The 72,089-nt window shown below is 43.3% G+C and overlaps 1 protein-coding gene across 2 annotated transcripts; it reads left to right on the top strand.

Moving 5' to 3' along the window:
* The first annotated feature begins 26,995 nt into the window (after nt 1-26,995).
* CES5A (carboxylesterase 5A) lies at nt 26,996-59,314 on the top strand. Of its 2 annotated transcripts, XM_014827385.3 has the most exons (13): nt 26,996-27,068; nt 28,165-28,369; nt 30,385-30,523; nt 31,966-32,099; nt 35,219-35,372; nt 36,854-36,958; nt 38,794-38,898; nt 40,235-40,375; nt 43,055-43,123; nt 45,472-45,619; nt 56,708-56,857; nt 58,696-58,768; nt 58,848-59,314. In XM_014827385.3, exons 1-13 carry the CDS (start codon nt 26,996-26,998, stop codon nt 59,077-59,079), a joined length of 1,728 nt encoding a protein of 575 aa, XP_014682871.1. In that variant the 3' UTR covers nt 59,080-59,314. The 2 variants fall into 2 exon arrangements, with proteins under 2 accessions (XP_014682871.1, XP_070356489.1); XM_070500388.1 differs by lacking the exon at nt 56,708-56,857.
* The last annotated feature ends 12,775 nt before the right edge of the window (nt 59,315-72,089 follow it).

Raw genomic sequence — 72,089 nt, 5'->3', positions numbered from 1 at the left:
TTGAGAGATCCAGTGAGTGGGGCAGAAAGATGGGTAGTTTCTTGTCAAGTGTGATATATCTCAAACCCCAGAAGGCCTCGAGATGTCCTCATGAATCCCACAGACTTGCCAGCCAGGACATACTGAGGAACAGTGACAGGGGCTGGATGGTGGGGGAGGGGGGGTCTCGTGCTGTCAGGTTGAGCTCATCTCTCCCAAGCCTGCCCCAAGAATACCTGGGATGAGCAAGCTGGCCTGGCCACAGCCAAAGCTGTGGGGGGCTTACCTGTGAGTAACTGGCATGGAAACACTTTACGCTGAGATCAAAAATCTTCTGTCTGCTGCAGCTTCATTCCTTGTTGCCCATGAGATGAAATTCCTGTTCCTTCCCATAGCACTTGAAGCTCTCAATAACTTGGCCCTGGCCTAATGGCCTATCCTCATTTCTCATTATTATCCTATCATCATCATTATCATCATAATGTTAATAATAAAATTAAAAGTAACTAGCTTTTTTTCCCCCAAAGAGAATAAAATACATAGAGAATCTAGAACAGGGGAAAAATGTTGCCAGTTTGTAGACATTTATAGACATGAGAAGTGAAGAGAGGTGTTGGGATGTGTGCCTGTACGTGCCAGGAACTCTTCTAAGCATCTAAGTTAAATGTAGTAACATTTAATCTTTACTACAACCCTATAGGTAGGAACTGTCATTCTCTCCATCTCACAGAAGAGGCAGATGAGGCACAGACAAGTGAAGCGGCCCAAGGTCTCTCAGCGAGCACGTGGCAGGACAGTGGATGTATCAGACACCGAACTTCTTGCATGCCATGCTGGGCCATGCCACGCAGCCTTTCCTCAGGCTGTCCCTCCGCCTGGTTTTCTTCCCCACTCTTGGCTTCTCTCTACCTGCTGGACAGCCACACAAGACTTGGCCTTCAAGACCCAGCTTAAGAGTCACCTCATCTGGAAAGTCTTCCCCAGCTCCCTGGGGAGCAATTTTCTCTAGGCCTCCCCAGCTCACCTTGATCATGGTGTTGGTCACATCATGCTGCTGGTTTTTGTTCATGTGCCTATTATTTCTCTCAAAGGAAGGAACCGCTCCTTTTTAAAATTTTTACATTTTTAAGTAAACATTTAATTGGCATATAAAGGAACTACATTTTGTTCAAATTCATGCCTTTCCTCTCTCTTCCCCCCCAACGTCTGGTGTGGAGCAGAGGTGCAACAAAAATTCATTGAATGGAGTCGTCTTTTTGCCCCCACTCAGCTCCTTTCCTGACCACTCTGTTCCTGACTTTTTGCTGTGTGGGAGAAACAAGACATCTTGCAGCTCAGTGTGGCCCATTTTGGCTGGAATTCAAGGAGTGATTACAGACAAGTAAGTATTATTACAATCTGCATCAATCAACGTCCCTCTCCTCAAACACTCTTGCCAGGAAACAAGGACAATCTCAGTAAGATGCTGTCTTGTTTAAGCCCAAGTGTCTTTCTGGTGCCCAGGGAGTGTGTGATACCCAGAGGGACACCAGCATTGACCATCTGTAATGGAGCCTGTAGGATGTACCATTTGTATAGTCTGAGACCGCAGGCCCCTAGAGGCAGACAGACCTAAATTCAAATCCCATCTGTTGCTGTCTCTCTGTGAATTTGGACAAGCTTCTCTGAGTTTCAGTGTTCTCATAGGTAACACGGAGAAAGCTTCTGTTTCCTCCTACTTCTTAATTGATTATTGGGTTCTTTGTTCTCTATTAGGGGTATGGTTTTGTAATCACTGGGGCTTTGTGTCAGCAGCTAGATAGGAAGTCCCAACCCTATCTACATTCCAGACTTTCTTGCAGAGCACAGAGTTACCAATGTAGAGAAGCTTTCCTGGAGAAACCATGGCTTGATCTGGTCATGGGAGAAAGAATCATGTTTAACATCAGATTTATAGCTCTTTTATGGGGTAGCAGGGTATTCTGGAGAAAAGGGAAACTGGGAATTGGAAGACCCCAATCACAAAACTACTCTCACTTTGGGAACCACTGCGGGAACCACTCAAGATTTGTCTGCAGAGGAAGTTGCCTGTGAGCTGGAGACCCAAATGCTGAGCCTGGGGAGCACCATGGACGGCCAGGGCAAGACTTAGCTGCTGTAGGAAGAAGACCTTCTTGTTCTGGCCCACTGGGTCATTTAGCAGTCAGTTTGGAAAGAATGTTTATAAACCCTGAGACTCAAGTGGCCAGGTGCCTCATTTGCATGGATGGTGTTTGGGTGTGGCAGAACTTGACTTCTTGCCAATCCATTCAATTCAATTTAATAAAATATCCTGATACCCTCTTTGGGTTAGACGTAGTGGTAGGAGTTGGGGACCCAGGGAAGGACAATACAAGTTGCCACTCTTGTGGTACTCACTGTCTTCCAGAATAATGTATGGTGAGGTATGAACTAGCAACATGGGTTGCTGACTTCTGCCTGGGGGCAAGGGGAGCCCTGACCTGAGACTTGAAGGATAAGGGATCTCTTGCTATTATGATGTACCAGGTGAGTGTTTTCAATTTAACAGCCAAAAACAGTGTCATGTAGTGGTTAACAGAAGTCAGGCAAACCTGGGTTCAATCCTGACTCTGTCATTTCCTAGATGTTTTACTCTAGGCAAGTCACTGACTTTTTCTGAGCCTCAGTTTCCTTTTATGTATAATGGGAATAGTGATCAAAACTCCTACTTGAAATGGTTTTTGTGAAGATTAAGAGAGACAATGCATACAACACACTTACACAGTGCCTGTATAATCACCCAATAGCTGGTGGTGGGATGGTGGTAGTGATTTTACCCTGAGAGGGCCAAGAAAGGAGGAGTCAGAATTTCAGAGAGAATCTACAGTTGATGCTTTATGATCTTTCTTCTCTCAGCCTTCTCATATTTTCTATGAAGCTCATAAATTCTCTTCCCACTCTCATCAAGAACTGGCCAGTTCTACCACAGTTCAGTTCAGATATTCCCTCATCCTAGTGTTCCTCCCAGCCAGGTATGGTAAGAAAGAGATTCGTAGAGAACAAACACAAGTGCAGCTTAGACTTTGGCCACAAATTCCAATGAAACCACAGTGAGTTGAGTTGAACCCCTCTTGTCATCAAATCAATCCTTCATTTCCATAGAGAAACTAAAGTCTAGAAACCTCCTGTTCCTCAGTTTCTTTTTGTTATCCTCAGTCCCACGAGAGGTCTCCCTCTGGGGTGCCCAAGTGTATTCTGGGTTCTTTATTTAGCAGGTGCTGTGTTCAAATCATCTCAATATGAATATAGATTTTTCAATTTCTCTATATTTTTCTGTTAGTTAATTTGTCATTTTTCTCCCTTATATTCATGTCAGGTTTTGCTTTATATATTTTGAAGCTATGTTATTGACTGCCTATAAGTTCATGATTGCAATAACTTCTTGGTGGATTTTTTCATCATAGAGTGTCCATCCTTGTCTCTATTCATGTTTTTCAACTTAAATTCCATTTTGTCTGGTTTCAGTATTGTGAAATATATTTCTCTATCCTTTTATTTTCAACCCTTTTCTTATTGTGTTCCAGGTGTGTCTTTTGTAAACTACATGTAGCTAGACTTAGTCCAATCTGATAACCTCCGCCTTTTAATAAATGAGTTTACACCATTTACATTTATTGTGATTACCATTATATTTGGTTTTATTTATACAACCTTATCTTATAGTTCCTACTTTACATGCTTTCCTTTCTTTTTTCCTCTTTTGCTGCCTTCTGTTTCATTGTTAATGTTTCCTTTTGCTCTGCTTTTTCTTTCCTCTGCTAGTATAAATTCTCAGGTTTGTTGAGTTTGTTAGCTAGCTTACCATGACATTGTTTGTGAGTTCATATTTTTTGGTGAGAGTTTTTGTTTTCTTTTTTCTCTCTATGCTCATCACTCTCTGGTTGTGTGTGTATGTGTGTGTGTGTGTGTTGTTTCCATTCATCTTCTTAGGCTCTCAGTTCAGATCCAGGCCTTATGTTGGTATGTGTAGGAGGTCTCATTCTGTATGGTTATTGCAAGCTAAGTGAGTCAGCAGATCACTTGGACAAGTCCTGGTTGCCAGGGTTTTCTAAGCCTGTCCAGACTCATCTCAGACAAGCAGGAAGGATGGGCCACAGCCCAGATACAGGTCTGGGACCTCTCTTTGGTCTCCTACCTTGTATGAGGAGTTCATCTCTCCTCCTAGGCTTCAGAAGTTGGACTTAACTGCTTGTTTAGGTCTGGGAATACTGATCTTAAGCCTGCCACTTCTCTGCATACCTTTAAAACAGGTTCTGGTCTAGGGTTCTCTGTCCAAAGGGGTCTTAGTTAAGGCTGATGACTAGATAGGAGTAAAATGGCCCTCCCCCAGGTTGACCCAGTCAGAACTGTGAAAGAGGCAGAGTTAGTCTTTGTTGCCTCCTCTTCCTTATGTCTTTCTTTCATCTCTCTTCCCCCATCTTTCCATCTCCTGCCAGTACTTCCATATTGACCTGGATTCTTCTGGTCTAAAAAATTCACTGCCTCATTTGAGGGCCTGGAGCTTCACCACTCCTCCTCCTCCTCCTCCAGGGCATTTGTGTTGTAAAGAAGGAAGCACCAATGGTGGCCTTTCAGGCAACATGGAGATGGAAATTCAGATGATGCTCTCCACGTTTTCCTATAAATGAAGGGGTATAAGGTTGTATCGAGCAGGGACCACACTGTCGTGTACTCTGGGTCGCGTTCAAATTGCACTTGGCCCAGGACTCTGACAGCTGTGGATGATGCCTCTGATAAGCCTACTCTGTTGTGAATGTTTTCTCAGGAAGGTTTGAATAAACAACAATTTCACAAGGTATTGGTCAGGACTGAGAGAAGAAGCCAACATGATCTCTTCTTTCATTTGCACTCATGTCTTCTATGGGTAGGTCCTTAGGAGGTCAGTCCTGATGGTCAGTGAAGAAGTTGTGCCATTTCTTCCCACCCGAGGGCAGAGGACAGTCCTCCTGGGGCTTGGCCAAACTGGACAGAAGGCAGCATGTAAGGAAATTTCTACTGCCCATTCCCTGGCTCATTGATCGTAGCCTCCCAGATGTCCATCACCACTAGAAAGTGGATCTTCATGTTTCTCATTCCCTGCCGCTGGCTGCCCTGGCCTGTCAGGTGGTGAAGCTTCTGTTTCATTCTAAATGGAGCAGAGGATGTGGAAAATCTTGGGTGGCTTCTGGCAGGCAAAGGATCAAAGCAGTACTCAGAAGCCAAAGGCACAGTCAAAAAGGCTAAGGTCAAAGGGGAAATGTTTCATTTGAGAGTGAACTCTCCTGCTAAGGTTTCTATCATTCTCTATTGAAAGGAGCAAGGATGAGGAATTTGGGCTGCAGCTGGCTGTTGAAGCCACGCGCTGACAGACAGATGATCCCGGAACAGCTGCAATGTATTTGTAAGCCTTGAAATTAAAATAAAATCCGTTGATTTATAGAAGGAAAAGAAGGTCAACACTAGTGGGGTCAGAAGACCAGTTTCAAGAGCCTGTGAGTTGTCCTAAATCCTACATATAAGATGAGTGGTGTAAGTGTTTGCCATGGAAACCGTTAGAGGGAAGCTGAGGGAATTCAGGTCTTGGCATGTGTTTCTAGTCCTCCAGTGTTGCGGGCACCCAACGTTCCAGGGGAAATAATTGAGCCCTCGATCAATAGGAAATCTGGAGAGGCTCATCGGACGCATTTTGACGGGAAGGCTTCCTCACTGATGATGGGGAATCTGCTTCCCAAACTGTATGGTCAGCAACTTTGTGTATTTTGTATCCCTAGGGGTTGATTTTAACTTTGTAGTAAGCCATTTATTTTTTTTAAAAACCCTAAAATTTTGAATAGGATGCCCACAAGGTATTTGCTTGCTGGCTTTATTTCTTTCCCTGTCTGGGAAAGCTGCTTAGCCTGGATAGAGCAGAGGTGAGCAGGCAAACCCCTGACTCAAGCAAACCCATCCTCCTCTTTGTGCCGCAATTTTCCCATCATACAATGAGGATATGAGATTAGCCAGATGCCCTCTTTAGAAAAGTGTTTAAACAAAACTTGGGCAAGGCCCTCGGAGGATGGGGTTTAAGTGTCTTGCTACTAAACTGAGTGCATGTGGGTTAAATCCAGTTTGGCGTGGAAACTGCCATCCAGCTCCCTGGCTTTTGGCAGCAGAGTGAGGGCAAGCTTGACTCTTGTTCCTCGCCCCAAATCTGCTTCGCTCAGCTTGCTGCTCTTCCCCTGGACAACCTCCAAGGTTCTTCCCAGCTCTGACAAGCAGAGCTCTGCTGGAGGCTGTGGGTCCTCAGCCTCTGGAAGAGGCTGGCGCATCACAGTTTCACTTTTTCTTGAGGACAAGTTCCCCCGGACTCCTGCAGGCCCCTGCAGGCTTTATTATGGGGTGGCACTGGGCTCATTCTTTCAGAGTGAAAGCCTCCTTGTCCATCTGAAGCAAAGCGATTATTCCTCGAGTGGAAAGCCTTGTCATTCCCAGTGTGCTTCTCATGTGCCTTTTTGCTCCTGATCAACGTGAGTGGGTGTTAATCTCACTAATTCTCTGCACCTGGCCTCACTTTGCATGGCTATTTGGGGATAAGGTTCTTATGTTCCCCTTTTCTTTGTTTTTAACCAAACAGATTTTCTTTTGCGTTCTGGATGAACGTCATTCCAAGTTTTTGGTGGGCAGCAGCTCTCTCTGAAACCACTTCTCCTGGGGCAGGGCCTTCCAGCAGCAAGCAGAGAAGAAGCCATTTGCTGTGGTTGGAGAAATGAGCCTGCAGTTGAGGTCAGGCTTCTGTGTTGACACGAAGGGTTAATAGGGGTGAAGGGGACCAGAGTTCAGGTCTGGATCCACGCTTACTTGCTGTGTGACCTTGGGAAATCCCCTTGTCCCCTCTGGGCCAAATTCTTTCCATCCAATGAGAGGTTTGGATTTGATTAAGGGTTTGCAAAGTTTAAGAATGTTTGGAACCCTCCCTTAAATTGAAATCTATAGAAACCCAGTATGAATCATGTGAAATCACTGTTTTTGTGGGTCAAAAATGTCAAATATAGGCTATATCTTATGGGTTAGCTCAGGGTTTCTCAACTTCAGCACTGTTGACCTTGGGAGTGGATAATTGTCGGAGGCTGACGTGTAGGATGGTTAGTATTCCTGGCCTCTACTCACTGGATACCAGTAGCACTCCCCAAGTTGTGACAACCAAAAATGTCTTCAGACATTTCCAAATGTCACCTGAGGGGCAAAATTGCCCCTAGTTGAGACCCACTGCTTTAATCTAATAAAACAATTAAAAAGCGAGAGTCTCCTTTGAAGCGGGGTGGAAGAGGGTGTTACCTAGGTCCATTCCCTGTGGCCCCAGAGGCTCTTCTGACCTACCAGTATTTCAGGAGACAGAAGTTTAAACACTGATTTACTCAAGTGTCTCTCAGCTCAAAAATTCCATGTGAATCCAGGGTCCTCTTTCCAAATTAGATTTTTAATTGGAAAGGCAAAGGAGGGGGCTTTGGAGGGATAGTCAGCAGCTTCCTCAACTCCCAATTTGGAAGGATGCATAGAGTACAAGCTGATTTTTCTAGGCATTCTCATTTGGACACCTTCTCCAGGAAGACTTCCATCATCATGGCAATGAGAGAACACACTCTTGACTCCTGTATCTATTCTGAAAAGGACATGTCCATTCTGTTCCACGAAACTGAGTTGCCTCTTCCCTTCTACAGGCTCAGGCACTCAGGTTCTTTGAGATGCTGGTGTTGGGACCTAGGGCGGGTATTGTGCATGAGCATCTCCAGAAAGGCAGGCTGGGCACGTGCTGTGCTTGGCCAGGCTTGGGGCGTGGCAGGAAACAAATCCGTGTTGTATTTGGATCCACGCTGAGTCATATGCGTGTCTCCAGGGCCCTTACCTCAGAACTTCCATCTCAGCCTCCACCTGCTTCCACCACACCAGCTGTGGGAACTTGGGCAAACCTCTGCTTCCTCTTCTACAAAATGCAGCCACTAAGCCTTCCTTTATGGGATGGCTGAGATGAGTAAATTAGATTACCTACTCAAATCCCTACACAGTGGTCTCTTGGAAAGTGGTCATGAGGATGACGAGGTCTGTGAAGATTTCAGTGTTGGCACCACCGTGCCCCAGTCTCCTTGGTCAGACAATCTTCCCAGGACACCCCTGGCCTCTCCCATGGTGGTTGATACCTGACCAGACTTGGGCAAAGGCTCCTGGGCCCCAGACGCCTCTCAGGAACACATCCCTTTATTAGGACAAAACCTGTGTTCCATAATTAGAGATGAAGCTCCAAAGGACTTCTCCTCACAGGATCTCAATTTCCTGGTCTAGTGAAGCAACCTCATGGTATTACTGAACCAGGTTCGTTTTTGCCTGCCGCCCAGAAAGCCAAACACTGAGACGACGAGATTGCAGCAGAGAGGGTTTACTCACAAGGCAGCCATGTGAGGAAGCGAGAGCATGACTCTCAAATCTGCTTCCCTGAAAACAGGGGCTCACGGATAGTTATGGGATAGGGAGCAAGGTGGTCTGAAATGTGGAGAGAGGTGATTGGAGGTAAGGAGAGGTGAGGTAATTGATGGTCTGTGCAAGCATAGTCAGACTTCATGCCTTTTCATAGGATCCATGTTCACAAAATGGTGGCATTAGCATGACCTGAGAGTGGAGTTTTTAGCCTCTTGATGTCAAAAGATCGCCTATTGGACATCTGTGCGGGCCCAGTTGATGAGTTGGTGGTCTCAACTGGCCTGAAGTGGACAAGAAGTTCTAATTCCCAAAAAACAGCTCACACACCCATTGCCATGGTGACCCAGGCTCCAGGGAGATGTTATCTATAGGAACCTAGTGGGAGTCACACAGTGTATTGCCTAAGCAGCGTAGTTAACGATGGGCGGGTTAAACAGCTAAAAACTATAATCAGTAATCAAAAAGGAAAAACCCAGGGCTGGCCCAGTGGCACAGCGGTTAAGTGCACACGTTCTGCTTCGGCAGTCCGGGGTTCACCAGTTCAGATCCTGGGGGCAGACATGGCACTGCTTGGCAGACCACGCTGTGGCAGGCGTCCCATGTATAAAGTAGAGGAAGGTGGGCGTGGATGTTAGCTCAGGGCCAGTCTTCCTCAGCAAAAAGAGGAGATTTGGCAGCAGTTAGCTCAGGGCTAATCTTCCTTAAAAAAAAAAAAGAGGAAAAAAACCTTTAGTTCCTAGCTACTTAATCATCAATGGCTAACTCTCTGCCGGTTTCAATGGGGTCATATGTTCATTCCACAGACATTTATTGAGTGTTTAGGATGTGCCATTACACTTCATTTGGAGACTTCCTCTTTTTTTCTTAAGGGTTATGTGTTTTATTTTGCTTCGATTATGTCTTACCTAAAACAAAAATAACCATCTTTTTATTATAAAAATATTACATGCTTATTGTAAAGAAAGTTTCAAACAATATAGAAAAGTAAGAAAAAAGTAAAAATTGTTCAGATTCCCATCTCAAAGATCTTGACATCTTGTGGTCCCCCCTTCAGAGTTTCTGATCCTTCTACATGTGATTTTACATGCGTGCACTCAAGGAATAGTCACTATTTGCTTTACCTTTTTATTAAAGTATAATATATAACACGCATATAAAAAAGTACACAAATCCTTAATGCAAAAATAAAATTTTTATGAATTTATGTGACCACACTGCACAGATCAAAATATAGAGCCCCGGATTCCCAGCACCCCAACTGTAGTCATTGCCTATCTCACCAAGGCAACCACTATGCTGACTTCTGTCATCATAGACTAGCTTGACTGTGTTTGAACTTTACATTATGGGATTTCTGCAGTGTATACTTTTTTGTGTCTGGCTTTTTCAGTTTGTCATTGTCTGGGGGATTTGTTCATTTCATGGCATATGGTTGCTGTTCATTCTTTTTCATTGCTGTATAGTGTTCCATTTTATGGATATGCCACATTTATTTAGACTATTAATACATTTATTTATTCTACTAATGCTGGACATTTGAGTTGATTCCAGTTTTTGACTATAACAAATAATGCTGCTATGCATGGTAAATTAACTTTCTAAAGCCTGATGGTAAAGACATACTGTCAACTCTCAGTGCCTTTTAAGCAAAAAGTAAATGTAGAAACACCTGCCCCATGCTGGATCTTGGTTTCCCCATTGTATGTTGAGAAGCTCAGAGGAGATGCTCTCTCAGGGTACTTCCACTGGGGACATGAGGAGATCCTGGGAATGCATCTCTACCTCCAGGCACCTGCCTGGTCCTTCTCCAGGCTAAGGCAGATACATTAGTCAACGTTCTCCAGAGAAACAGAGCCAATAGTATATGTAGAGATATATATAAGGGGAGAGTAATTGTAGGAATTGGTTCACGTGGTTATGGAGGCCCAAAAGTCCTATGATCTGCCATCTGCAAGCTGGAGAACCAGGAAAGCCGGTGATATGATTCAGTGTGGGTCCAAAGCTATCTAGGCATCCTTTAGCTCAATCAAGTTGACACATAAAATTAACTATTACAGCAGGCTTCCATAGGACTAATCCCTTCAGTTTGGGTGTTGAGAGACATCTCATAAGAAAGACAAAGCCTTCGTTTTGGCCCCCCTCCAGGACCCTGGGTCACTTAGAGGGTCCAGGGACCATTTCTTTCTCTTCCCTGAAAACTCTCACCCTCTTAGCCCTGGAGGTGTCTTGGCCTTTTGGTTGGACGAACGAGCAGATCACTCCCCCTGCCCCTGGCTTCTGGCCAGGGAGTGGTTCCCTGGCAGTTAGGTGCTCTTGGCATGGGCCTTGGTCAAGCAGAACACTTATCAGTTCCCTGGAGAAGAGCAGAATCAGAGCTCTTTGCACACGAGTGAATAGTCCAGGCCTTACACAGACCCCAAGGTGGGCCACGGGGAGGTGGGGGCTGGTCTAGGGATATGGGAATTCTCCCAAGACCCCCAACTAACAGGAAATCTACCTTTGTGAACCCACTCCCGGGATGAGCACCACTCTCCCCAGGCAGGCAGAATAGGTGTTAAAAGCACAGGCATTCTAATAGAGTTCTACTTTCAAATGCTGTCTCTGCCATTCAGCATCCAGGACCTCAGCAAGCTAATAACTTTTGAAAACCACAGTTTTGTCATCTTTAAGATGAGGATAAACCCCATCTCCCAGGGTTGTCATCAGGATTAAATGAGACAGCGTGTCAGCCTTTTAGTCCACAGGGCTTGCTTACACATTGTAAGATTGGTACCCTGGGAGAGGAAAGTGAGACTCCTCTGCCATCTGCGTGGAGAGGAACAGTGGTCCAGAGTCAAGAACCCAGGTTTCGGGCCCAGCTCTACCCTCTCAGTGTTCCCATCACCCTGTTAAGGAGGCTGGCTTTGGTCATCTCCAGACCCTTCCTAGTTGTAATTCTCTTGGAGTCTGTGTAGCCATAGTTGCTTCTTCCAAAGACAAATTTGTAATGTAGGGTCATAGGTAAAAAGCACAGACATAGAAGTCGAGGAAATAAGTACTTAGTTCTTCTAAGTCTTAATACTCTCATCTATAAAATGGGAGTAATAATGGCCATTTCATACAGTTGTAGTAAGATTAAATAATGTATGCATATTACTTAGCATGGTGGAGGCCATGACAATAATAACAAAAACAGTGGATATGATGTAACAATTGCATAATATTAATATGATTACTCATAATCAATTTAGATAATTAATTTCCTCCCTTGTGAAGAGCTGAACTTTTAAAGCTTGACTTCCTTGACAATCATTGAGAGTAGAGGAATGTGTTGTGATATAACTATCCCAAAATTAGGACAAAAATATAATGTTCTTTATTCTTTGTAATGCTAAGTTTGGATGCTAAGCCCTCACTTTGTTCAAATGGTGGGAAAATTTAGCCTGAACTTGTTCTGAGCTTCCTACCCAGTCTGGAGATTGGGTCATAACCCCTGGGCTTCAGTGCCAAGGTGTGGGTTGGGGGCAAGAGGTTTACAGGGCCATGTGTACTTCTCAATCGTTGGTCCACACAGGTTCAGCATCCATCATCCTGTGGTCCTACAGGTCCAGAAGATCCATGTCCTTTGGGGGTTGCGTTTGGGGCATGGGATTCGGCCTCTTGTGAGATGGCCTGTGGGGTCTTGTGCCTGAGTGCATGTTACCCTTCCACCTTGGGGTCCCGTACTCACCCTGTCTCCAGCCAGGAAGCACAATGCAGATCCTCTCTGTTCAGGACTTACCGGTTTCTCCTTCTCCCCACTCCTCTCCACCCTTCTCTACTCTGGTTCCTAACCTTCTGGAAACAGTAATCTAGAACTGAAATGTTTGGCAGAAATTGATTCTTTTTCTGCCTTGCCACATGCTTCCTTTGTCTTATCATAAGCAGCTAGGAGCACACTAATGACACAGCATTCTGTCTGGTGAATTTTAGGTTATTGTCATGGCAGCACACCATCTCTACATACCAACTTATGTCTCAGTTATGTATTGCTGTGTAATAAACCATCCCAGAACATAGTGGCTTAAAAAGTAACCATTTATTCATTTTTCTCTGGGTTAGCAGTTTGGGCTGGGGTTATTTGGGCAGTTCTTTGGCTCAGCTCACTCATGCATCTGTGGTCAGCTGTCTGTCAGCTAGGAAACCCTACCAGTGTGGTTTGGATGGCTGTCAGCTGGAGCAATGGGGACACTGGGCTCATGACTCTCATCATCCAGCAGGCTAGCCAGACTGGTTCACATGTGTAGGGTCTCAAAGGGCAGCAAGAGAAGGTAAACGCCGATGTCCAAACACTTTTCAAATCTCTGCTTGTGCTATATGTGCTGTTGTTTTATTGCCCAAAGCAAGTCAAGTGGCCAACCACAATTTATTTATCCATTCTCCTCTTGATGTACATTCGTTTGTCTCTAGTTTGGGGCTATTATGAATAAAGCTGCTGTAAACATTCTTGCATGTCTTTTTGCAGACATAAGCATTTATTTCTCTTGGTTATCTACCTAGGAGTAGAGTTGCTCAGTCCTGGAGTAGGTGAATGTTTAGCTTTATTAGAAACTGCTATGCAGTTTTACAAAGTAGTTTTACCATTTTAACTCCTCCCAGCAACGTATCCTTGCTAATATTTGATATAGTTTTTTTATTTTATATTTTTAGCCCTCTTGGTGGGTGTGTAATGGGACTCACTGTGATGTTACTCACATTACCCTCATGGCTATTGATATTGAGCACTCTTTCATGTGCTTATTAGCTATTTGGACAGCTGCATTTGTAAAATGCCTGCTCAAGTCTTTTGTCCATTTTTAATTAAGTTGTTTGTCTTTTAATTATTGAGGTGTGGGAATTCTTATATATGCAAGATATGATTTCTCTGTCAAATATATGTATTATGAATGTTTCCTCCCAGCTTGTGGCTTATCTTTTCACTTTCTTAATGGTGTCTCTTGATGAGCAGAAGTTTTAAATTTTGATAAAGTCCAATTTATCAATTTTTTTTTCTTTTCTGATTAGTGCCTTTTATATCCTGCCTCAGAAATCTTTACCTATCCTAATATCATGAAAATATTCTTCTATGTTTTCTTCTAGAAGCTTTACAGTTTAGTTTTCACATTTAGGTTTATGATCTGTCCTAAATTAATTTTTGTGTATGATGAAGTAGGAGTCAATGTACCTTTATAGTAAGAAAACGTGAAATGTGATAGTATAAGTTCTCCGATGTTGTTCAAGATCCTTTGGTTTTTCACATAAGTTTTAGAATCAGCTTTTCAATTTATGCCAAAAGAAAAAAAGCCTGCTTGAGGTTTCATTTGGGTTGAATTCCACTCTATAGATCAATTTAGGGAGAACTGACATCTTAATACTGTTGAGTCCTCAAATCCGTGAACATGGTTTCTCTCTTGATTTATCTAGGTATTCTTTAGTTCTTCTTAGCAATGTTTTGTAGTTTTAAGTCAGAGGTCTTTCAAATCCTCTGTCAAATATATTCCTGAGTATTTGATATTTTTCACTGCTGTTATAATTAGCATTTTAAAAATTTCAGGAGATCTCATCAAGATGATGGTGTAGGCAGACTCTGAACTCACCTCCTCTCACAAACACAACCAGGTTACAACTATTCTTGGAAAAATGACCCTCGAGAGAAGACTGAAAACTGGATAAAAAGAACCCCCACAACAAGGGACAGTCCTGACTGAGGGGGAAGAGGCAAAAATTCCTTCTGGAGAGAAAAAAGCCACCTTTGCAAGCCATGGACCTTCACAGCTGGCCAGGTGGGAGCCACCCTAAGGTACGCAGTCCTCCCTGGAGAAGTGGGGACCTTAACAGGGGCACATTACTGCTATAAGCATCCTTCAGACTCAGCACAACTGGGACGAGTGTCCTACTATCTGGCTTCACTGCTATTAACTGCAAAGAATACCCCCAGAAAAGCTATCAGAGGAAAGCCGAAAAAACCTGGCTCTTAAAGGGCCCATGTACAAATTCACCCGTCTCACAGGACAACCTAAAATCACCAAAAAGACAGCTGCATAGTCTCACCTGTAGGTTCTTGGTGCATCTTCGTGAGAGGTGAGACCTCTCCAGAGACTGAGACTTTAGTGGCGGCCATTGTTGTGACCTAGTACAGGCGTTCTGACACAGACTCTGGCAGATGCCATTGAAGTTCTTCCCCTGGCCTGTTAGCCCAAGGGTCTGCCACACCCACTAGAGCACAGACTTAATCCAGTTCAGCCAGGGCAGGAAGCCTGCCCTAGAGACTGGCCCCACCCAACAGCAAGCCCTCAGGTTACTTGTCAGCCTGCGTAGACTGGGTGCCTTGATCCTCTACAGGCAGGCGAGTGTGTCCACCTCTGTGGGGCAGGGCCTGTGTGAAGACCAGGTGAACTGTGGGGGGCATTGGCGGAGAGGTGGGGGCCTCTGCAGTTGGGCAACTGGGTAAGCTCCAGAGGGTTGGGAAGTGTGCACAGAACACGGCTGTGTTGACGGTGTGTGTGTGGACCTGTGGGGGGTGGGGCTTATCAGTGGCAGAAGACCTGTGCTTCACAATCAGCCACAAAGAGGATTGACTCCACCTTCCAAAGCCTGAAACAATTGGGTGCTTCCATGCCTAGGGCCAGCCCTGCTCAGCTGCAATCCTAAGAGAGCTGACAACAGCCCTGCAGGCCTGAGGCCTACAGCAACTGTAAGCCCCTGATCCTAACAACCAGCTACAGTAGGTACATACTCAATTAACAGGAAAACTGCAACAGGAGTGTGCTATTGGACCTTCCAGCCAATGGTGCTGGGGCTCCCCAACCCCAATTTACAAACAGCAGGCCAGGGAGGAAAAGACTAGCCTCCCTGGGTACCTGCGCTACGAGCAACCCTGCCACAGCAGAAGGACACAAATAACCCAAACAGTGGTCACTCCTTGATCAGACTGCTGAGCCTCAAAAGGCATCTCTTACCTAAGGCCACTCCTCCAAGCTCAGGAGACATAGCTGACTCACCTAATACATAGATACAAGCACAGAGAAAGAAGCATAATGAGGAGGAAAAGGAATACATTCCAAGCAAAGGAACAGGAAAAAATTTCACTTCTTGATTTTTTTGTTGGTAGAAAAAAATTGATGTTTTTATATTGAAAATAAACATATTCTCACAAACTTAGCAATAGATTGATTATTCTATAGCCATGATAACGAGTAGCCACCAGAACTGGTTTTAAACTTGTTCAATTGATGACTAATGCTTGCTTCAGTGAACAGACTTTTGCAAATCACCAAATCATTCTTAGCCTCTCGCTTCTGAAAATCAGCCCATGAGGGACAAGCTCACTTCCAGAACCACACTTCTGAGTGCCAACCAGTCAACATCAGTCTCACCCAAGTAACCATGCTTGTACAGGTGATGTCAATACTTTTATAAGTCTATCAATCCTTGAACTCACTGTCTGATTTCCCTGGTTATTTTTTTTCTTTGACCCGTGGGTAAATTGGAAGCGTGTTGCTTCTTGTTTGATTTCCAAGTGTTTGGACATTTTCTAATTATCTTTTTGTCATTGATTTCTGCATTGTATTCAGAGAATATAATCTGTATTATTTTAGTACTTTGCAATTTATTAAAATTTGTTTTAGGGCTTGGCATATGGTCTGTGTTGGTAAATGTTCCATGTGCATCTGGAAAGAATATATAATTTGCAGTTGTTAATCTAGTATATGTCAATTAGGTCAAATGATTAACACTGTTCAAATCTATATCTTTACAGATTTTTTTCTACTTATCCTATTAATTACATGAGAGAGCTGTGTTAAAACTTCTATAATTGTAACATTTTCAATTTCTTCTTTTAGTTCAGTTTTTCCTTTGTGTACCTTGAGACTCTGTTGTAGATGCAGACACAATTAGGATTGTTATATCTTTATGATCATTGCATTTTCTTTCCATCACTCAAAAATGATCCTCTTTATCTCTGGTAATACTTCTTATCTTGAAATCTACTATAGTGAAAAACCTATGATTTAAATTGCAGTGCTTAGTTCATTTCATTAAATATGTTACTAATATTGGTAGATTTAAGTCTGCCAATTTAACTCTATGAAACTTCATACAACATGATTCTCTTTACCCCTTTTGTGTTATTTTTATCATATATTTTACCTCTGTGCATCTTAGAACCCCATAATACATTTGCATTATATTTGATTTATCATTTTCTTTCAGCCTGAAGAATATCCTGTAAGAATATCCTGTAATGTTCCCTCATTCATTACTCATTTTAGTATTTTGAGTCTTTTCTCTTTTTGTCTTGGTCAATCTAGAAAAAAGGATTGTCAATTTTATTGATCTTTTCAAACAATCACCTTTTGGTTACATTGATTTTTTAAAAATTGTTTTCTATTCTTTATTTTGTTTATCTCCACTCTAATATTTATTAATTCCTTCCTTCTGCTTGCTTTGGATTTGGTTTGCTCTTCTTTTTCTAGTCTCTTAAAGTGGAAGCTTAGGTTATTTATTGGAGATCTTTCTTCTTTTTTAACAGAGGCATTTATAGCTATGAGTTTCCCTCTGAACACTGCTTTCACTGCACCCCATAAGTTGTGATATGTTGTACTTCACTTTCATTCATCTCAAAGAATTTTTTAACTCCTTCGTGATTTCTTCTTTGACCTATTGGTTGCTTGAGAGTGTCTTGTGTATATTTCACATATTTGTCAATTTTCTGAATTTCCTTTTGTTATTGATTTCTACTTTCATTCCATTGTGGTAGGAAAAGACATATTGTATGATTTCAAACTTTTCAAATTTATTGAGACTTGTTTTATGTCCTAACATATAGTATACTTTGGAGAATGTCCTGTGTACACTTGAGAAGAATATCTATTCTGATTTTGTTGGATAGAATGTGCTATATATGTCTTTTAGGTCTAGTTGGTTTATAGTGTTTTTGAAGTCTTTTATTTCCTTGCCAATCTTCTGTCTAGATGGTCTATCTATAATTGAAAGTGGGTTATTGAAGGGACCAACTGTTATTGTAAAAATGTCTCTTTCTCCCTTCAGTCCTGTCAGTTTCTACATCAAACAGTTTTAGACTCTGATGTTAGGTACATATATGTTTATAATTGTTATATCTTCTTGGTGGGGTAGCCCTTTTATCATTATATAATGTCCTTCTTGGTCTCTTGTAACAATTTTTGTCTTAAAGTCCATTTTGTCTCAGATTAGTATAGCCACTCCAGCTCTCTTTTGATTACTGTTTGCAGAGAATATCTTGTACCATTCTTTAACTTTCAACTGACTTGTGTCTTTCATTATAAAGTGATTCTCTTGTAGAAAGCATGTAGTTGGATCACGTGTTTTTAATCTATTCTGCTGATCTCTGCCTTTTAAACGGAGAGTTTAATCCTTTTATATTTAATGTAACAACTGATAAGGAAGGATTTACTTCTGTCATTTTGCTATTTATTTTCTATATGTCTTGTCTCTTTTTGTTAAATTTCTCCGTTATGGTCTTCTTTTGTGTTAGATAGATATTTTGCAGTACCATTTTGTTCCCCTTCTCATCTCTCATATACATTTTCCTATTAGTTTTTTGGTGGTTCCTTTGGGGTCACACTTAACATCTTACTTTATAACAATTTAGTTCAGATTAATATTTAGTTGTGATAGTATATGAAACCTTTTCTCCTATATAGCTCTACATCCTCTTATGTTGTTTTTGTCCCAAATGACATCTTTACACATTTTGTGCCTATCAATATCAATTATAATTATTGTTTTACGTAATTTTATTTTAAATCATATAGAAAAGAAGGAGGCATGGCCAATTAAAAAATGCATTAATACTGATTTTTAAACTTGCTATGTAGTTACCTTTACTAGTGTTGTTTATTTCTTCATATGGATTCAAGTTACTGTCTATTCTCCTTTCATTTCACCCAGAAGAGCTCCCTTTGGCATTTCTTGTAGAGCAGGATATACTAGCGAGAAACCCTCCTACCTTTTGTTTTTCTAGGATTGTCTTAATTTCTCCCTCTTTTTTGAAGCATAGTTTTGTTGGTTATATGATTCTTAGTTCACAAGTTTTATTTATTATTTATTTCTTTTCTTTTCTTCTTTTTTTTTTTATAGCTTTCAGCACTTCAAATATGTCATCCCACTGCCTCTGGCCTCCATGGTTATAATGAAATATCAGCTATTAATCTTATTGAGGATAGCTTGTATGTGACAAGTTGCTTCTCTCTGATTGCTTTAAGAATTCTTTCTTTGTCTTTGACTTTCAACAGTTGATTATATGTCTTAGTATGGGTCTCTTCTAGGGGCTTTTTGAATTTCTTGGATGTGTAGATTTATATCTTTTGTCAAATTTGGGAGGTTTTTGGCCATTATTTCTTCAACTATTCTTTCTGCCCCTTCTCACTCTCCTCTCCTTTTGGGACTCCTATTATGTGTATACGGGAGGCTTGGTGGTATCCCACAGGTTTGGCTTTGCTCATTTTTCTTCATTCTTTTTTCTTTATGCTCCTTGGATTGAGTAATCTCAGTTGACCTATCTTCAAGTTCACTTATCTTCTGCCTTCTCCAATCTACTGTTGAACCCCTCTTGTGAATTTTTCATTTCACTTATTATACTTTTTAACTCCAGAATCTCTATTTGGTTCCTTTTAAAATTTTGATCTCTTCATTGATACTCTATATATGGTAAGACATCTTTCTCATGGTTTCCTAGTTCTTTCTACATAGTTTCATTTAGCTCTTGGGAATATTTAATATAGTTATTTAAATTCTTTTTACTGTACTTCCTTAGGGATATTTTTATTAATTTCTTTTTCCTCCTATGTTTGGGCCATATTTTCTTGTGGGACCAGGTGACATGAAAGGCTGCCAGGTGTGAGTGGGGTCTGGAGAGGAAATGGCACTGTGAACTAATCAGCCCTGCTTTTTGAGTGATAGGGTCTGCCAGGCCCTATGATGTTGGAGATGTCAGGGATAGGAAAAGATGTAGTATGGAGTTTATGGCAAGCTCCAGTGGGAGAATCATGGTACTGCTCCCTGAAATTCTAGAGTAAGGTCATGCCAACTGCATCAGGGAATTACATGACTTTTGAGAAGCATCCTGGTGTGTTACTGGGTCCTGGTAGAGTAGAAAGGCTAGACCTTGGGCACCAAGTGACCACGCATCTGAAACTTCCCATTATTGGATGGTTCCTGGCTAGAAACCACTTTAGAGAAGGATTGGGAGAATATTTATAGTATTTATTTGTAGTGGCATATTTGCATAGTTCTTGAAAACATATATGCACATATATTTGCATAGTTCTTCCTTCAGGGGACCCAGCGTCCTTTAACTAATGGGCTCAGTAGGTTTGAGAAGTGGTTTAGAAAGATCCGGTAAGGGATTGTGATTTTTTCATTGTGATGGCTGGCATAAAACGTCTGCTCACCAGCTCTTAACTTTTTCTTGTTTTACAAATTAAACAATGTTCCAGTTGGATTCCCACGTCTTACTTCTATGAATACTGTGGTCCATTAGCCACTGTCATAGATCTTTGTGGACCAGGCACCCTGGTTGCCACTGTCTTTGCTCCCTATTAAGGTTAATTATTTCCACCCTATCTCTGAGGGTTAGATAGCACTACCTGGCCTCTGCTACTCCAGATTTATTCACATTAGCTGAATCTGAATGAAGCCTATTTTCGTGGTAGCAATGCCTACTGTCAGTCCTCACCTAAGAAAGACTGTCACCATCAGGCTTCTCAAAGATGCTGTTGCCCTCTACAGGAGTATGTTTCTTACTGCCCTAGTGATGAGATCTCCTGGGCACTCCTGGTAAACAAAATCAGGTGGTTGGTCCCCTCATTCTAAGAAATACATTTATTGTAACAGACCCATATCCCCAAACCTTCTAATCTCTTCATCAGTACTCTTGTATGGCAATTCTAGCATCTCCATTTCACTTACTGCAAGCAGTCATCATGTCCAAGCTTCAAGGAGCGATTCCTGCAGCATATTAGACCAGCCTGAGGCATTCTTTCAGGACAATAAGTCCTGAGTCATGGGATTGTGATCTTGTATTAATCAATTCTCTCCTACCCAGTCTTTTCTTCTGCCTCATGCCTCAGGTCCATTGCCTTCAAGATCCACTCCCACACGTGTTTTTATCAGCTCCTACCAGGACATACTAGCCCCATGATGCAACTAATTCAGTGAGAAAGCCATTTCTTCCCAGAGAAGGGACTATATTTCCCTGTTCAGGCTGTGCTGAGACCTGACCCTAGTTCTTGGCCTGGGGCAAGGCATGGAATAGGGTGATCTTGCTGAGGAAATGCATTTTTATGTGAGACACATGTCACAGATCAAGTCCGCTCTCCTCTAGTAAGGAGAGGGCTGCTCCTGCTAGTTTGAAGACTTTAGGAGAATCTGGTTCTTCATGGTTCTCAAATGCATCTATCCAAATGTCTCTATCCATGTGTCAGGGTCCTAATCATTCCTTATCTGGGCCCTGACTGTCACATAAGAGATGTTCCCACTTCCTTTGTAGCTCTCTCACTCTTGTGGTTAAATCCTGGGTCCAATTCACAGCATTGTCTAACTATGGTTCTAGGAGATAAGGTTGTATTTAAAATCTGCTAGGAGGCCTTCTAGTTTTCATGGCATTCTCTGTGTTGAGAGCTGATTGAACTGAACCTGTAATTTCTTCCAGGTTTCTGAGGTAGCTAACAAAATCCAGTCAACACCACAATCTTTACAATTACCATTGCCTCTGTGCCTTAGAGGTGCTGGGTCAATGCATACCTCAGTGCTGTCCCTCCAGCTGGACCAGATCCCAACCCACCACTGAAAGCCTCAGAGGCATGACGCTGTCTGACTGGTGAGGGATTCAGTTACAGAATCACACTGAGGGTCTACTTTATAAGTCTCCTTCTAGTACCAATGGACTTTGGTTCCCATAGAGCAGAGGCTGAGGCAGGGAAGGAAAAGACAAGGTAAGAGTATATTACTGAGGCTGCTGCCGTGAGCAGTGAGAGCCTAGTTTCTCTAGGATCTCCTGCCTCCTGAGCAGTGTCAGAATGCCTCCAGAGGTGGAGCATGCATCTCCCAGGTCTCCTGACCCTTTGTTGAGGATCCTTCTGGGCACTTGAGCTGTCCTGTAATTTCAGTCTCACTTGAGCAAAGACAGAGGGGACTTTTGTGATGGGGGACAAAGTCCTGGTGCAGAAAATACAAAGATACATGGCCCACCCATGTTTCAAGTGGTATACTGTAAGTGCAAGGTGAGGCTGAGCTTGCACAGAACTGTCCACTGCAGCTATGACTTAAATCAGAAATGTGCTGAGTTTATGTGACCAGGAGATGAGTGACATCATTGTCGTCATCATCATGATCATCTGTGTCCAAACCAGCTATAGAACGAGGACAGGGTATTGTAATAGTATACTAGAGACATCAACAAAGTATATTAGAGGAAAGCACGAAATGATTCTAGCATTTGAGAATAAGGAGGACTGCATGGAGGAGATGGTATTTCCATGGGATTTTGAAAGAGAAGTAGGATCTCACCAGGTGAAGTAAAGGCAAAACATTCCAGGAGAGGAAAATGTAATTAACCAAGACTGGATGCAGTGATGAGGGAGCAGTAATGTGGTGTAATGATGGGTGTGGTGATGGGAGTGCAATGATCATGGTGTAGTGATGAGGTGCGGTGATGGAGTTGTAGTGATTGGGGTGTAGTTATGGGGTAGGATGATAGTGGGCAGTGATGGGGGGTGCAATGATAGTGGTGCTGTGATGGTGGTGCAGTGATGGCAGTATAGAGGTAGGGATGTAGTGATGGGGAGAGTGATGAGAGTGATGAGGATGCAGTAAGGCATCCATCTGGAATGGCAGATGGAAAAAGATTTGGACATCCTGTTAAACTGTTTGGATGTAACATGAATGTGAGGTGGGTTTGAAGAAAGGTTATGAGAAGGGAGTTCTAAGGGTCCAGCTCTGGGTCCATGTGGGGCAAGAAGGGCATTGCCCAGTGACCCAATTCCATCTCCAGTGCATCCTCCTTTTGTTTTGTCCACCTGCAGGCCAGTCTCCACCTTGAGGCCACTGTCGTTGCTCTGATGCCTTCAGGGTTCCTTTAGCCTTCCCTTATGAGAACCGGGAAGTGAGCTTTCATCTCCACTGACTATCAGCAGTGGTAGATTAGTGTATGTTTAAGCCAGGCCTCAAACTGAGGTCCTCTCTCATTCTGGTTTCTCCCTCAGGGTGTCAGCAAAGCAATCTGAGGGAACAGAGAGAGTCCATCAAGGTCTATATCTCTCAGGGGCCATCCAGGCCACTGGTCTGTGCTACTGATGGGGACATCAAGGTCCAAGGAGGTGCTGTCAAGTGGTTACTCAGCTTCCTAGAAGATTAAATGATTTTTCATGGCCCAAGAACTGTAGAAGTCAGCCCATCTCCCTGATCTTCCTATTACTCCTCATTTCCCACTCTCTCCTCCCTACCTGGCAAAGCCTGCCACTTGGAGGCAGGGAATCTGGGCTCAAGTCCCAGATGTGCTGTTTCTCAGCCTTGTGATATTTGGCAATTCTTCATACCTTGCAGAGCCTCAGCTTCCTCATCTACAGAATGGAAATAATTGCATTAAATTCGGTAATAGCTGCAAAGCGTTTAGCCAGGGGTCTGATACCTACGAGACATTCCATAAATGAAAGCTGGAATCAATGTTACCTGACATATTCATATTTCCCAGAGTGTAGGCCCTGTACATTAGGGATGCCCGAGATAATCAGAGGTGGTACCTAGACAGAACAGCAAATAGAAGCTATGCAATTGGGAAGCCATGTTCTCCACAGATCTCTTTCAATGTTGATTTTTTTCTCCAAAGATTGGCATGTGTTGCCAATCTTCCTTTCTTTTTCTTCTTCTTCTTCTCCCCAAAGCCCCCCAGTACATAGTTGTATATTCTAGTTGTAGGTCCTTCTGTTGTGATATGTGGGACACTGCCTCAGGATGGCTTGATGAGTGGTGCTGTGTCTGTGCCCAGGATCCAAACTGGCGAAACCCTGGGCTGATGAAGCGGAGTGCGCAAACTTAACCACTTGGCCACAGGGCCAGCCCTCAATATTGATTTTGTAGAAGAGATAGACTCACTTTGGTGGTAGCATGTTTATATATATATATAATACACACACATATATATACACATAAAATATTTGTTAATTTCCCTTTTTATCAAAGAGAGAACACCTTGTCCCCTTGATTAATGGTAGATAATTACATTGAGCTCAGTCTGGTAAACTCAGTCCTATTCAATAATTTGAACAGTCTCTTTAAGTAACATAAGCTTTTTCAAATAAAATAACCTCTCAGATTTGCTTCCCATCCTCCCTGCTCCTCTCCATGATGGTGTCTGTCTACAAGAGTTGGGGGAAGCTTATATGTCCACACTAGTGGAGGGGTAGAGGGATCCTGGATCTACTTGCAAAGGTCCTTATGTTGTTGTGGTCTCCAGAGCAACTTCCCTCTGCACGGGGTTCCTGAGAGGATGATGAATTCTGACATGGCGAGCTTGTGGTCTGTCCTCTTCTCATGGTCAAAGCTCATGGGTCTTCCCCTGCTGATTCGGTGCTCCACCTCAGCCCTGACCAGCTCTCAGCTCCACCCAGGTCAGGTTGTTGTTCCACTTTTTTCTCAAGTCCAGGAGGCACCTCTGTAGGCCCCTTTTCCTCCTCCCCATCCAGTTCCCAGCCAGATTCCCAATCACTTCTGAGTTCCCTTCAAGGTTATGTCTGGGGCCCTTCCAAGGAACAGAGAATCAGAGGGAAGCAGAAATATCAACTGAGATCTCTCTTTGCCCAAACTCCTCTACTTTGTTGTGGCTGCTGCAGGCAGATTCAGAGATGCGGGGTGTGCCGGTGGCAGCCTCCTCCTGGAGAACTGAGGCTGCTGTGAGCTTCCCCCATCTAGCACAACTCCCACTTTTGGATTTAGGTCTAAAAGGGGGACTGATGGTGCCTTGTGCCATCCCCTGCTTTCCCTGCTCTGTTCCTTCTCCTTTCCAAGATCCACAGTGTAGGAAGGCTACATTCTCTACTCTGTTGTGCCTATTTTGGAGTCCTCTTCACCATGCCCTCCTACTTCTCCACAATGGTTGCCAGGGTAAGAGGAATGATTTTGTGGTATAGAAATGCACACTGGTTTACTCTTTTCAAAACTCCCCATTGCGTTACATATATAAATATTTCTTTGATAATGAATACCTTTTTAAAAGGTCAATTTAAAGAAAAATATTAAGCAAATTGATAGTCAGGTCAGTAGTGGGAATGGTATAAATTGTGAAGCTAGAGGGTCAATGGCTGAGTTTAGGGAAACACCGGGATACATAGAAGCTGAGATGGACACATAAGTGGGAAAGACCTTCTCAAGGAGGAAGGCAGTCATGGACACAACTAATGTGGAACCAGGAGGGGCTGGAAGAGCAAAGCACTGAGAAGTTCGAGAGAATCTAGGAAAGCTTCTTGGAAGAGGTGGCCGTTGACTGGGCTTTAAAATGTAAGAAGGTGGAGAAGAAAGTCATCCAGAATGTGACTGTGTGTAGGGGGGAAAGATGCGACAATAAGACAGCACATGTGGAGGCACTTTAAAAACTGTTGCATGAGTAGTGGTACAGAGAATTAATATTATTTCTGATTTCATGGAGGGATTTGTTCAAGGCCATCCTTGATTCTGAGGAAGAATCAAGCTAGAACCCAGGTCTCTGTAAAGCATCTCAAGGCCACAGCAAGAGCATACAGCTGCCTAGGGGCCATAAGAGGAAGGGCCCACTTGGAAAGGCAGGAAAACAAGTTGCCTTCTCCTTGACAGCTTTTTAAAGAACGGTGTTTGGTGGGTCTGAGCAAGCAGGGCTTAGAGTCCAGCCTCGCAAACACCATTGACCACCTACTATATGACCCGGACATGAGCTAAATGCTTTGTCTTTAAACAGCTAAGGCTGTAAGTCTTTAAACCTACCAACAACAAACATGTCTGTAAACTGGAGTTAAGATGTTTGTCAGCCTAATGTTCTAAATGAGTAAACCCTGCAGAGAAGCTGGAAACATTTTAGAAATTCTCACCCCATCCCCGACTCACCTCCCAGGATTTATGGTTGCCTCATGTCCCCCCCATCCAGACGTCTGATAGAGGCAGTCCCTTTCTTCCTTAGCCACAGTCCACAGTTCTCAACCATCGTCATACAGAGAGACTGCTGTCCACAGTTGGTCACTGGGTTTCAGGGACAATCTGAGAGATTTTCAAGCCTTATTGGACCATATGTGATTTTTGCTGAATTAAGAATCAAACCCCCAAATAAGACTCCACTGAAGTCCTCTTTCTATAATTCCTGATGCTGTCAGTGGCGTATGAGAAATGGAGCTGGAGAGAAAAATAGTATTGACTGGGGGACTTCAAAGCTGCAAAGGTTTAAGGAGCACTGGCTCTGAGCAAAGTACATCAGGCATGCCTTTGCTCTGACCTTGAGGAAGGCCTTCCCTGCTTGTTGTGCAGAGTTCTGTATCCAGTAGGCACCTAATACCTGCTTGTGTTTCCCCTATTTCTCAGGAAGTGACTACTCTGGGAAACCTCCTGTGCATTAGGTTGCTGCTTCCCAAAACCACTTTTGATGTTGTTAAGTTCCTGCCTTCACGTCCCCAGGGCGTGAGGCAGAAGGATGCATTTTCAAGTGCCCCAGATAATTCTTGCTCCACCAGCCCAGTCTCAAGTGTTAGGGAAGCCCCATCCTGGGCCCTTTACCCTAAGTGAGGTGCTGCTTCTGGGTCCTGAGCCAGATCATCTGTGACCCACCAGCACTGCAATGAGAACCCAGAATGCTGAAAATAGGCTCTGACAAAATCACGTATAGTAACTTCACGCTTGTCTCCTCATTTCTACACTGGAGGGCCTGGGTCTAGATCAGAATTGTAGAGGCTTCACCCATGACACAGCTCAAGCCAGCAGAAATGCTGCATTGGGGTCACGCCGTGATTTTTAAAAATTCAAGCCACGTCTAAAACTCGAGAGAGAGTGCAGACTTCTGGTTTGGTGTACCTACGTTGTCACAAGCCAAATGTTTACTGGAGTTGAAAAGTAATTGGCCCTTTTTACAGAGCATGTGCTGTCTAGTTTTCCTCAGTCCCCATCACTCCCTATTGTTGCTCCTGATTAGCTTCATGCACAGTTATTTGCTGCCTCTCCACCCCTGCATGCATCTGAATTGAGGTCTCTGACATACCTGATCCCAAACGTTCTTTTTACTTCTACCATCCTATGAGCCCAAAGCCTAACAAATTATCCTTCTCCAGCTCAAGAGTTAATCATCAGCTTCTTCTTATGTAAATCAGAACAGGAAAGTCTTGCTTGGTCAAGTCCTCTGAAAATCGTGGTTTGATGCTATTCTTCACCAACCCTGTCTCCTGTGTCTGCCTGCTCAACATTTGTCTACTAACAGGAAGCCCTTTCTTGTCCCTGACCGAAGCTGCCCGAGGTCAGCAGTGTCCAGGAGACCAGGGAGTTCAGGCGGGCCACCCAGATGAGTGGGGAGTGGGTGTACCCAGGCAAGACCCTGATCTGGATTGTTGGGGTCCTTGCAGCTGCCACCGAGGGTGAGACTCCCAGTGGGAGAGGAGGGCTTTCAGAAGGTGGGGTGGGGGCACTTTCCTACCTTGGAGGATTTTCCACTCATAGGAATGAACTTATTTCTCAGAAGTCCCTAAGGGCCCATGGAGGGCTGTGCAGTAGCCTCAGGGCACCTCACCGTTGTCTTGGTGTTGCTGACATCCCCAGGGACAGAGTCTCCTTCTCAGGCACAGGTAGAGCACGGAGGACCCTGGTCTTACCCTTGACTTGTTTGCACCCTGTGGGGGGCTTGGAGAGCCCTCGGTCTTGGGCACTGGGGAGGGGCCTGGGGTGGAGCCCATGTTTCTGTAGTGCTGTCTGCATCCTCACTATTGAAATGGCATCAGAACAGGCAGTGCTAAGACACCTGGGTCCTGCTAAGTAAATCGCTGGGTAATTAACTTCTCAGGGCTCCATATTCTCTATGGAAACCGAGGAGCTTGCCCTCTCAGTCTCAGAAGTGTCATCCGCAGACACCTGGAGGCGTGTGAGCTGACTTCAGGAGACATCTGCAGGAGAATTTTTCATTTTCATTGCCGTCTATTGATTTCCATGTGTATTCAAAAGCATATACCTAACTCATGAAAACCACAATTCCATAGATGTTATTGCTTAGGACTCCTCTAGGTAAAATTTTAAAAGTTTATTTCAATGTAATTTTAAGAAAAATAAAAATCCAGTAGTCATATAGATGATGTACATACGCGCCAGCAATGGTGATAGTAAATATGAAAATGACTGAAAGTCTGGGCCCAAAGTGGGAAACTCTGGGCCAGATGATTTTGTACATCTGCAGAGCCTGGCGTATATCAGTCCCACAGTAAGGGAAAGCTTCTGTGCGGACACAGCTTCCAAATTAGTTGGGGAAAATTTTGTGGCTTGGTGCTGTGCTCCTGGGAGAAACTAGGTCGGTGTTCTGATGCAGGTGACTTCTAAGGCAATCTTGAAGGAAGCAGTGGACATGGGTTCATTGAGAAGGACCCCAGATACTTCCTGTTGCACAGCCTCTGGGCTGAGATCCGAGTTCGGCTTATTCCAGCCTCTTCCCAGCCAGCTCCTCATTCCTCCCTTGTGTTCTCTCAGGGCCAGCTGCAGATGCACCAGTGAGGAGCACCAGGCTGGGATGGATCCGAGGGAAGCAAGCCACTGTGCTTGGAAGTGCCATGCCTGTGAATGTGTTCCTCGGGGTCCCCTATGCTGCACCCCCTTTAGGACCCCTGAGATTTGCGAAACCGAAGCCTGTGTTACCCTGGAATGACTTCCGAGATGCCACATCCTATCCTAAATTGTAAGACCGGGCTGGGTCCCATGGGTAGCCTGCGACCTAGGAGTGGGCACAGAGAATTGAGGGGGAATAAAGGTCACACAGCCCAATGGGAACGGAGAGGGCATGCGATGGGAGAAGGAGGGCTGGCTGCCGCAGTGGAATGGTGCTTCAGTCACCGCGTGGCTCCCCAGCTGGCTGGCCGGCGGAGTCTCTGCAGGCATTGTTCCAAGCATGCAGCTTCTCTGGGCTCAGCTCCCTGCTTCTAGGTCAGAGTCTCCAGAGCTGGACCCAGGAGACTGGGTGGTCTGAAAACCCTCTAGGGATTCCGAGGACCAGTCAGGTTTGGGAACCTCTGTGATGGACTTAATGAGTCTTTTGGTTGGAAGGCACTGTCGAGGTGTTTCCGTGTGACCCCTTTCCCAGGCTTAGTCTCCAAGGTCAGGCAGGTGAGGGCTCTAGAGCGAAGAACTGCACTAGATGGATTTTAGCTCTAGCGGTCAACACTGCGCCTAGTGCAGGGCCTGACTCATAGTGAGAAATCCATAAACACCTGTGGAATGAATCCATGAGCGTGTCTCTGTGACACAGGAGGACTGGGAGGTAAGGAGCTCCCCGTCACTGCAAATCTTCAAGCTTCGGTGGGCAGCCAGTTCCCAGGTGACTTGTGGAGGGTCCTCGTGCACTGGGTGGGAGGTGAGACGTGGAAACCCTCAAGAATCTTCTGATTGTTCAGAATATGTGAAGCCCTCGGGTTGGTCACATCAGTTCCTGGCATTGGAGTCCCAGGCAGAGAGAGTACCCTGATGCCAGGAATCTCCCTAAACCATAGAAGACCCCACATGGCCCAGGGACTGAGGACACTAGGCTGAAACTCATCTATTCACTCATTCCTTCATTTATCCATTCAACTAATACCTGCTGAGAACGTGTAGGTGGAGAGTGGTGGTGTGGACATAATAATGACAATTAAAATATAGAATGACAAAACAATCATTAGGCGGTCAGAGCAGGGTGCCGAGGAAGAAGCCCTTAGCTCTGCCTGGAGGGGAGCTCGGGATGGCTTTGTGGAAAGCATGAGCTCTTGATTTCTGATAAACAACATACAAAGGGGCAAAAAGGTACAAACACCTGTCGGAGTGGATTTGCAGTGATGATTTTCTGCTGCCCAATCTGTACATTATTCTATTTAAAAAACGAACTAACGTTAATTGAGCGCTTAGTAGAGATATTCACATATATAATCTCACTTAATGTGTGTCAGGCTCTGTGCTAGGGGCTATGAGGTACCGAGGTGACTAATACAGAGTCCTAGGCTTTAAGCTGCTTGTAGTTGAGTTGCGGAAGATGATAATGCTCATACACAAGCCTAGAAGTTCTAGGAAAGAACACAAAATATGTGGGTATTTCCAAAGAAGAGCCATGGTCTAACCAGAGAAATCTCCGAAGGCTTCTTAGAGGAGGTGGCACTTGGACCGAATCTGAAAGAAAGGGAAGGATATGAGCAAGCAGATGTGGGAAGAGAGCGGTCTGGGCAGAGGGACCACTTGAACAAAGGCCTGAATGCACGAGTCCCCTGCCCGCCTACCTCAGCTGGTTCCTGGTGGAGAGGCCTGGAAATGTTCTTTTGTTCCTCTGGGGGCAGAAGAGGGAGATGCCAGAGCAAAGCCCTTTAGACGTGACCAGCATCTTGCCCTCTACAGTTTGAGGAATCACGAGCCAGCTCGAGTCTGCGTGTGTGTGTCTGGATGGTGGTGGTGGATGTAGGCATGGGTGGATGCTGGAGCTAATGGTACAATTGTTCTGCACAATGTGCTTTCCTACCTGGGAACTTGATAAAACAGAGTTAGAGTTTGTTGGTCGGTTTGTGCCACCACGGGGTGGAGTGGGGTATCCTTAGACTTTGTGCCAGTAGCTCCCGTGTGCCTCTTCTGCTCAGGCACTGGAGACCGCCAGGCCCCCCTCCCATCGCAAGAACTGGCCCCTCCTGAGCAGCTCTGCTGACAGCAACTCCCGGGCTTCTCCTACCCTCTTCTAAGGTGCCTCCAGAACACAGAGTGGCTGCTCTTGGATCAACACATTCTCAGGGTGCGTTACCCCAAATTCCACGTGTCGGAAGACTGCCTGTACCTCAACATCTACGCGCCGGCCCACGCGGACACGGGCTCCAAGCTCCCTGTAAGGCCCCCTACCGTGCTTGGGGCTCCAGCTAGCAGGTTCTCGGCCTGGGATCCGGGCCGAGCGGCTGGGTGTCTCCAATGGGATGGAGCCCTGTTGGGTAAAAGGGAAATGGAATCACTTGACATGCCAATAACTTTCTTAAAGAGCCGTTCTGATGACAGATTCACTTCCTCTTCTTTTCTGATTGCTTCTTTATCAGCAGTGACTTGACCTTTGATTTTTACTTTGTTTTGTTTTCCCCTCTGTTGAGGGTCTGGAAACATTTAGAGAAAACACTGCCTGGAGGACTTCGATTTTTTTTGTTTGGAAAATCATTTTTTAAAGAGGCTAATTACATTCTCCAATTTTTCTGTTTACAATGAAGACAGATAATAATGTGAAGTATTTCGTGTAAGAATGTAAAAGATCCCTGTGTAAGTGATTGGGAAAGGTACAGTCCACCATCTAGTTTTAAGCACACCCCCGTCGTCCTCTCTCTCCACGCCACTGCGATGGGAGACTCGCTCTATTGTGTTGTAACAGCAACATCTATTGAGCACAGACTGCATGCCAGGCACTGTGCACCATCTCATCTAACCCCCATAACGAACCAGAGGGTGAGGATTATTGGACCCGTCTGCAGAGGACGACAATGACAGGGAGGGCATAGCGACTTGCGGCATGTTGTACACACAGCAAGTGGCAGATCCTGGTGCCAAAGCTAATGCTGCGTCCAGTTCTCCTTTCTTCTCAGTGACTTTCTTCTCTTTTCCTGCCCCAAGTGCTGTGGTCCCTAACATGACCTTTATAAAGAGAACGGAAGGGATTTATTATTAATATATAAGTAGTGATAATACCATTTGAGTAATGTTTTATATTCCCTGGCTCCAACTTTTCTAATTCGTACTGTAAGATTTCCTCACATCTCTTCCCTTTTTCTCTCTCCTCTTTTCTCTTCTGTCTGTAGGTAGGAAAAAGCCTCAGATTAAAACGGCTTAAGCTGCTTTTGCTCTCATATGTGGCTTACAACAATTTCTATCTTCCTGTGCATCACAAGTTCAATGATATTTAGTTAACACTTTCTGAGCACTTGAAATGTGCCCACATTGTTCTATGAACTTTAGAAGCAGAATCTTTTTTAAACCTCATGATAACCTGATAAATGAGATACTTTCATCTTTCGCATCTTACACATGAGAAAACAAGCCTCAGAGAGGTAAGTAATCTGCCCAAGGTCACACAGCTAGTCAGGGGCAGAGCTGGGAATCAAACCCAGGTACTCAGATGCCAGAGTTCACATGCTTAGTCCTGAGACTTCTTCGAAAGACAAAACCTCTGATACTGTTTAGGAAGGAAAGTGAGACATTTATACTTCCCTAAAGAAAGAAGGTCCAAACATGCATGGGGAGGGGATGTGGGTGTCTGGTGGGCTGACTGGAGAGTTCCTTTCCCCTCCTTAGGTCATGGTGTGGTTCCCTGGGGGTGCCTTCGAGAGTGGCTCAGCCTCCCTCTTCGATGGGTCTGCCCTGGCTGCCTACGAGGACGTGCTGGTTGTGACCACCCAGTACCGGCTGGGAATGCTTGGCTTCTTCAAGTGAGTCTTCCCAAATGATCGACACCCTGGATCCCCAAGAGGCAGCTGGGCAGCAGCCACAGGGGATTCACTGCCCAGCAATCTAAGGAGGAATGACATTGAACAAATTTGGCCCAAATTTGTTACACGATTTCAACAGCAATAATAGATAAACCTCCATGTCTTAGTGGCTTAAAACAATAATAAGTCTCTTTCTCACTCAAGTGAAGTCCAATTGAATATTGCTGACTGATAGACATCCTTCCACATGATCAATCAGGGACCCGTGCTCCTTCCGTCTTGTGCTCTGCCCTCCTGTAGGGCCCCAGACCCTCTGCATTTGGCCAGCAGATGGAGAAAGAGCATGGAGGATCATGTGAGGGAGGTCTTTCTGCATCGGCCTGGAAGTGGCCCTCATCACTTCTGTTCGCATACTGTTGGCAGAACTCAGTTACATGGCCACACCCAACTGCAAGGCAGATGGGAAATGCAGCTCAGCTGTGTGCCCAGGAAGATGAGGAAACCGTGTGTGAGACTACTAACCGTGCGTTAGCAGTCTCTGTCATGGGTCCCCACCTCAAGGCTCCTCAAAGACTCACCTGAGAATGGTCACTCCATTGCATTGGCTCCCCTCCCTCCAATAATATCTGACGTGTATCGAGTACTCACTGTGAGCCAGGTACAGTTCTGTGCACTGGCCATGCATTGTTTCAACTCACCTTCAGAATAATCCTATGAGAAACATACTGTTGTTATTTCCATTTGTCAGTAGAAAAATGGAGGCACAGAAAGGTAAAGAATTTCCCAGAGGTCACAGGACAGAGCTGGGGCTCTTGGCCACTTTTATTATCCTACTTAGGACACAACAGAACCTAAGCCCTGTCTAACGTGCAGTATGAGCCAAGAGGAGTAGTGAGGGGTCACTGTCAGACACTGTGGGGAAGGGAGCAGTGAATCCGGCATAAATTCTATCCTCAAGAGGCTTTCTGGAAGTGTGGTGAGGGAGATAACACAGAGACACAAGCACCCTTGCTGCCAGGGGGGACATGATTAACGCTCTGAGAGTGCGAGTCAGTGAGGCTGTAGAAACAGAGGAGGGAGCTAGAAGGAATTAGGGAGGCTTCATTCAAATTGCACCTTAAAGATGAGGTTGGGTATGGGAAGGAGGGTTGGGAGAGAGCACGCTCAGCAGACGGGCTGCCTGAGCAAAGGCTAGGAAACAGGCAGGGAATGCAGCAGCATGTGGGCCTAGAGCAATATTTGCAAACTGTGCTCTGGGCTTGTAGCTCTGGGAGGTGGCTCTGGGGCTGCAGTGGAGACAAAGAGGGCTGAGAGGGGTGCCCTGACCAGAGCAATTACATTCTTAGCTGCTCTGTATGTTGGGATTCTGCATGAGATTCCTTTAGCGGAAAGGTTTCCAAAGATTGTTTATAGTATCTGGGTTCTAGTAGGCAGGTAGATGAGGATCAGCAGGAGATGGAGGTGGAAAGGCAAGGATGGGCATGATTGGGAAAGGCCTTGAATGCCGGGCTGTGCACGGAGGCTGGGCTTTCTCCAATAAAGAGTGAGGGACCCAGGAGTGCCCTAGAGAGCAGGATAGCAAGAAGGTCATTCCAGAGCAGAGTGCAGGCTGGGCTAGGAGTGCCCGGGTTGCTGATGGAGAGGCTACTGCATAGTATTGATAGAGGCCATGGAGTGAGGCAGGGTGGCTGAATAATTAGAGTGATGGCTAACACGTACATACATGGGCTTGCATTGTCACTCTTAAAGACAACTGTGCCAAGCAGGCACCATTATTAGCCCCATTTTAGACATGGAAACATTGAAGCAAAGCAGGTTAAGTGAATGGCCCAAGGTCATCCAGATCATAAGTGACCAGTTTATGAATCAGGATAAATAGAAATGGCACAATGGGGACTTATGTGGGAGCCACAATGGATTGGAGGTAAAATTGACAGGGCTTGGCTCCTGCAGATGTGGGGGTTGTGGGAAAGAGACGGCAGAGTTAGAACCAGCCCAGGGGTCATGGATAGACAAAGGGACCCAAGGGGAGGAGCAGTGGGAAGGCTGGAGAATGGAGGGGCATAGAATAGATCCCGAGATTACTCACATATGTGGTGTGTACCACGTGGATGTTTTGGTCTAGGCATTTCTTTGATTCTATCGTATTTTCCCTTGTTTCCCCATTAATTGCTCACCCATCCTGGGAAACATGCTATTCTGTAGGGGCACAGGGGCATGGGTAGGAGCGTGGACTCTGGGGCCAGACACATTGGGTTTGAATCCCAAATCTGCAACTTTCTAGACCCTGGGCAAGGGATTCACCTCTCTGTGCCTCGATGTCCTGTCTGTAAGAAGGAGATTGTGTGTATCTGTCAGTAACCTTAGGGCATGCTCGCAGATTTCATTGACGTGGGTGGCGTGAACTGCAGCCCTGGAGACATGCAGCCCCTGCCCAGACCACTTCCAAGCAGAGAGGGGGCATGGAGTAGAATAAACTTCCTAGTCTCTGGATATCTCACCCTGAAGCCCCTGGCGTTGTCTCCTGCTGACCGCACACTGCTGGAGGCATGGGTGATGTAGTTCGTGGAGCCCAGCCATTTGGAAGCAGGGCAGAGAAAGGTGGAGAAAAGGGCACCAGAGAGGCAAAGGAAAAAACCTAGCACCATCGACCTCTCAGGTTGGGGCAGATTATAGGAGCATCAGCTGTAAAGCCCTTAGGACAGTGTCATGCACATTGCTGCCACGCTGCAGTTATTATCATTGTTATTCATTTAGTCATTCATTGGAAACTCTCTACCCAGGGAGGTCTTACTCCCTGGTGCAGACCAACTCTCAGGAGAAAGACTTTTCTGGAATCTACGGATTCAGGGGAGCCTAAGAATACCCTGAAAATGCACAGACAAGATTGTGTGTGCATTTTTTCTGGGGTGTGCAGCTTTCATCAGATTCTCAAAGAAACCGAAATCCCAGCAGAGGGTGAGAACTAAGCCCAGTTTTCCCAGCTTCCCAGGCCTCCACTCTCAGCCCCTCCCCAGTGGGAGTGGGAATGCCCTGACACCAGCCTGCAGCCTCCACCACCAACTCCCTGGGCCGCAGGAAGCACGTGGTCAACTGAGCATTCTCACTCTGTCTCCCAGCACAGGGAACCAGCACGCTCTGGGGAACTGGGCCTTCATGGACCAGATGGCCGCGCTGCACTGGGTCCAGGAGAATATCGAATTCTTTGGTGGGGACCCAGGCTCTGTGACCATCTTTGGGGAGTCAGCAGGAGCCATAAGCGTGTCCAGCCTTGTGAGTTCTCTTTGGGACTTGAAGGAACCTTGGTGGGGGAGGTTAAAAAATGAGGATGATGATCACTCGCGGTTGGTTGGTGCTTCATGTTGAACAAATACTTTTATACACATTGTCTCCCTTGACCCTCACAAGTGCCTCACGAGTTAGGGGCCCAGGCTCATTTCGAGGACAAGAGCTGTCATCCGGAGAGTTGAAATGAATTGCCCAAGGTCACACAGTGAGTGATAATTTGAGGAAAAATCCCTTATTTTTGTGGAATTGAAAGCCTGGTATCCAATTACCAGGACTAGTAGTTACTTGTTTAATAGAAAAGCTCAGCTAAAGCATAAAATAACAAAGGATGCATATAAACTTCTTATTTTAACCCAAACATAAAATGTACATTTCTCCTCCGTTGGTTTGATACAGTGCCTTATCTTTCCAGAGTCGATCTGCTGACTTGAGGGCCAACGTGGGCTTTCTTGCATAAACCACTGCAGAGTTCACTGCCCTCAAATTGTAGTTGCAGTGTGTTTACAGCGAGCGCAAACTTAAAGATGCCTGCAGAGTGGTCTGTGAATACAGTGCACTGAGGGAGCTTTGTCCCTCCACATATTTCATTCTTTTCTTGTTCACATCTAATTTGACAGCAGTATTTTTTAGCTACCTGACTTTATCAAGGTTTTTTTCCCCCCAAAACACAATTTTGTTTTCTTTTTACATGCACACTTCATTGGTTCCCATCATATTTCATTGATTATGTAATTATAATAGCAAATGTAACTGACAAAATAGGTTTGGAAGGAAACACACTGGCCCGTTGGCAAGAACTTGGTGGGAATAGAAATGGGCAGAGGTGCCAGAAAATGGCCCACTGGCTCTGAATGGTCAGTATTTCCTGGGCGTCATTTAGTATGTTAATCACAGAAGTCAGTTACACGGAGATGGGTTCATAGAGCTTCTGCTGTACAACCCTTGACAATGTACAAGGTATTTCTATATCTTCAAAATAACCTTCTAAGGTGGATTGTATTAACTCGACTTCACATACATGATAACAGCCACCATTTCATGAGCACTCACTATTTGAGCGGCACTATGCAAAGCCTTCTATATTCATTACTTCTCTCACGCCTCACAACAATTTTGTGACATGGGCATAATTTTTACTCCACTTTTATAAGGGACTAAGTTGATGCTTAGAAGTATTAAGCAGCTTGGCTGATGTTGCCCAGCTGGGGAGTGAAGGAGCTAGCACTCACATGCCAGAATGTTTGACCTCAAAGTTCATGAGGAACCTGGGGCTTGTATAGGTTAAATATCTTGCCCAAACCTTCACAGCTAGTCCTTGAACCCCCAAACCAGGACTTTTCCCCCTCTAAGGTTAGTACTCTTAAGAAGACTTCCTGGGAAGGTGTCTTTCAAGAAGGGATGGGTGGTGTGTGATGTGTGGGCAGCCCCCTGGATAACTTCTTTGGTCTCCTATGTTCTCTCTCCAGATTCTGTCCCCCATGGCCAATGGCTTATTCCACAAAGCCATCATGGAGAGTGGGGTGGCCGTCATCCCTTACCTGAAGGCCTCTGATGATGAGAGAAATGAGGCTGTAGGTATACTGTTAACACCTCTCTAAGTTCCTCTCCTTGATCAGGAGAGAATGTGGTCAGGTGTCCACAGACCGTGTGCTTGGCTGTCCTTGCTAACCATAGCCAGGAGACCTGATGCTGGCCCAAGGTGAACCTTGTTGCTCCATGGGAGGTCTGGTTCAAAAGGAAATGGGTTGAGGTACACAATGCACTACCGCTGGTGTGCATGATTGTGTGTGTGCATGTGTGTGTTTCTATGTATGCATGAGTAAGTGTGCGAGGCAGTTCTTACATCTTATTCATTATTCTTTGCCTGTGATATATAACTCAGTTCCCTGTATCATATATTGCTCTTCTGTACCTACCATACACCACCTAGAGTGTTATGTTAAGAACTATTCTGAGGCTGTTTGCAGGTCAGTGGGAAAAAACACTGTGACTGATTAATGCTGTCTGGTATGAGACCGTGAGGGGGAGGTGAGGCATATGCCCCAGATATTTGTCATTTGTCATCTCGTCTTAGTGCTCTACCAGCTGGTGAGGACCTGGAGAGCAAATCGTCTATATCTTTCACATCCCAGGATAATGCCTGATGTATATTAGGCGGCTGTGAATGTTTGCTGAATGAATGAGTTAACAAATGAACTGATTCATTTAAAGAATGTTAATTAAGCACTGGGCTGTGGATTCATCTACTGGGTATTATTCATTTTAGTGGTATATTTTCTTAAACACCTTATAGAAAATAACAGTGTACACTGAGAGTAGAAACAGAGTTATAATACTGCAAAAATACCCTCACTACACAGGGAATATTGACTTTGGTTACATGATATATCAAGCTACTTTCAGTTTGTGTGTATATTTATTCATTCGCCACCCACACATTGAGTGCCCATCGTTTTCCTGGCTATATGTTAAGACCTGTGGCTTATTAGTAGAGAAGGCATAAACTAACTTGAGAAGACTATACTCTAACCTGGAACCCATGGATATGTTTTGGAGGTGGTCCCTTAACTTCTACAATTGTATGCAGACTCTATATGTTTGTGCATTTTCCCAGGGAGAGGGTCTTTAGCTTTCATTGGATTCTCAGAGCATCTATGACTCCCGGAAGAGCAAAAACCACCTCATTCAAGGGACAAGTTCTACATATGTGGAAAGTCCAGTGACAGGGAAAGAAGGTGTTTAGCAAAGGGCTAGGTAGAGAAGGTGGAGATCCTTGGGGTGACAGGAGATTAGAGGAGGAAGGGGTTCATGGAGGCTGAAGGGATCTGAAAGGACATCTTTGAGTAGGTGGGATTGAGCCTTAAAGAATGAGTGGAATTGGTGTAGAGCAGAAAAAAAAAATGTTCAGGGCATTCCAGGTGGGTGGGGGTGAGGTTTGAGCAGAGCTAAGCTGAGACTGAGGCTGGAGTCATGCCTCAAATGACAACGGAGGAGCTTGCAAAGCTGTTCCTCACTCTTTGGGCTCCTGGCTCCATTTAGTCCCCCAGAGTCGGGCTTCTGGGCTCTGTGGGACCTAGTGCCAGTGAAGCCAACACCACAGGACTGGTGTCTTTGTGACCAAGAATCGTGACTCCATTCCATGGCCACAGACTGACAAACCACCTCCCCCAGCTCTGGAGATTGCTAAAGATGGCAAGGAGGGTCAGGTAAGAGAGTAAGGGTGATGCAGTGCCAACTGGTCCTCAATGTGTACAGTCAATTATGGGCACATGGGGTGGGGATGTGCAGCAGGCTGGACTTCATAGATGAAAGATCCGCCTGTGGCTGGATTGAGGTCTCTTTCCAACTTTCAATTTCCTAGAGGTTTTCAGTACTGTGTTCTGACCTGGTCCTTCTCTGGAAATAGTTGCAGGTGGTTGCGGATATCTGTGGTTGCAATTCATCAGACTCCGTGGCCCTGCTTCAGTGTCTGAGGGCAAAACCCTCTGAGGAGTTGCTGATCATCAGCCAGGTGAAGAGGGAAGGGAGAGTTTGGGTGTAGGGTTGCCCTTTGAATGGAGACGTAGACAAATCCTACCACTCTTTTATTTATTTTGATTTGGGCTTGGAAAGATGGGGGTTGGGGTTTACAGTAATGGCTGTTAAGAAAAAATGTGAAATATAGAAACCTTACAGGTAATTTAAGGAACTTGAAGGGCCTGGAGTTCTGATTAAATTGGATAAGATCCAGAAAAATATGAGGTTGTCTCTATGTCACTGAAGGCCTTGCACTGGGAAGAGGGACCACACTTGTTCCCCATGCTGCCAGAAGCTAAAGTCAAGATCTAGAAGTGGAAATTCTGTTAGGGAGCCATTTTGGCTTGGTGTAACCAAGAACTTTCTAAAAACTCAGTTGTCTGAAAAAGCTCCTTTAGAAGGCATGAGATCCCCACCTCTGTAGGTATGCAAGCTGGGTCTAGATGAGCACTGACAAGTTTCAATCACTGGATGATTCATTGGATGGATGAACATTTATGTCTGTTCCAATCTCAAGAGCCTCTGTTAGTCCTTGAGAGAGTGAGGTCAACATCTGTCAGATTCCAACGTTTGTTCAGTAGTGACTTGGCATGGATTGAGGATCTGCAGTGAGCTGCACTGGAGTCTGGAAAATGGATGATAAGTCCTTGACCCAGTGTACTGTGAAAGCTCTTTTATGTGCTCCCTTCTACCACTCTCAAAATAGAAACCTAAAAAACCATGATTAGAGCCAGGTGTTGCTTCCTGAGACCCGAGAAATATCCAGTCAGATCCAAAGCACAGAGCTGAGGAAGACATCTCAGGAAGATGCTTATGCCAATCTCCATGACCCTGGCCATTGCTTCCCCTCACCACTCTGCCTGTTGCTTTTGGTCAGTGGTTCCACACTTGAGCATGCATCAGACTCACTTGGAGAGCTTGTTAAAACAAGTTTTCTGGGCTGTACCCCCAGAGTTTCATATTCAATGGGCTTGGAGTGAGGCCTGAGAATTTGCATTTCTAACAACTTCCCAAGGGAGGCTGATGCTGCTGGTCCAGGAGCCACACTATGAGGACAATTGTGTGAGGCTATTGTTTTTCTCAGTAGATACTATTATTATCCTCATCTAGCAGATGAGGAAGCAAGGCACAGAAAAGTCGAGCCCCTTTGTCCAGATAAGTGGCAGAGCTGGCCAGGTAGCACTGATATGTTGGGATAGGCCAAGAGTAGCTTATTTTTCTTTTCTTAATGCATTTTTTAGAGAGGGTTGGCTCAGCTTGGCTAGGGTTTTGGGACAGCAGATTTTGTGAACAGAAACAGCTGCCCACTTTTCTCTTCTTCCTTATTTCAGAAAACCAAGGCTTTCACTCGAGTGGTTGATGGTTTTGTCTTTCCTGAAGAGCCTGTAGACCTATTGACTAAAAAAACATTTAATCCAATCCCTTCTATCATCGGCGTCAATAACCACGAGTGTGGCTTCCTGCTGCCCATGGTAAGAATTCTGGTTGTGCCTCCTGTTGTGACCTCAGCAGAGAGGCAGCCATTTGCTTCCACAGCTTGGTATTCCCATAGATGACACCAAGCACATGAGGGCTGGAGCCCATCAGCCAAATACACTGTGGTCGTATTTCCTGTGTCGGAAGGAGGGTAACTGAGGATTGGGGCAGCCACAGCAAGTGTCCGCCCTGATCCTTGTACAGGTTTATGGCAATAGAAACAACGCTATAACCAACTAAGAGAGGATGGGGTCCATTTGAGCTTTGTTCAAAACATTACATATGATTGTTTCAAATAAGCACAGTTACTACTTCAAAAATGAAATTCATAAAGGTTTGGACAACTTCAGGGCCTTACACACTCGTGTCCAGCCTCAGTTCTGGCATCTGACTTCCAAGGATGCTCTCTAAGTTTGTACAAGTTGCAAAATTATTGGCTCCTTGTATTCATTCAACAAGTATGAACCGGGCATTTCCTATAAGCACTACACGCTCTTAAAAACTGTGCAGTCAACAGTGAACAAGTCACAGGGTTACAGCTCTCTGCAAGCTCACATGCTGGTGGTGATAGACAAATGAGATACCAGGTTTCTGAGAGTGACAAATGCCAGGAAGGACGTATACTGCAGAGAAGGCTTCTTTAGGAAAGAGAAGGGGTGGTCGGGAAAGCCTTCTCTGAGGAGGAATCCTTTGCGTGAAGTCTTAACACAGAGAAGGAGCCATGATTTCTTGCCCCTGCGGTCTGAGAAGACCCTCCCCATTTGCAATAAATTTTTCATCTGTCCTCAGATGAGTGGAGTGCTCAAATTCATAATACTGTCAAAGCTCATTTATGTAGACCGACCTCCTCCTTTTAAGCTGGGGAAATGAGGCTATGAAATAGAAGTGATGAGAGCAGTTGGTGAAATAGAAGTGATGAGAGCAGTTGGTGGCCATCTAGAATCAGAGCCCTGAGTTCGCTGGACTGTGAGACTTGTCTTCCATTATTAATTTGCCTACAGAGCAATGTTTTAGGGTGAGCGGCGATGGAGATTTCTCTCCTTCTGTTGTAAATGAGGAAACTGATTCACAGACTGTGACGAAAGTGAGGCCTTTCAATGTCATCTGGGTCTGTTTTAGGAAGAAGGCAGTTACTACTGATGATGACCACCACCAACATAACCACTATGACCAAACAGGCATTATCATCCCATTTTCCAGCTAAAGAAACTGAGCTTCAGACAGGCTAGCATGACTTTCCTAAGTCTCCCAGCCAGTGAGGAGACGGTATATAAATGCAGTTAGGCTCTGCCTGTAAGTGCTGGGTTCTCTGTTTACCTGCTGTGTGGCCTTAAGTGAGCTGCCTAACCTCTCTGAATGGAGTTGCCTCATCTGAGAAACAGGGCTAATTTTACTACTCGCCTCACAGGTACACATCAAATAGCCTGATGTATAGTAAGTGCTCAGTAAATGTTAGATATTGGAAGTATTCAAATGGCAGAATGGGAATTGGTGCCCAGGTCTGTGCAGCTCAAGAGCCTGCATCACTGCTGATATTCCATGGGACCTTGCAGTTACAGCCACTGCTGGCCATGGAGACCTGGGAAATCCTCCCAAACCAACCCCAGCTCCTGAGCATACAGAGAGGGTTCCTAGTAGTTAAAATATACTTGTGGATTATTTGAGTGACTCTAGGGGTTCCCTCAGATTCCAGGAGACAGATATGTTTAAATATCTACCCCAGTGATTCATTACCCCAAGATTACAGCAGAAAATATACCAGGAAAATTCATTGACAAGTGAGTAGTAATTTCTACCCCTTCATGTTTTTAAGCTGTAATGTTGGCCAGGGGAGGGTCATTCATAAATGATTACCTGTAGCTTTTACTTCCTACCAAGCAGCACCTGCCAACTGCTTCTCAGCGGTCCTGATTATAAAGGTGTTTGGAAAGAGAACAACAGACCATTAGTTTTGAGATTTTTCTGGCTTCTCTTTGAACTTGGTGTTGAAGCCAAGTTGTGGCCTGTATTAGTTTGCTAAGGCTGCCATGACAACATGCCACAGATGGAGTGGCTTAAATCACAGAAGCTTGTTTCCTCATAGTTCTGGAAGCTGGAGGTCCAAATTCAAGGTGTCAGCAGAGTTGGTTTCTTCTGAGGCCTTGCTCCTTGGCTTGCACATGGCCGTGTTCTCCCTGAGTACTCACATGGTCTCTCCTCTGTGTGTGTATCACTGGTGTCTCTTTGTGTGTCCAAATTTCCTCCTCTTATAAGGACATCAGTCAGATTAGGGTAGGGCCCACCGTAGCATCCTCACTTTAGCTTTATCACCTCTTTAACTGTCTCCACATACAGTCACATTTTGAGGTCCTTGGGGTTAGACCTTCAACATAGGAATTTAGGAGAGGACACAACTCAGCCCATAATATAGCCTTTACGCAAGGCAGCCATTCAGGTCCCACAAGACTGTAGATGTGACAGGGAATGGCTGCCTTTCATCAAATGTGAGAAGCAGCAGCTTCATTGCTGGACCAACCCACAGAGGCTGTTCCTACATGTGGACGCCTGGGAGCTGAGAGGGTTCCTGCTCTTCCCAGTGTCCCCTCTGAATGGCGGATGCCTAGGCCCTTGGAGAGACCAGTTTCCCTTTTGGTGACCTGATGTACTCACAGAGGACACCCTGCTTCTATCCACAGAAGGAGTTTCCTGAGATCCTTGGGGACTCCAACAAGTCTCTCGCCCTGCGCTTGATACACACAATCCTGGTAAGTGACCTTGGGCGACTACGTGACCTTGGACTCTCCATTCATTTAACAAACCTCCCTGGGTCTTGCTCAGGAATAGGGGGTGGGGGCAGCGACATTCCTCATTCATTCGTTCAGTAGATCTCTGCTAAGTAGAATTCAGCAATCCCCTACCCACAATCTCAAAAACCAAAGAGTCCTGAAAATCCAAAGACTTTTTGTAACCCATGCAGCAGCTAGACTTGAACTAGGCTGATACGTAGCCGTTAGTCTTTATTGTTCCCACACTTTCATTCACTTTATTTATCCCACTATTCATACGTTTCTCTGAGGACACAATAAGGTGGGGGCTGGAGTGCTGGCCTGGCCCCTCCCCACCTAGTGAGCCTGTTACATAATAGGCAGCATATATACTGAATTGCCTGCCTACAATCTGAAAAGTTCTGAATTCTGAAACGCACCTGGGACTAGGGACTGTATTTACTACATACCAGCCAGGCACTGTGCTAGGTTCTAGCAACACCGAGCACCCTTACTAAATCATTTGTTCATTCATTCCCTGGACAAATATATCCTAGACGCTATGATGTAGAGATGGATTAATTTCCTCTCTTCCTTTCTTCTTGCCATACACGTTTATTCAGTGTGTACTCCGTGCCAGGTTTGTTTCATTCATTTACTCACTGAACAAATGTTTATTGAGAGTCCACATGCCCCACCACTTCTCCAGGGACTGGAGAGCAGTGATAAGCAGACACTCTTCCTGCACTTGAGAAACTTGTAGACTGATGGGGTGGATGGACATGACAAGACCCTTCAGTAAAGTGCTATACAAACCTGAGCAGAGGAATGTCCTAGGCCATCTTGGCTATCTGGTGATGAGAATTGAGACAAAGATTTGAGAGATATTTAAAATACAAATCAGACAGTGGAATCTCTCAGGCTTGATTGGATATGGCCATACAGAGGAGGTGGTCATTGACCTGGGTCTTAGGGAAGGGGGACATTTGAGCAGGAGGACATTTCAAGAGGAGAAGGTATCTTGAGCCAGGTTCCACGGGTGGGAAGTAGAGTGTGCAGGTGCAGGAGGACCAGAAGAGTGTGCAGTCTCTCCTAGGGCCTAGTAGCATGGCAGGAGCTGTTTTTCAAATGGTAAGTAGTTCTCTGATGCAGAAGGCATAGCCTTGTTCCAGAATTCCGGGGTTCCGCACTGTGACTGTCTTGTTGGCGCTCGCCAGAGGCTCCACACAGCATCTGTACTCACCTTGGATATCTCAAGCACTGAGCGGTCTGCTGTTCATATGGTCCATGTGAGGGGCACTTGCACCACAGCCTGGACCTGCTGCAGAGCCCTCCCTTGCTCTGATCTGATTTCAAACACTCAGCCTTTGGAGGACCCAATGAATGAGTCCAAGCAAGCGCCCCCTGATGTGGTAGATGCTTCTTCCAAATTCCAAAGAAACAAACAACAGACCATGCGCCTGTCTTAGTGTTAGGGGTATGGTGTAATAACTTGTTCCAGCACTCTGCAGAGTACCAGACCCCTAAAAATATCACCAAAGTGGCAGACTCTGAATCTTCGTGAAGTTTACCCTTCACACTCTGACATTAGTGCTTACGGCAAGTTGAGGGATTGAAGACTGGGAGGCAGCCTGGTGCCAAATCAAAGAAAGCATGGAATGTCCTGTTACAGGTCTTGACAATGGGTCTCAGGGGGAACTGACAGGACTGAATACCTTCTCTCTGACAGGCAGCATGCTTTTCTCCTTGCTTCTCATGTAATCCTCTGAACAACTCATTTTTTATAGATGAGGGAACTCCAAAAGACCAATTAGCCTGGGCCAAATAGCAAAGGCCTGGAGGCAGTGCTGATACCAGGAGCAGGGCTGTCTTCATGGATGTATGACCTGTGTAGTCACAAGGACCTCGCGCTGAGAAGGGTCATACACTTGGTTAAATGTTCTGTTGTCACCATCTTGAAATTCTTAGAATTTTTGAACAGGGGCCCCCATATTTTCATGTTGCACTGGGCCCTACTAATAATACAGCCAGCTCTGGCCAGGGGTGGTTATTTCTGATACATTTCAGAGAGGCGTGCATACTGTGATTAGGAGCATGGAATTTGGATGCAAACAGACTAATGAAAGAATCGTGGTTCTAGCAGTTTAGACAAAGTGCTTAATCTGCCTAAGCCTCAGTTCCCCTGTCTGTGATGTGGGCTAATTTTAATACTTGCATTATAGGATCACTGTGTGGATTCAATGAGGCAATGCATACAAAGCATGTGGAGTCACCCCTGCACAGCAAATGTTTAATGTTTTGGCTGTTGGTGCTGACCTAGATCTCATGTGACCATGATTGTTTTACAGCATGTCCCTGTCCAGCATTTACACCTTGTGGCTAATGAATACTTCTACAACAAGCACTCCCTGTTTGAAATACGAAATAGTTTTCTGGACCTGCTTGGAGATGTATTTTTTGTGGTCCCTGCGCTGGTCACAGCTCAATATCACAGAGGTGAGTCTCTGAACACCCCCTGCAGGACCACAGCCCAGCAAGGCTGGTGGCTGGAGGGATCCTCATTGCCTGCTGACCAGCTGCCTGCTCCGCCCTTCGGCTCTCTCACTGAGAGGGAGGTCCCAAGGGTGTCTGGGATAGAACCCTGCATGCCGACCTTTGTAATTCCCTGCCTTACAGTGTTCACGAATGTTGATCAGTTCTTGTTGTTTCTGTTCCTTCCCCTTCTTCAAGACCACGTAGAAAATTCCCACCTCCCCGTAATTTTCTGGGGCCTGCCCCCACATTCCTTTTTCTTTGGAAGGGTCTTCCCAAACTTCTTATCTTTAAGGAGTAGTGGAGCAATCAGAAAGAGAATATTACTTGTGAGGGCACAAACCCAGCCTTCCTCCCTCCCTCCCTTCCTTCTTTCACCCTCTGTCTCTCTGTCTCTGTCTCTTTCCTCCTTCCATCCTTTCTTTCTTCTATATTCCTTTCCACAAATATTTATCATAGGCCTACTGTGTGCCTGGCCCTATTCTAGGCCCAGAAGACACAGCAGTGAACAAAGCAAAGACTCGGCCACTGTGAGACTCATATTCTAATCAGGAAGACTGATAACAAAGAAACAAGTAAATATAGAATGCATACTTGTTAGATGGTAATAAGTGCTGTAGTGTAAAATATAGCAAAGTAGGGGATAGCAGTGACAGGGTGCTGTGGGAGGATCCTGTATTATAAGGTCTGTTAAGGTGACAGGTAATAATCGACTCTTAAATTTGGCAACATGGAGATCACTGATGACCTTGACAGGACCTATCATGATGGAGTGATGGAGGTAAAAGCCTGACTAAAATGGATTCAAGAGAAAGTGGACAAACTGATTTCCAGACTCTATACAATCCAAATCTCAACCAAAATCTCAGCAGTGGTTTTGGAGAAGTGAATAAGCTAATTATAAAAATTTATATGGAAATTAAAAGATAGCCAAAATAATCTTGAAACAAAATAACAAAGTTGGAAGACTGACAAGACACCTGATTTCAAGACTTATCTTTGAGCTACAGTAATTAGGAAAGTCTGGTATTGGCTGAAGGGTAGCAAATACAAAACAGAGTGAAGAGTCCAGAAAATAGACAGTTAACCAATTTTCAACAAAGGTGCTGAGGTAATTCAGTAGAGAAAAGAAATTCTGTTCAACAGTTGGAGCTGGAATAGCTAGATATCTGTGTAGAAAAAGTGAATCTCAACCACCCTAACTCACACCATATGCAAAAATTAGTTTGAGATGAATGATCGATCCAAATGTAAAGGATAAAATTGTACTTAAGCAAAATTAACATTTTTGCTTGTCAAAAGACACTGATTGTTGACAGTATCAGCAAAAATGCTGGAGTAGGGAACTCCCACAGCCTGTCCCGCTACAAAAGCAGTGAATAAAATGGCAAAGACTGTCAGAATCAACTTTAGCAAAACTCTGGAAACAAATCAAGGGTTTACAGCAAGCAAGTGAACACTTCATCAAGACATAAGCTTTAGAGTTTCAGCAAGAGAGCTTTGTGTCATTTTAATTTACTCCGCACCATCTCCTGCTATCCAGCTAGGCAGTGGCCTTGTAGACAGCCTGCATTTATAGTATAGATTCCTAGTACTGGAGGGAGAAGCATGGACCTTATTCTCAAAGAATTGTGGTTGTTTGTTTTGTCTTGTCTGATGGCACCCTGAACTAAGCTCAAAGGGCTTGCTTTTATTTCACCTAACTCAGAACACTCTTAAGGCTGAGGTAGCTACCTGGAGGGCATTTTTTATAAACATTTAAAGTTAAGTGCATTTACTGCTGCCACTAAGGGCAAGGGATAACAGCTGGAGCAAACAATAGACAAAGCTTAAGAGGAAAGTCTGGGCAACAAGATGCTTTGGGGAATAAAGGCTTGAAAAGCTCACTTATATTCCTGGGATTCTAGAAGGCCATGTGCATGTCCAGAGTGGGGAGCATGCTCAGAAAAGGCCAGAGAAGGCTCTAAGCTCTCACATTTGGCTGACCTACAGGCTCTACTCAAACAGAAAGTGAAGGCTAGGAAAGAATTGTTAACTACCTGGCTGAGTATTGAGGGAGTGCTCCAACACACACAGAGCCTAGCTTCAAAGACGAGGAGTTTTTTTGTTTGTTCTGGGTACTTAGGAACACCTCAGCTGAGCTATAAAATTATTGGCTGACCACTAAGCAAACAGAAGAAAGCCTTCAGTGGCCACAAATAGCAAAGAATGCAGACTTTACAAAATTAGTGCACAAACGATGCTAAACAAATAACAGCAACCACAAAAAGCTGTAACAATGCACTGTAGGGAGAGGGTAGATTCTGATGTCCAGAGTTGCCACATTATGATATTAAAAACCTCCAGTTCTCAAGAAAATATTACAAAGCATGCAAAGAAACAGGAAAGTATGGACTATACACAGGAAAAAAAGAAATTAATGGAAACTATCCCTGAGGAAGCTTAGATGTTGGACTTACTCAACAAAGATTTTAAATCAACTATTTTAAATATAGTCAAATAGTTAAAGGAAACTGTGTACAAAATACTAAAGTAAATGATGACAATGATGTCTCACCAATTAAATAATAGCAATAAAAGAATAGGATTTATGATATTATAAAATGAACCAAATAGAAATTCTAGTATTAAAAAGTACAATAACTGAAATGCAAAATTGACTAGAAGAGATCAATGGCAGATATGAGCATAGGGAAAAAAGAAACAGAGAACTTTAAGATAAATCCATTGAGATTACACAATGTGAGGATCAGAAAGAAAAAGGAATGACAAAAATGAACAGAGCCTAAGAGACCTGTAAGGCACCATCAAGCATTCCAACATATGCATAATAGGCATTCCAGAAGGAAAGGAGAGAGAAAAGAGGCAAAAATAATATTGGAAGAAATAATGATCAAAATGCCCCCAATTTTAATGAAAGACATGAATATTGATGTCCAAGAATTTAAATGAATCCCAAGTAGAAGAAACTCAAAGAGACCCACACAAGCATACATTATAATCAAACAATCAAAAGCCAAAGACAAAGAGAAATTCCTGAGAGCAGTAAGAGAGGTGAGACTAATCCTGTACAAAGAATCTTCAATAAGATCAACAGCTGATTTCTCATCAGAAACCATGGAGACTAGAAGACAATAGGATGACATATTCAAAGTTCTGGAAGAAAAAAAAAAACGTATTCAACCAATAATTCTACATATGTCAAAACTATCTTTCAAAAATGAAGGAGAAATTAAGATGTTCCAAAAGAACCAAGAACTGAGAGAGTTTATCACTTGTAAACCTACCTGACAAGAAATACTAAAGGGAGTCCTTAAGGCTGAAAAAAGTCACTAGATAGTAATTCAAATCCATAAGAAGAAAAAAGAACATCAGTAAAGTTAACTACACTACTTATGCTATGTTTACTTATAATATAAAAGTTACTATTAATGTGCTTTTGGTTTCTTACTTCTCTTTTTTCCTGTATGATTTAAAAGACAACTGCATAAAACAGTAATTATATAACCATGTTATTGACACACAATATATAAAGATCCAATTTGTGACAATAACAACATAAAGGGAGCAGATCTATATAGGGGAAAATTTTTTGTATTCTATTGAAACTAAGTTGGCATTAATTTGAAGTAGATTATCATAAATTAAGATGTTAATTGTAATCCTTAGGGCAACTGCTTAGAAAAAAACTAAAAAATATATAGTAAAAGAAAGAAAAGGGGAATCAAAATGGTACATTAGAAAATATATATGTAACACAAAAGAAAGCAGTAATGGTGGAGCAATTGAAAAACAAAAATGATAAAAGACATATAGGAAACAAGTAGCAAAATGACAGAAATATGTTCTTCCTTATCAGTAATTACATTAAATGTAAATGGGTTAGGCTCTCAAAAGGCAGAGATTGCAGATTGAATGGATTAAAAAAATCATGATCCAACTATATGTTGTCTACCAGAGACTCACTTTAGAACCAAAGATACAAATAGGTTGCAAATGAAAGAATGGAAAAAGATATTCCATGCAAACAGAAACCAAAAGAGAGTTGGCTTGGCTATGCTAATATCAGACAAAATACACCTTAAGACTAATTTGTTACAGAGAAATTGTTAGACTAAAAGAGACAGAGAAGCACATTATATAAAAAGAGTGAAGCAATTAGGATGATATAATAATTATAAACCCATATGAAGCTTACAACAGAGTTCCAAAATATACGAAGGAAAAAGTGACAGAATTAAAGGAAGAAATAGGCAGTTTTACGTTAATAGTTGGAAACTTCAACCCCACTTTCAATAATAGTTAGAACAACTATACAAAAGATAGACAAGGAAATAGGAGACTTGAACAATACTATAAACCAACTAGATCTAACAGACATGTAAAGAGCACTTCACTCAACAACAGCAGAATACACATTCTTCTCAAGTACATGTGGGACATCTTCTAGAATAAAACATATATTGGGCTACAAAACAAGTCTCAATAAGTTTAAAAAGATGTAAATCATACACAGTATCTTCTCCAATCTCAATGGAATGAAATTAGAAATCAATAACAAAAGGATATTTGGAAAATTCACAAGTATTTAGAGATCAAAACAGCACATTCCTTTTTTTTACATTAAAAAATTGTCTCAATGTGCATAAGAAAAAATTTACCACTTTAATCCTTTATAAATGTACAGTTCAGTGGAATTAAAGTTCATTCACATTGTTGTGCAACCATCATCACTATCCATCTCCGGAGCTTTTCATCACCCTGAACTGAAATTCAGTACCTGTTAAACAATAACTCCCCACTACTTCTGTCTCTAGAATTTGACTCTTCTAGGTACTTCACATAAGTGGATTCATACAAGGTTTGTCCTTTTGTATCTGGCTTAACTGACTTAGCATAATGCCTTCAAGGTTCATCCTTATTATACCATGTATCAGAATTTCACTCATTTTTAAGGCTGAATAATATTTTGTTGTATACTATATTTTCTTTATCCCTTCAGCCATCAATGGACATTTGGGTTGTTTCCGCCTTTTGGTTATTGTGAATAATGCTGCCGTGAATATTGGTAAGCAAATATCTGTTCTAATCTCTACATTCAATTCTTTTGAGCATATGCCCAGAGATAGAATTGCTGGATCATATAGTAATTCTATGTTTAATTTTTTGAGGAATGGTCATATTATTTTCCACTGGCTGCAGCATTTTGTATTCCCACCAGCAATGCATAAGGGTTCCAATTTCTCCACATCCTCATCAGCACTTATTTACTGGTTTTTTTTTTTTTAAAGATTTTATTTTTTCCTTTTTCTCCCCAAAGCCCCCCGGTACATAGTTGTGTATTCTTCGTTGTGGGTTCTTCTAGTTGTGGCATGTGGGACGCTGCCTCAGCGTGGTCTGACGAGCAGTGCCATGTCCACGCCCAGGATTCGAACCAACGAAACACTGGGCCGCCTGCAGCAGAGCACGCGAACTTAACCACTCGGCCACGGGGCCAGCCCCACTGGTTTTTTGTTTTTATAAAACCCATCCTAATGGGTGTAAAGTGGTATCTCATTGTGGTTATGATTTGCATTTCCCTAATGATTAGTGATATTGAGCACCTTTTCATATACTTGTTCGTCATTTACATGATTCCTTGGAGATATATCTATTCAAGTTCTTTGCCCAGTTTTGAATTCAGTTGTTTGTTGTTGTTAAGTTTTAGGAGTTCTTTGTACATTCTAGATATTAATCCCTTGTCAGATATATGACTTGAAAATATTTTCTTCCATTCTATGGACTGCCTTTTTACTTTGTTGGTAGTGTGCTTTGATACACAAAAGTTTTTAAACAAACAATACATTGTTAAATAATCAATAGGTCAAAGAAGAAATCACAAGGGAAATTAGAAAATTCTTTGAAATGAATGAAAGCAAAAACATAGCAAACTGAAACTAATGGGACACAGTAAAAGCAGTGCTTAGAGGGGTATTTATTGCCATAAATCCATGCATTAAAAAGAAGAAAGATCTCAAATCAATAGCATAACTTTTCACCTTAAGGAACTAGAAAAAGAAGAACAAAGTAAAAACAAAGCAAACAGAAGGAAGAATATTATACAGATTAGAACAGAGATCAGTGAAATAGAGAACAGGAGATTAATAAAGAGGGTGGTTGAACCCAAAAGTTGGTTCTTTGAAAAAATAAACAAAATTGAAAATCTTTTAGCCAGACTGACCAAGAAAGAAAGAAAGAAGACTCAAATTGCTAAATTTAGGGTTGAAAGTGGTGACATTACTACAAACATTACAGAAATACAAATGATTGTAAGAGACTACTATGAACAATTGTATGGCAACAAACTAGATGAAATTAGAAAATTACTAGAAACACACAAACTACCAAAACCAACTCAAGAAGAAATAGAAAATATGAACATACCTATAACAAACAAAGATATTTAATCAGTAAGCAAAAACTTGCCAACAAAGGAATCCCAGGACCAGCTGGCTTCACTGGTGAATTTTAATAAATATATAAAGAAGGACTAAAACCAATTATTCTCAACTTTTTTAAAAAAGTGAAAGAGGAGGGAACATTTCCTAACTCATTCTCTGAGGCCAGTATCACCCTGATAGTAAAGCCAGACAAAGACATCACAAGAAAAGAAAAATACAGACCAATATCCCTTATGAGTATAGATGCAAAGTCCTCAACAAAATACTAGCAAACTGAATATAGCTGCATATTAAAAGGATTACATACTATGACTAATTGAAATTTATCCCAGGAATGCAAGGATGGTTTGACATATTAAAATCAATCAATATAATATACCGTATTAATAGAATAAAGGAAAAAACCCCACATGATTATCTTAATAGATGCAGAAAAATCATTTCAGAAAATCTAACACACTTTCATGATGAGAACACTCAACCAACTAGGAACAGAAGAAAACTTGCTCAACCTGATAAAGGGCTTCCATGAAAACCCACAGTTGATATTTTACTTAATGGAATTAGACTGAAAGTTTCCCCCCGAACATCAAGAACAAGATAAGGAAGTCTATTCTTACCACTTCTATTCAACCTTGAACTAGAAGATCCAGCCAGATCAATTAGACAAGAAAAAAAATTAAAATCAGTGTAAACTGTAAAGAAAGAAGCAAAACTATCTATTCATAGGTGACATGATCTTATATATAGGAAATCCTAAAGAATCCACAAAATGGGTTTTAGGGCTAATAAGCAAATTTATCAAAGTTTCAGGACACAAGATCACTATACAAAAATGAATTGTATTTCTCCACACTAGCAATGAATGATCCAAAAGTGAAGTTAAGAAAACAACTCCATATAGAATAGTATTAAAAATAATGAAATACTCAGCAATAAATATAACCAAGGAGCTATGAGACTTGTACACTGAAAACTGCAAAGCATTGTTGGAAGAAATTCAAGAATAAGTGGGAAAACATCAAGTGTTTATAGATTGGAAGACTTAGTATTGTTAAGATGGCAGTACTCCTGAAATTCAATGCAATCTCTATCCAAATGCCAACTTCCTTTTTTGCAAAAATGGACAAAGTGATCCTAAAATTCATATGGAATTTCAAGGGACCCAAAATAGCCAAAATAATCTTGAAAAAGAGGAACAAAGTCAGAGGATTCATACTTTCAGATTTCAAAACTCAGTCCCTACAAAACAATGCCAATCAAGAGGGTGTAGTACTGGCACAAGGATAGACGTATAGATCAATGGAATAGAATTGAGATCCAGAAATAAACCTATTTATCTATGGTCAGTTGATTTCAATATGGCTGCCAAGACCATTTGATGTGGAAAGAATAGGCTTTTCAACAAATGGTGCAGGAATCATGGATAACACATACAAAAGAATGAAGTTGGACCCTACCCTCACATTATATACAAAAATTATCTCATAGTGGATCAAAAACCTAAATGTAAGAGCTAAAACTGCCAACTTGTTGGAAGAAAACATAAAGGTGTGAATTTCCATCACCTCAGATTTGGCAATGGATTCTTAGACTTAACATGAAAAGCATAATGAAAAAAGAAAAAATAGATAAAATGGACTTCATCAAAATTAAAAATTATTGTGCATGAAAGGGCAATACAAAGAAACTGAAAAGACAACTCAAATATTGGGGAAAAAATCTGCAAATCATATATCTGACAAGGGCCTATTATTCAGAATATATAAAAGACTCTTACAACTCAACAACAAAAAACACAAACAATTCAAAATGAGTAAAGGATTGATTGGACATTTTTCAAAAGAAGACATACAAATGGCTAATAAGGACATGAAAAGATGATCAATATTATTAGCTATCAAGGAAATGCAAATCAAAACCACAATGAGATACCACTTCACACCCACTAGGGTGGCTATAATAAAAGAACAAAAAACAAAAAAATGGAAAATAACAAGTGTTATCGAGAATGTGGAGAGACTGGAACCCTCATATACCGCTGGTGTGAATGTAAAATGGTGCACCTGTTGTGGAAAACAGTTTGGCTGTTCCTCAAAAAGTTAAACATAGGGCCAGCCCCGGGGGCCTAGTGGTTAAGTTCTGCACCCTCTGCTTCAGTGGCCTGGGTTCGTTTCCCAGGCATAAACCTACACCACTTGTCTCTCAGTGGCCATGCTGTGGTGGTGTCTCACATACAAAAAGAGGAAGATTGGCAACAGGTGTTAGCTCAGGTTGAATCTTCCTTAGCAAAACGAGGAAGATTAGCAATAGATGTTAGCTCAGCAGGGATCTTCTTCAGCAAAAAAACAAAACAAAGAGAATTACCATATAACCCAGCAATTCCACTCCTAGGGATATACTCAAGATAAGTGAAAACAGATGGTCAAAAAAAATTCTACATGGATGTTCACAGCAGCCTTATTCAGAGTAGCCAAAAAGTAGTAACAACACAAAGGTCCATCAACTGATGAATGGATAAACAAAATGTAGTATCTACATACAGTGGATTATTATTTTGTCATAAAAATAAATGAAATATTGATACATGCTACAATATGGATGAACCATGAAAACATATGCAAAGTGAAAGAAGCCAGCTACAAAAGGCCACGTTTGTACAAAACTACTTTCTGTGCCTCTGGATTTGCCTGTGGTTTTCAGGGGCTGGGGGCCCCTGGCAAGTGATGAGTGACTGCTTACTGGGTCTGGGGTTTCTGTTTGGAGTGCTGAAAATGTTCTGGACCTAGATAGTGGTAGTGGTTGCACAATATTCTGAACGTACTATAATCTATTGATTTACACACTTTGAAATGGTTAAAATTGTACATTATGTGTATTTTACCTGAAAAACAATGCTATTAAGAAAATGAAAAGGCAAGCCACAGACTAGAAGAAAATATTCACAATTATCTGACGAAAACATTATATCTAGAGAAGAAGAACTCTTACAGGTCAATAATGAAAAAAATAAACAATCTAATTACAAATAGGTAAAAGGCTTGAAAAGACACTTCACAAAAAATATATATGAAAGCCAAAAGCACTTGGAAAGGTGCTCAATATTGTTAGTCATCAGGAAAATGCAAAGTAAACCCCAAATGAGGAAACCATTTGCACTTACTAGAATGGCCAATGTTAAAAACACAAACTATACCAGGAAGTATTGCCAAGGATGTGTAAAGTTCAGAACTTTCATGTACTCCTGTGGGGAATGTAAAATGGTACAGCCACTCTAGAAAACTGTCAGTTTCTTCTAAAGTTTAATCTATAGCTACTCTATTACTCAACCATTCTACTCCTATGTATTCACGGGAGATGAGTGAAAGCATTTGTTCTTACACAAGACTTACATATGGATATCCATAGCAGCTACTTCATAATAGACTCGAACTAGCAAGAACCCGAATGTCTCTCATCAGATGAATGGATGAATAAATTGTGGTATATTCATGCAATACTTGGAGATAAAATGGAATCAACTCTCGATACATGCAACAATGTGGACGATTCTCAAAAACAGTATGCTGAGCAAAAGAAGCCAGACACGAAAGAGTATATATAGTGTGTTATTCCATTTATGTGGAGGTCAGGAATAGGCAAGATTAATCCATGGTGATAGGAATGAAAACATTGATTATCTCTTGGTAGAGTGACTAGAAGGAGACATGAGGGAACTTTCTGGGATGTTGGAAATGTTCTGTATCCTGATTGGAGAGGTGGTTATGTTAATGTGTATACATTTGTAAAAACTTACCAAACTGTGCACTTAAAACTTGTGCTTTTTATTGTCCATAAATGCTACTTCAATTAAAAAAGAGAAAGAGAGAATGAGAGGAGAGGAAGCATAGAGAGTGAGTATAAGGCAACTGTATTGTGGGGGTTTGCTAGACGGGATTTAGAGAAATAAGACAGTAATTGGAGGAGAAGCTGAGACAAAAAGTATGCATGTTTGTGTGTGTCTGTGTGTGTGTCTATGCATGTGTAAGTGTGGGCATGCATAAGTTCCTGTGTGCACGTGTGTTTGTGTGTGTGTACTTTAATAGGAGACTTTGTAAGCTACAAAGCTTACTTACTACTTGTTTGCTACTGATGGTGATGACCCAGTAGAGAAAAATGGATCATGCAGAGAAAGAGCAGGGGGTAATTACAGTGCAAAGACCGTTAGTATGAGACAGCTGAAGAAATGCAGGATGCAGAGAGCATCTTGGAATCAGGGAATAACTTTGTTCCCTTTGTCTTCAGACAGTTGAACCAGAGTCAGTGAGAGGAAGTCACAGAGAGGAAGATCTTGGCTCAGTATGAAAGGTTTCTTAGAGAGGTAGAACCATTGCTCTATCAGGCTACTGTGAGGGGTAGTGAGCTCTTTGTCACCAGGGGTGTGAGGGCTGCTGTAGCAGGAAACTCTAGCCTCAAATGAGGAAGAGGGAAGTTAGCTTGGTTCAGATTGCCTCTTGTCTCTGGGCTGTCCCACCCACGGGTCTGTGAATCCAGGAGCAGATGGATGGGCATGCAAGGCGTGACCCTGCTCCACCCTGCAAGCCTGACATGATTCCTTTCCTAATTTCTGCAGATGCTGGTGCATCGGTCTACTTCTACGAGTTTCAGCATCGGCCCCACTGCTTAAAGGACATAAAGCCAGCTTTTGTCAAAGCGGATCACTCTGATGAAATTCGTTTTGTCTTTGGAGGTGCCTTCCTGAAAGGCGACGTTGTCATGTTTGGTAAGGAACTGGCCTCAGCGGCTCCTGCCCTTGCAGAAACATGAGCTTGGGATTAGCTGGGGAGAAGACACTCCTCCCTACTGAGCACGAAGTCCCTTACCTGCCCCAACACTATGCAAGGGCCTGAGAGGACTGCTGGGTTGGATTTAATCTACTGATTACAGAGACAATCTTTCCCTAGAAAATGCCATCCACTAGCATCTTTAGAAACCAAGATGAAAAAGAGCTGCCAACAGTTGCTTGATGAGTGTTTCTCTTTGTACTAAAGCCTATTGGGGTGAGCAATTAGGGAAAATTAGAACCACTTTCTTCTTTTTCTCCTACCTCTGGTCTCACCTTCCCTGTGTAACCAAACAGTGGGTTTGTCTCTTGGTGCGTGTGGAGCCAAAAAGCACAACCAAGGCAGAAGTAGGTGAAGAAGGGTTTATTGCTTGCACAAGCAATGGGGAACAGCAGGGATAGCTCCCAAAGCACTGTTTTCCCAGCTCAGGTCCAATGGAGACTATACACAAGGGAGCAGAGGATAACAGGTTTATTTGTAACAACCACATAACAACTGTGTTTATCTAGGGCACATGGGTAGCAGGTAAACATGTTATTATATACATCTCATGATCTAAAAATGGCTGTTTGGACCCTCCCAGAGGAGGAGAATTTAAGATGCCAGTGAGTTTAGATAACTTTAGAATGCTTGGGGTCTTGCTGCAAACATGTGAATTTCTCTGCAAGATTGCAACATCTGCGAAACATGGACATCAGTCTCTGCAAAACATGACACATAGTTTCTTCTTGTCTGAAAAACATTTGACAGATCTTGTTAGTTGTTGACCAGATCCTCAGTAACCCTTTCTTTGCCTGGTCACACCTGCACTTCCAAGAATACCCATGAGGCTATCACCTAGGGCTTTGAAAGGTAAGAACCATGTTTTTCATAATTCCAGCCCAAAGTGATCTGGATCCAGATGATCTATTGTAAATGCATGTGAACTGTTACTATGAGGTTAGTTCACTTATTCCTGAATTTATGACCTGTTCTGAGCCTAAAATAATAAGCCAATCAGATGAGGTTATCAATAGAAAAAATTATAGGAACTGCACATAGGAGGTTTTTGCTAAAATATTTAGCTAAAAAAATTAGACAAAACAGGGTCTTACCCAGTTCATGCTGGCCTCCTGACAATGAGGACAGAGCTTCTCAGATAGAGTATGAATTTATAGGCTTTACAAGTGACAATGTGGGACTATCTCCTAGATACAATTTTAGTAAAAAGAGAAAGGTGCAGAATATGTTTCCATATTATCCTGAGTATGTAAAAGGTATCTCCTTAAACACTTGCACATGTCTAGCCTGCCTTCGGAGGGTGCTCAAGAAGCTGGTAACAATCCTTGCCTCTGAGGCTGGGAACTGGGTGTCTGCAGGGAAGAGACGGGAGGGAAACTTATTTTCATTAGATTCCTTTCCTGCATTTTGGATTTTGTACTTTGAGCAAGTATTACTTTTTCAAGTAAAGAAATACAATAATTAATTAGTTGTTTGAGGGAGATGGAGCAATAGTCTCTGTCTCCAAGGCACTTGCAGCCTCATGAGAATGGCTGGAAGAGCACTGGGGGGACAGGGAAGACGTGTGTCCAGCCTCTGACACTTGGAAGCCACGACTCCTTGGGCAAGTCATGGCTGCTCTGAGCCTCAGTATCTGCATGGACAAAATGAACACAGTGACTCGGTAGGCTGGTGAGGATCCAAGGGGAGGAGAGTGTGCAAGTGATTCATCACATGTGAGGCACCTCGGCGTCTGGGAATCATGGTGAGAGTCAGATTTTGTGATTATCTGCTTCAGAAGGAGCCACAGAAGAGGAGAGATTGCTGAGCAGGAAGATGATGCGATACTGGGCTAACTTTGCTCGGACTGGGTAAGAAGACCTCCTGGCTTCCCCCATAAGCAGGTGTCCGAGGATGAAAACCTCATCCCTTTTCTGCTCTCACTTCCAGGGATCCTAACGGGGAAGGCCTGCCTCTGTGGCCGGTCTACAATAAGACCGAGTGGTACCTGCAGCTGGACTTGAATGTGAGCCTGGGACAGAGTCTGAAGGAGCTGGAGGTGGAGTTTTGGACGGAAACCCTCCCCCTGATAATGTCCACTTCCGGAGCGCTCCTCAGTCCTCTCTCCTCCTTAGTCTTCCTTTCTCTGCTCCTGCCTTCCTTTTTCTCTTTTGCTCCTTAAAGAAGTTATCTCCATGTGATTTCCATTTTCCTTCTCCTTCTGCAATTTCTCCTGCAATCATTAGCTTCATTCTAAGTTTAGCTACTTTGTGGAATCAGTTGCATTTGCTGATGTTTTATGGACTGGAGATGATTCTTAGGGAATTCTTTTCAACATCGAAAAATGCAGTTTGCCTGGAAGGGTACCAGATTTCTACAGTAAATCTGCAGAAGGGCTGGCCTATTATTGGGCATAATCATGATGTTGTTACTCATATGAAATAAATCATAATGTAAAATATACACAGGGGAAAGAATTTAATTCTGTGATGAAGACTCCCTGATTCACCCCCAGGATCCAGGATGAAGTAGATTTTCTATCAGGGAAGCTGTCTGTGTGTTACTGAAATATGAGTCCTCCAGCCCCAATCCAGGTGGGTTTCAGCCACAAGCCAAGCACGGATGTCCTGAACATCACTGGCTTGAGCTGGGCTCTTCTCTGGCTCAGGAGTTATGTGGGGGAGGGAGGCATGCTGGAGAGCCTCCTGCTCAGCCATAGAAGTGGGATGTCTCCAAGGTCAGGAACCCAGAAGTCAAATGCCAGGCAGCAAGGTCAGTTCAGGGACACCAAGGAGAAAAGATGTTTCCCTGATGGGGTCGATGTTAATCCGTCATTCAATAGATCTACATTGGGCGTCTGATGTGTTCCAGACACGAATGGTGAATAAAGAAATGCTCTTCACTAAATGATTAGCAAACAGACAGAAAGGAAACATTCACACAAGCGAACATCTTATGATGTAAAATTGATAAGTTCGCTCAGGAAAAGTAAGGTGTTTTAAGAAAGTGTAGGGCCGGCCCTGTGGAGCAGCGGTTAAGTTTGCACGTTCCGCTTCTTGGCGGCCTGAAGTTTGTCAGTTTGGATCCTGGGTGTGGACATGGCACTGCTTGGCAAAAGGCATGCTGTGGTGGGCATCCCACGTATAAAGTAGAAAGAAGATGGGCATGGATGTTAGCTCAGGGCCAGTCTTCCTCAGTAAAAAGAGGAGGATTGGCAGTCGTTAGCTCAGGGCTGATCTTCCTCAAAAAAAAAAAAAAAGTGTAATGGGGGAACTGAATTTAGGTTGAAGCGTTAGGAGATTCTCCCTGAGAAATAACATTTATATTAAAAAGGACTAACTAAAGTTACCCAGATGATAGGTGGGGAGAATGTTGTACATACCATCATTGAAAGGATGCACTCTCACTTCTTATATCCATATCATCCCTATTATATCCATGCCATCCCTATCATATCCATATCATCCCTATTATATCCATGTCATCCCTATTATATCCGTATCACCCATATAACGCCCGTATAATGCACCAGGATAATTAGTTTTCCTTTGTGATTGCCCCAGGATTACACATGAGGGGCACAGAGGATGTCAGTAACTTAGAGTCCTCTGGATCAGAGATCTCCAATCATAGCCTGAATCTGGCCCCCAGGAGTGTTTTGTTTAGCCCACACAATGTCAAAAATGCCTTGTAATTAGTTTCCAGCTAAATTTAAGTTAGGGAAATTTCATGTTAACAGCCATATTTCCAGCTTCTCCACCTTAAAAAATCTGGCCACATTGGAGTTGCATTCACGGATGGTAACCAGGGTTTCTGACAGCCCATACAGCTCTTTTGTGCAATTAAAGGGTGCCCTTCCCTCTAAACACTCTACAGACATCTTCCAGGAAACTGCCATTGATAAATGTCTACATGTGTGATGTGAATGACACCTCCTCTGGAGTAGTGCCCTCATGCAGTGCACATCCTGCACAACTGTTCCCAGTGATAACTGATCTACAGGAACTGAGTATTGGCTGCCCCTTTACAACTGCATGAGCTCTCAACTTTCCACAGTCCTCACTATTCCCTTTGTCTTGTGCCTGGCCTATTTCACTCATTGATATTACCTGATCCCTCCAGGTATTTAAGTTTGGACCCCTGACCTCTCATTTTACAGTAATCTGTGGAATGGTGAAGGGAGTCACCCAGCATCACTCACTGAGTTAGCAGCAAGTCCAAACCCGACTTTGAGCCTCTGGTTTCTCCAGAGCAGGACTCTTCCTGCCGAGCAGCCTGCCTCCCTCAGCAGATGGTCCAAAGCTGTTGATTGTCTCTGGCTTAGGTGGCTGTGGGAGGGGAGGATCGGGGATGCTTGGGGCACTGTAAGGCTCTAGGAAGAGAGACCAGACCAAGTGCAGGCAAGCTGGGAATTCAGTTTCCTCTGCAGCTGCAGAAAGCTAAGGTCTACATTGATATTTGGCAAAACTAACAGCTTGAAAACAACACATAACTCATTTAAAAAAATACCATCATACTAAGTGACATTATACCTATGATTTATGTCCTTTTCAGTCCCAGCATCTTCAAATAAAGGTCTAAATTGAATATGTGTCTTACAAGAGGGAGCATGTTTCTAAGTCATGCTGATACAGGGCCCTCTTCCATCATTGTTCCCGTCCACATGCAGTCAGATGTTTTATTGAGTTGAAGTTGAAATATCAATGCCACTTGGCATCCTGCTTTTTCTCATTGAACTCAGGGTTTTCTGTGGGCTGTAAGAGGAGACTCACTTGGAGGAATTTCCTAAATTCCAATGCCCAGGCCCCTCCCCAGTCCAACCGAAGCAGAATCTTCTGGGATGGGACCTGGAAATCCATATTTTCAGTTATCAGGCTTTCAATGCACACCCTGATTAAGAACTGTTGAGTGTTAACAATGTGGCATAAGCATTTTCCACGATGCTAGAGGGTTTTCCAAAAATCAGCTTTCATATCTGCCTGATGAGGATCCATCACAATCTCTTTAGCCACCAGCTGCTCCTGGACACTCATGGGCATAATTTGATGAGCACTTTTGGGAATGAGTACTTTTACTCTTAAAATGATTTCTGGCATTGGAATTGCAGGAGAAGATGGACCGGGGCAAAGGTCATGCCATTTTCAAACTGTCTCCTTGTGTTCTACACATTCACTTCCCTAAAGGGTCCTCACTTCATCCTCCGCAGCAACACAGGTGCTTGTATGTCAGTCGCCTCTGCTTTTCCATCATTGTAAAACATAAAATATTTAATTACTTCTATAGTGTATATTAAATAATTTATTTGTTCACAGAATATTCTCTCTTTCTTTCTTTCTTCTTTTCCAAACAACCTTGGGCCTGAATCACTAAATCAACCAAAACAAACTTTGGAGACGACCCAAATCAGTGTTTGCCTGTGAGTGTCTTAATGTCCAGCAGAGGGCAGCATTACAAAGGAAAAAAAGCTCCCCTTCATCTCAGGCTCCTGGGGTGCTGGTGTGATGCTGTAGAGCTTGAACGGAAAAGAAAACCACGGGAAACAGCACCGTTCATCATTGTCCCTTTTCCCTGTAACATCTGGAAAGTGGAAATGTACAATCCATCACCTGAAAATTCTGACTGAAATGACTAGACTCACAGGCAGAACAGAGGTTGGGCCAGCAGTCTGTTTCTTTCCTAATTTGCCTGCCCCACCCCGAGGCCAAATTCTCCTCCCTCTGAGCCTGTAGCCCTGGCTGCAAGTCAGGGGCTTCCCCTGGGCAGAGGTGGGGAGGGAGGGAGGCGGGCTGAGACCCTGCACCTGGTAAGCTGCCCTGCCTGGCGTAGCCCCAGGTAACACATCTACAGGGTGAGCCTCCCTTCCCCCAGCTCAGACAGACCCACCGTGTCATGGCTCTTGTGCTCTGCTGAAAGTATGTGTTAAGGGTGTGCCTCATGTTACTCAAGTTGGGGCATAAAGGATGGATAGGAGGATAAAGGCCAGGAGAGGTGTGGTGGCAGCATGGCCATGAATGTTCAGTGGTGGTGAGGGAGCTAGCCCAGTGGCAGCATAGCTGGTATTGACAAGTTTTCTGGAGCACCCTGATGGCTTAGAGGAACAGCTTTTATACCTTGACCTGTAGGAAACAGGTTTCTTTCTTTACAGAGGGATCATTGATAATGAGTTTATCTCCCAATCTAGCTATCAGTCCATGTACCCATCCATCCATTCATCCACCTATCATCTAGCCATGTCTGTCCATCTACCTATCCATCCATCCATCTATCCATCCATCCATTCATCCATCCATCTATCATCTATCTGTTCCTTGATCCATCCATGTATCTATCATCTATCTCTATCTATCCACCTACCAACCTATCTATATCTACCTATTATCTCTCTCTCTATCTGGGCCCCTTGATACAATTACACTCGAAACTCTCTTTACCTCCTAGACTTTTCATATACAAGAGCCAATGTATTAAAGATGTACTTTAGGTAAGTTTAGGTAGGATTCTTGTTCGTACATACAATAGAGTCCTGATGGAAATAATTGCACATTTGACTATTTACATCTATTCTACTTCTATAATTTATATAGTCCTTGGTAATTTTATCTATAACAATCTTCTCTCCTCTATTAAATAATAAGTTCTTAAGATATGGTACAAGTCTTTGAGCTTTTAGTGGATATAATACACAAACAAAAAAGTGTACATGTATATATATACATATATATATATATATATACGCCCTGTGTCTTTTGATTGGAGCATTTTGTCCATTCTCATTTTAAGTAATTATTGATGGATATGTACTTACTGCCATTTTGTTAGTTGTTTCTGGGTGTTTTTGTAGTTCTTCTCTGTTTCTTTCTTCTCTTCACCTGTTCCTTTGTGTTTTGATTTTTTTCAGTGTTATGTTTGAGTTTGGGCATGGGGCCCTCAGTGATATTCCTCCCTGCTACAGATCACGGCATCAGGGGCGGGGTTCCCATTGACACCATGTCTCCGTCTCTCCTACCCATCTCTATGTGGTTCCTCTGCTGCTTGTTGTGAAGAAGCTGTTCAATCAGACCTCAGTTCTTCTTCAGGAAGAATTGCTCTATGTGTAGGTGGAGGTTCAATGTGTCTGTGGAAGGAGATAATTGCAGAGTCTTCCAATGCTGCCACCTTTGACCCTGTGTCCTCATTACTGTATATTTCTTTGCTTAGTGTTACTACATGCAACAATTGATTTACAAAATTGCATTCCAGAAAATAAGTTACTCAATGGGAAAAGTGGACCATTGGTGGCCAGTGAGTAATATAAATGCAAGAACAACCTTGTCCACCATCATGGCCACTAGGTAGGTGACCACGCATTGGCTTCAAGTGTCACTGTCACTGCAGCCATTTCCTTGAACTTCAGGGAACTTTTAGACACTCAGATCTCTGGACAGAAATCACATCACGTTGACAATGCCAAGGCCCTTCTGATGCTCTGTTGTAATCAGGGGATGAGATTCCCTGGATTCAGTCCAATTCATGAACTGGCAGAGGCAGAGCATCTGTAGGCAAATTGGCCTTGGGGCAAATCTCAGAGGGGAGAGTTGCACTCCCCATGTGCATAGATGGGGATATCTGCACCCCACTATCACGGGTCCTGCCTTCATTTTGAATCCCTGTGTCTGGGCCCTCCATCCCCCCTCTGCTTTGACTTTCACTTTGCTCGAAGAGCAGTTGTCATTACTCTGTGCATCTCCCAGCTTCCAAAATGCTTACATTCCGTTTGTCCATGTGGGCTTGTGTCTTTAAAGACTTTATTTTACTGCTCTTTTAGAATAACTTGGGGAGCGAGTAGAAATGATGAAAATGTCTAATCCTTCTTTAATAGAAAGTGGCAAATTCTGTTTTTTAATGAACATTAAAAAACAATATTATCTATATTTCTTCATTTTTGACAACTGTATAACATCCCATAGTAGGAATACTTAATAAATTGTTTAACCATTTACTGTTGCCAGTCACTGAGGTTTTTCATAGCTTTTACCACTGTCAATATCACTGAGGTGAGCCATCTGGCACATATATCTTCCAGAATTGTTCCTAGAGATGAATAGCTAGGACAACAGAGATGCCCTTCTTAAGTTTTTGGTTTGATTTTGCCAAATTGCCCCCACACAACTTGTAGCAGTTTATCTCCGCATCAGTGGTGAAAGTTCCTGTGTTTCCATACTCTTGCCAATACTTGGCATGACCACTAAAATAATAATTGTACGGATCCTTTCCAATTGGATAGGCACTTTGAGCATCTGGTTTTGATTTCAGCCTCTCAATGTTCATTCTTGTTGGGATGTTGAAATGACATTTTACACGTGCATAGCTTGAAAGGCCCTTGGAACCTGGTGATGGGATGGAGGGCCGTGGACTGACTCATCCTCCCACACACACTCTTGTGCCCGCCCCCAATGTGCTCCTGACCTGCTTCCGTAGAAGGATGACTAGGACAGAACAGACAATCATTTGGGGGATCTCAGAGGGTTACAACTTCTCCGTGGCTTCTGTGACCTTCGAAAGTGAGAACTAAGGGCCAGCATCATAGACAATAGGGTCTGGCAAAACTTTGTGCAGTCTAGTATTTTGGAGCCCAAAGAAAAAATAATTGTGTCATTATTCTTGCTGAGGCCTCGGGGAGTCCCAAAGGCTAAGTTCTCGCACGCAAACAGCTTAGCTATCTTTGGAAAGAAGAGCTCACCTTCCACCCTTCCATCGAGTGTGTGGGAGGTTCCTTTTCAGAGTGACCCTCTTGGCCTCTCCAGTGGCTTGCCTGCTTCTGCCACTTTCTAATTTCAGAAACGCCCTTTTTATCTTGTCAATCCCTGGATTAAAGCCTTTCAATAGCTCCCCATTGCCCAGGGTGAAAGTCAGCTTTCCTTAGGTTAGCATTCAAGCCCTTGCTCCTTATTCACTCATCCAGCCCCAGTGACCTCCCCAAAAAGCCCCCAACCCACCTTGCACCACTGCTAATGTTCTCTGTTGCCTGCTCCTCCAAATCTCACTCCCCTGTTAATGCCCAATACAATCAGGAGACATCACAGGGAGTATGGGGCATTATATATATAAACTTTCAGGATAAGAAAACACATAAAGCCTTCTCTAGTCGAGGTCACTGTATTCCCCCAGATGTCTGTAATAATAATTTGAGCTTGCTGAGCCCTTTCCAGAATGTAATTAAATCTTAACTTTTCTGGGACTAGATGTTTACCTGTCTTTCTGATCCACCCATTTATGTTCTTTACTCATAAAAGGCTGAAAGAAACCTTTAGAGAGTAGACCTAGCAAATAGGGACTGGGTTTACCATCAGGCTCTTGGAATTTAAATCAAAGAAATACAAAAGCTCAGTGTTTACCAAAGTGTAGTAAACTTATTCTCAGAGTTGTGCAAGATCATTTTAGATGGCATGCAAACAAACTTTCAAGCATTCATGTAGTAGTTATGCATTTGCATTGCTGCGTATTAGAAAAAATCCCTCCTATCAAATCCAGGATTTAATGGTTCTTTGTGACGAGAATTGCTAGCTGTCCATTAAAGTCTGTCCTGCCTTCTTTGGCGCACAACACCACATTTCCCAGCCTTCCTTGCAATTAGATTGGCCAGGTGGCTAAACTCTTACCAGTGGAATGTGAGTGGTAGTAAGGAGGGCCACATCCAGGTCTGACCCCAAATGCACCCTCCTGCACCGTGTTCACTTCTTCATGCTCCTCCCCTCTTCAGTTGACTGGAATCAACACCCATAACAACATTAGAAACCATGAGTTAAAGATGGCAAAGCCACGTGGTTTAGATCAGTGATCTACAAGTTCTGTCCTATGAGCCATATCTGGCCCACCGCTTGATTTTAAAATAAAATTATATTAAAACACAGCCATGCCACTTGCCTAGGTATTGTCTACGCTGCCTTTGCTATGACAGCAGAGTTGAGGAGGTGCCACAGAGACCATATGACTCTTAAAGCCTAAAATATTTACCATCTGGCCCTTTACACCACCTCCTGGTTAGGTCCCTGAATGACCGTGTGGAGGACAGCCGCTTTGTTGACCTGACAGCACTGCAGTTCTTTACATCAGCAGGAAACAGGTCCCTGAAATTCTGGGCCCATTTGCTCCCACAGTTTACCCTACTCTCACAGTACATTCTTACTCAGCAGGAGCCAGACTAGGTAGTCCCATGGGATCACCTGATGCAGATGACATGACTGCCAGTTGTTAGTGCCATGCAGGATGACCACTTACGCCCCTGGGGCAGTGCTCCCCTCCAGGACTCACCCCCAGGCCAAAACTTCCCACAGGTGCTCTCCCTCACTCAGTCCTACGACCAGATGGATCCCAGGGGGTCTGAACCCCTAATTACAGCCCAGCATCAAGGGTCTTGGGAGGGGTGAATATAATGAGATTTCTGCTCATTGATCTGAGTATCAAAAGGAAGAAGGTCTTTGAAGTTCGAGGAAAGGGCTGCAGTAACAATGACTCTTAACAAAGGCAATGTCTGGTCACTTAACTGGTAGTCATGATGATGGACAACGTTACCCCTGCCCTTATATTACAAAGTGACATCAATGGTCCTCTTTTCCCATTGAGCAACTTAGTTTTGGTTATATGCTTTTGTAAATCAGTTAGAGGGGTAATTATGTTTCTTTATTCACTTTTTATTTTTACTATCCTTTTAGTTTTTAAATGTACAATGACACATTTTCCATGCTTACCTTTAATTCACAGTAAGTTATATCAGTCTTCCTTTTATGGAAATAGTGTGAAATTTTCCTTTTTTTTTTTTTTATCATGTTAGCATGATCTCAATGCGCAATTTTTGTTTTTAAAGATTGGCACCTGAGCTAACATCTGTTGCCAATCATTTTTTTTTCTTTTGTGTCTCCCCAAAGCCCCCCAGTACATAGTTGTACATTCTAGTTGTAGGCCTTTCTGGTTGTGCTATGTGAGACGCTGTCTCAGGGTGGCCTGATGAGTGGTGCGATGTCTGGGCCCGGGATCCAAACCAGTGAATCCCTGGGCCACCGAAGTGGAGCGCACAAATGTAATCCCTTGACCGTGGGGCTGGCCCGGTAAAATTTCCTTTGTGAATGAGTGTATAAAAGTACAAAGAATGAACTCATTTAAGAAAAACTGCTAATAATAGTACAGATGGTATGCTGATACGGTAAAAAACATGTTAGTATGAGAATAACTGAGGTTCCAAAAACACTGCTTATGTCTGGGTTGCACTGGAAAATATCATAGAATTCTAGTTTCACAGAATGTTGATCAAGGGTGGACTTTGCATGAGAGATCACCAACCCGTAGCCTCCCCCACCTCTCACCTCCCCATTCCCAGAAAGGAACCCCAGATATCACCCAGTGGGGTTCCCTGACCTCTGGTCTCTCAGTGCATTGCTCTCCACCATGAAGGCTCTGCCTGATTAATCCCATGGTTAACAGACAAAGTCAAGTGAAGGGCCCAGTAGGACAGGGGCTCATGCTAGTTCAGTGCTTGTTCTCCAGATACCTACTGAATGAATTGATGGAGATGGAGAGGTTTGGGGAGCTAATTTGGAGCCCCCAGAGGTGTCTTCTCTCCTAAGACCTGTCCGATCACTTAGGAGTTAAGGCCAGTTCCTAGGATTTTAGTCTTCAGACCATGCAGTTCCACCTGGGATAACTTCTGGAGTTCCCCAAGGCAAAAAAGGTAATCCCAGTCACCTTCCGCTGAAACAAGAAGAGCTGATTCGCTTACAGCTAATGTGACGCAGGGAGATTACACATGTTAAGTAAAACTGAGCTCTGGCTTTAGGCTTCACAGACATCAACCTCTCCCATCACTTCTGTAAAGTCATCATGAGCCAGGAATCGGCTTCCAGGCTGCAGCCGGACAGCAAGGTCTGGGAGCGGCCCCCTCTGTTTGTAGGATTGGTTGGTATCACAAGGAGAGATGTGGTTGAACATTGGAGTTGGGAAAATAATTCATCCCTGACTTTTATATTTTGCTAAGTCAGCACCCTAGAATCTTCATAGGCTAAGAGGCAGGGCTGTGTTCCCAGGTTGCAAAGGCCAGCTGCCCAGGGTAAAGGCATGATTGTTATGCCTTAACAGGTGTGTGTGTGTGATTACGTTTGTGTGTGTGTGTGTGTGTGTGTGTGTGTGTGTGCGCGCGGTAAGTGATTAGAAACAGCCTTGTGGTCTGCTATGGGAACCACCCAGATTGTCCCCTGTGGATAGAGACAGGGGTGCTCTCCATTGCGGTGTGCTTTATGACCCGGGTTTCTTTCCTGGATAAAAGTAAGGGAGGAACACAGGCTGGGTCAGTCTTTACAGAAGCAATGAGCTCTGGGGACTGACTCTAATGCTGTCACAGAGTCTTCACCCCACCACTGGGCTCCCTCTCTGGCCTGCCACGTTGTCTAGAAGTAGTGCAAATGAGCATCCCTTTTTGAATCTGCGTCTCCAGAAGCTTTGTTTCAGCTTTTAAAAAACAAACTTGAACTGAGTTCATTCTGCAGTTCTTATTGGCTTTATTCAGCAATTTATAATTGGGCAGCATCCCATCTGGCAGATAGAAAGTAGCTCTGAAGAGCCGTACAAAATGGAAAGACTTGTATAGGCAGAAAAAGGTGGGAAAAGGAAGTTACTAGCAAAGAGAGGACTTTTTGGGGCAAGGTCACCTTCCTTTAGGGGAAGGCAGGGGCCTTTCAGGCAGATGAACTCACTAGTGCTGACCTTGTAATTCCTGATTGACTGGTGTAAGATTCCGCTTTTGGGAGAGGTTGTAACTCTAATTGTTAGGTATTAAGTCTTGGTTGATTGGTGAGTTGGGCTTAGCCCAAGTGATTTCATTTTGGGCCAGTTGTGTCCTGTTTAACAATCTCTGCTTCTGATCAGACTCTCAGCTGAGAGATGTTATCAGATTTAATGGACTTGCACGACTCCCAGCTGCTGCTCTGAAGTTCTCCCATTTTTGAAGTTCCCTGTGGGGTAGTTACAGGTCATGACCTCTTTTTGCTGGATGTCTGTAGTATTTACAGGTCACGACTTTGGGCTCACATTTTTTTCAAGTGGGTCATTCTTTTCATTTTTTTTCCTGATGTTCCAGTCTTAGGGAGATCACTTGCCTGGTGGTGAGAAGCCGCGAACGTGCATTTAATGCTTTGAGAAACACAGTGCACCAGGGATACTAATACTATTATGTTCATCATAAGCAGCATCCTGCCCAATGGTGGAGTGCACTTCGATGCCATGGTCCCCAAGGCCCAAACCAATCAAAATCAAATAAATCAAAGAAAGACCCCATTGGAGGAATTGCTTTCTTATGCCAAGTGCCTTGTTCACTAATGTTATGTAGCTGAGTTTCAACTTCCCCAAAGTGTTAATCCAGGGGCAGCAAGTGATGGTGTTCACAGCACAGACACCTCCTTGTTCAGTTTAAAAATAATCAAGGCTATTCTGTTATCAAGAACAATCTTGGCCAGAGAATCTAGGGATTTTTTTTGTATAGCTATTTCTTGAGTGGCAGATTCTGCAATATTTTCAAGACTTAAGGTTTCTGATCGTAGCCTCATTTGTACTCACTCCTAAGCAGAGAAGTAGGGCCCTACCAAAGGAAGTGAATGTCAAATCATGAATGCTTCCTGGTAGGTCTTTCTTATCTTAACGACATAAATGCAGGGGAGTTGACCAATGAGGTGTCTTTAGTTGGTTGGTAAACAGTTAGGGGCACAGTTAGATAACCTAAGAGGCATTGTCTGGTTATGCATCAGCCGTCCAGGCTTTCAGAGGACCAAGGAGAATGATAACTCCCACAAAGATAAATCCTGTCAGGGCCAAACCATCCCCACTAAGGTGGCACTGTTAAGGATTCCATTTGCAGAGATTGTTGCATTTACCTGTTCAAACCGAAGGTCAGTTGGGTTTTCAGTGCATTCAGGAAGTAAATCTCCTAACCTGCAAGAAAATGTTTTTCTAAATTCCCTGTCGATTTAGGTACTGGTGGTGAGATGTTTTCGTGGTTGTGGGTAGATCTGATTTGGATACTGATAAGAATGTGGCAGTGCAAATGTCATGGACAGATTGGAGTTTTTGATGACCAGTCCAGCAGTCTGAAAGGTCATCTCCCTTGCAATGGCAGTGGAGATACGGATGATGGTGTTATCTTTCCAGCCAATGGCCGAGTAAAGGAAAGAAAAACAAGAAGAAAGGGTTTCATGCTTAAAGTAAGAAGTCTTGATTCATTGTCTTGGGTGAAAGCAGTATACCTTGATGTCAGCTACATCTTTCCTTAACCAGGGTGATTTGGAGGTCTCTAGTGTTTGCACAGGACTGATATCAGGTGGAGCCTTCTCGAGGTGTGAGATGGGTACCTGAGGTTCAATGCTTTCTTGTTTGCAGCGGTGTCCGTGGTCAGGAGCACTTGGTAAGTTCCTTTCCATGAGTCTCGTTTTTGCCAAAACATCAGAGTAAAACAATAACTGTCTGTAAGTGACAACAGACCTAAAAAATGCCCACTGTTAAAGATCAGATGAGAGCTCACTTGATAAGGAAATGTGGTTATTTCTGTGACATGCTTTATTTTAAGATAACTGGAATTATGACTGATAACATTATACCAGGACATATCAGATTTCCAGAAATTTCATACAATTTTTAGAACATTTATATTAATAACATGTACTCATATAAATATAATGTAGTTACTACTTCTTATTTGATAATGCTTGTCATGTAATTTGTCAAATAAGTCTAATTAGTTTAATGTCTCTTTTTCTTCATAAGGAGAGAAAACAAATCCTTTGAGATGTTCCAGGGGCCCTCTGGAAAAATCTCAAATCTTTTTCAGTTCAAAAAGACATCATTTAGAATTTGATTTTTCTGAAGTTGGTCAAAAATGTCAAAAAAATTTAAAACACTTGGTCAAATAGGCTCGTAAGTCACTGTGAAAGCATACTTAGTTATCTGTTTAACCATGGTAACAATTAAAGACTTTGTAGGCAAAAACAGAAAGTTAAATAGTTTTTAAAATACTTAGCTCTACTAATAGAGGAGACTCAGTTTCTTAATCAATCAAATACCTGATATAGACAAGATAAAACACAGGAAATTCCTTTGATAAAACCCAGAATCTTTGTTTCCTAGGCAGTTTAATTTAAAAGGGAAACGAAAACCTTTCTCAATCTCTTATCGGGA

The sequence above is a fragment of the Equus asinus genome, chromosome 28 (assembly GCF_041296235.1).
Source record: "Equus asinus isolate D_3611 breed Donkey chromosome 28, EquAss-T2T_v2, whole genome shotgun sequence".
In the NCBI taxonomy this organism is placed as follows: Eukaryota; Metazoa; Chordata; class Mammalia; order Perissodactyla; family Equidae; genus Equus; species Equus asinus.
Note: the sequence above shows the minus strand (reverse complement) of the source record. Positions and strands in the feature narration are given on the sequence as shown.

Excerpts from the sequence above, each read along its gene's own strand:
- CES5A (XM_014827385.3), top strand. The coding sequence starts at position 26,996 with ATGAGTGGGGAGTGGGTGTACCCAGGCAAGACCCTGATCTGGATTGTT. Across the intron at positions 43,124-45,471 it reads GCTTGATACACACAATCCTG|CATGTCCCTGTCCAGCATTT; the intron begins GTAAGTGACCTT and ends ATTGTTTTACAG. Across the intron at positions 58,769-58,847 it reads GCTAACTTTGCTCGGACTGG|GGATCCTAACGGGGAAGGCC; the intron begins GTAAGAAGACCT and ends TCTCACTTCCAG.